The 72089-nt window shown below is 24.1% G+C and overlaps 2 protein-coding genes across 2 annotated transcripts; both read left to right on the top strand.

The window, feature by feature from the left end:
• Positions 1–9345: 9345 nt before the first annotated feature.
• On the top strand, positions 9346–10521 carry LOC129616110 (larval cuticle protein LCP-30-like). The gene is made up of 3 exons (XM_055531581.1): positions 9346–9395; positions 9454–9932; positions 10110–10521. Exons 1-3 carry the CDS (start codon positions 9378–9380, stop codon positions 10345–10347), a joined length of 735 nt encoding a protein of 244 aa, XP_055387556.1. The 5' UTR covers positions 9346–9377; the 3' UTR covers positions 10348–10521.
• A 33385-nt stretch (positions 10522–43906) lies between these two features.
• Positions 43907–70109, top strand: LOC129616089 (rac guanine nucleotide exchange factor JJ-like). The gene is made up of 6 exons (XM_055531559.1): positions 43907–44195; positions 66405–66501; positions 67301–67454; positions 68551–68872; positions 69221–69462; positions 69590–70109. The coding sequence occupies exons 1-6, from the start codon at positions 44172–44174 to the stop codon at positions 69852–69854; spliced, it is 1104 nt and encodes a 367-aa protein (XP_055387534.1). The 5' UTR covers positions 43907–44171; the 3' UTR covers positions 69855–70109.
• Positions 70110–72089: the final 1980 nt, after the last annotated feature.

The following is a 72089-nucleotide window of genomic DNA, read 5'->3' as shown; positions in this document are numbered from 1 at the left end:
GTATTCTAATAAACATGTTATAAATATCAAGTTATGTAGTATGTTATGTATATAATAAAATATTCATATAAAACATTATTTATGTATGCTTGTATTTGTTTCAGAGCACATTTTTATTAAAAGAAGCGCTCATCATTGTTCTTGTTAACGGAATTACCATATTATTTAGATAAACTAATAAATTAAAAATAAAAGATTTAAAAAGTTGATATCATTGAAATGTAACATTTTATTGTAATGAATGAATCATTTGACATTTTTTTCTTCAGTTATATAGTTAGAAATGAAAGTTACGTATGTATACCAGTTTAAAATTCTAAACGGATTTGATTTTTCTATTTTAATTTTTTGTATTCATTCAATTACTTATTTAATAGGTTTAATTGCATACCTTTATTCTGAACATTTTTTGCTCGTGCAAGCTCATTAAGCTTATTTTTCAAAAAAAAATTTTAGAATATTATATTCGTAGAATATTGGTATTCGTATTGATCGGTAACTTACAAGAGACTTAACAAAATGCTGTAATCATTAAATGTTATTAATTCTGTAAAAACTTAAAGATTTTGGCCGATTTTTGTATTCGGTTTACAGCCTTATTTCATAATTGTATATACATATTGTTATACAGTTAATCAAATAAATAAGCGTTATTACAATTTTCTGTTTTCAATCACTTTACTGGGTCTTAAGACAGAATTTCTAAAATCCACCTCTAAATTAAAGCTTTAATACACACAATTTAATAATAGTTTTGATCATTTGAAATTAATTAAAAGGAAATGTGCTATTTTATACATCCAATATGAATTTTACTCGAATTCGGTTTATTGGATTTTGAAATTCATAGTTGTAAATAAGAATTGAAAAGCAATATAAAATAAATTTTAATTAATGGTTTTGGTAAAACCAAATTTCTGTTAAAGAATTAAAATTGTCAAAAATTATAAATTTTTTTGACGGGAAATATCAAACAACCGAAGAGAAGAAATACCTAAGTGAACAAAAATATTTTGCATATTTCTAGGGGTGATTCAAGTTTATGAGATCAAAGCAATAATTTGAAAGAATCCGCAACTTCAATTTAGTGTCTACGAACAATAAACGTCACAAGTTTGTAGGAATATTGCTGTTTAAGAATAAAAATTTATTTTAGTTGTTTTCGATTGTTTGACAGTTGATATGATTTTGACGTACTTTGTATGATTACACTTATAATGTCAAACATGTAATCATACAAATGCTACAATGCAACTTGTTTGTTTAACGAACAGCGAGATGGTTATAAAATTTCTGTTATCCTGGAGTGAAATTTTCGTAAATCCTAACTATTATAATTTGTCCAATAGACAGATGAACAGAATAAAATATATCAGCACATATTGCAAAACAAAATAAATTTTCGATAGTGCTTAGGAAATTTATAGTGATCAGAAACTAATTATTTATAAATAAAATTTTATAAAATTATTTCAAGGGAGGGAATTCAAAAATTATAGTTTTTGCATTCTACGGCATAACTATATAAAAAATCTTCTTACATAATTTACACCTATATTCATAGAAAAAATTTGTTATATATTTGTATGGATGTGCTATAAGTTGCTTATAATAACAAAAATTCTATGATGATCTATTCACCTGTTGATTTAAATCTAATAATCATAAATAATTGTTTTACAAGTCTTTGAAATCAAAAGTATAAACGAATTAAGAATGAAAACGGAATACAAGTCGCATTTTTGTTCATGTAACGCTTCTGAGATTCACCAATATAATAGTATAGAAAACTACACCTATTATAATACAGCTATAATAATCTATTGTTATACCAATTATAGTTATTGTTATACAATACAATCATAGTACAAGCAGTTAAGATAAATGATGTTACCGCGGTTAATAATTTTTTTTTTTTTGAATTGGAAATTCTAAATCTGACCCCAAGGCTTTTTTTATAATTTTTTTTTTGCTTTTCTATATTCTAATATCATCAGAATAATCTTTTTGATATTATATGGATTTGCTTGTTATAAAAATATTATAACTTTTATTGGAAATTATTTTGTTACACCTTGTTTGTAAATTTGTAACCTAGTTTGAAGTAATTGGCTATTTAATACTCTTAAATGTATTTATAATTTTATATAAATGGTTTTTATGTTTATGTTTTAAAAATGAATTGTTAATAATTTTGTTATATTTGACCTTGAGAATTTGTCAGATTAAAATATATAAGAAGAAAAAGAAGAAGATGAGAAGATGAAAAAATAATAATGAAGTTGATTTAAAAATGCCAATCGCTTATAGACAATTTGAGATTTTTATTGTTTGTAATATTTGGAATATAATAAGTAAGTTGGAATTAACGTAAATTAAGTATAACAGATATATTGAAGCCTGTCATATATCGGAAGCGTTCACTTTTAAATGAAACCGCAATTGCAATTACGAGACAATAAGAAGGAATTTTTAACGTATTTAAATAATTATCACTATAATGTGACCGATTAAATTAATGTATAACAGATTAAATTAATTTAGAACAGATATTAATGTATAACAGATAGTATAACAGATATTCATTTTTAATATAAAGGAATTTTATTATTATACAAATATATTTAATTTTAAGTTCCTTGTAATAGTAACAACATTATACTTAGTAAGTAAGATGAGTTTTTTTTTAAACTTAGCAAAAAACAATTTTAAAAGTTATAAGATTTCAAATAAGTAACTAGTATCATACAATATTCATTACCATCACTATAATACGTTACTATACAATTAGTATAACCATATAAGAACACGAAACCCGAATCCTGCTATAGAATTTTGGGATTCGAAAATTAAAAGATAAAAAATGTAAAAGTCAGCTAGGGTTAATTAAAAGTCAAAACCGTTTTATAGTTTTAGTTGAATTTGAAGATTTGTACAACCGGGTCGGAACCGCATATAAGAATCGATTGTGCCCACCTATGATGCACCTACAGCCCCTGCTCAACGTCAATACTTCTGATGAACTCAAGTATCTTGTGAGACTCAGATACTCTCAATTCCTAGCAAAATTTATATCTTATCAGAAAAACAGCTAAAACAAGTCCAGTATTTGTAATTTTTGTTGTTCTAAATTCAAAATTGAACTAGCTTCCTTCAAATTGCAGTTTATTTAATTTACAAATTACATTCTATTGTTAGCCTCCTATGATGAGCAGAATATATTACTAAAAGTTGTTGATCTAAAGTCGAAATTTTGGTTTGCCACGTTGCTTTTTGAAATAAATCAAGTAACCAGCGGAGCACAATTATAATATTCTATATAGCATTTTTCTTTTGATATAAGGAATTACTACAATTTTTTTCGAGTTTAAGTCAACATGTATGAAAGTACATACATGCACAATGTATGTACTTTCGAAATCAATTTAAAAGAGTGTTAACTGTTGAATTGTGAGAAAATAAGTATGTCGTTTTGAGTTTACCAATTTAATTAAACCAAATCAAATTCACTTGCAATCGAATAATATTGTGGCTCTCATTCATTTGAAAATCTTGTGAGAAAATATTCAAAAGTAAATCAAAAAAAATCTCATATACATCTCTCTCTTTTCCGCTACTCAATACCCTATTATAAAACAATTAAAATAATTGTTATATTCCCGCTATACTTTAATGAAAAATATAACAAAAAAAAAAAAGAGTCTGTTAAACCTAAAATAGAGGTGAATATATGAGAAGAAAATGAAATTGAAAGTTAAAACCAAAAAAAATTTCAGATTTAATGCTATAATATTCGAGAAACACAATAAAAATACCAAAAAAAAAATCCAGAAAGAAGTTCAAATTTATCACAAATCAAATAAAAAATGGAAATTAACGACTTTTTCTACTTTTACTGACTAACAAATTTTTTATTACAAATTTTAAGTCATAAATTTTTTTTCTCTTTTTTTTTGTTTTCTATTTTTCTACATAGCATACTTAATTCGAAAACGCGGCGATGATGCAATTTTCCGATATTTTTTGTAATTTTTGTTTAATTTTTTCTTATCTTGTTGTTTTTTTTTCTTCTTCTATTTGGCTTTTGACCTATCAGCTTTGTAAGCTTCCCAAGAGATTATGACGATGTTGATGGTTAAAAATTTTTGTTTTTATGACTTTTAGAACATGATATAAAACAATTTTTGTTTTTCTATTGCGGTTTCGTTTAATTTTTGCTTATTATTTTTTTTTCGAAAATAAATACAATTAACACCGTTACATTATAAAGTTATTTGAACGGTTGAGTGTAAATGTTCTTCAAGAGTGGAAAAAAAAATATTGAAAATGAAATTTTTTTTTTTTTTTGTACACAATGACCTCTTAAATACGAATAAATTTTGAAGATGAAACAAAAAAGAAAATCATTTGAAATGAACAAGTAAAACAGAGTGAAAAAAACAGGTTTGTGTTTTTTTTTTTGTCCAACATTTCATACGGTACGGTTATTGTTTTTGTTACTTTTTTTCTTCTTCTTATTTTGTTTTTTTCAAATAGAATTAATTTATAATTTGTCCAAGACTCTTCTTGAATTTCATATTGAAAACGAAAATGCGAAATTTTTTCATATCAAAATTTTATTCATATTTCATTTTTATTAAAACTGTAAAAATAATAAAAAAACTAATCTGATGGGGTCAGTATATAACTGATAGCATTGTCGAAAAATGTAAATTTTGGTTTTTAGTAGAGATTCATTTTCGGTGATATTATTTCTCTTCAAATTCTCCCACAATCAGAACTTAAATTTTAAGAAAATTCCGTCTATTTAATCTTGGAATATGGTCAAATTTGTAAAATCGGCCTTTAGTTAAAGTTCTGTTTTCGAGCCCTTATATTTATTTATTCTATGTATATATAAGCAAAAATATGAATCCGTAGTAAAAGTTCACTTCACACATGATTTCCTTAAAATATAAAGTAACTAAGTTCTATTGACAGGTAAAGCTTATACATAAAATTCAGGAAAATCTGCTAATTATTTTCTTTCTTATATTAATTACTATATTCAAAACGTAAAATCACCCCATAGTAATCTATTTCCAGAGACCTCAACATGTACATCAAAAGTTGATCAAACTATCGAATCCGCAAAGTAAATTCATATATAAAATTTCATCAAAATCGTTTAAGTCAAATTTGAGATACTTATCTGCCTAGGCAGACAGACAGACAGACAGAGAGACATACCGGCAGACATCTCTTTAAAAATAATTTATTTACACTTCCCTATCATGGAGAAATGCGTTTCCACAGAAAGCTCGACATGTGAAATTTAGTGCGATTACGTTAGCTCCCTTTGTATGCAATGCGATTATATTTTAATATGCGGATATATTTTGAAATGTTTGACATTAACTAAATTTACTTTACATACGTCATAATGACAACTTAAAATTTGATATGAAAACAATACCTTACTCATTGAATTTAAAATATAGTTAATAAAAATTCAAATTATTTTTGGTTATAATTTACATCAAAAATTCATGACAAAATTTTTTATGAAGACTACTCATAATATTTGACGTATGCATTTATACGTCTATTCAATTTCATTTGAAAATAGAATGTTATGTAAGTTGAAGTACGTTTATGAATTACTCTTGCAGTGTTATAGAAAAATTCGAGGTGATTTGAATAAATTCTTAAATAAAGCTTACTCTTTTTAAAGAAAATGAGCATGTGTCGCCATGTTTTGATTTTGAACAAATCAAAAATTTTATTGCAAAATGGCAAATTTTTTGGGTTAAAAATTTCAATACCATCATATAGGATTCGAATTACTAGGTTTACTTAAAAGAAAATTTATTTGATAGACACTAGTACTGTTTGATACTAGGACGACAACAAAAAATTATAATCTTCATGTAATATGTTACTTGATTTTCTTATAACGTATCCTAGAGTTGAATATTCCAACTATACACTTTACTCACCATATTCTCACTTTTATTATTCAAATTAAAATCACCTACTCTTTAAATATTTACAATTTTTTTTTTTTAATTTTTTTTAATAGTTGAATTTATAACCATTATAAGTTTATCAGCTTAATTTTAACAGAAACTTAGACAAGAAATTAAATTTAAATTACAAATTTCATATTGACTGATTGTAATAATCACCAGTTATCAAACAATATGATCGGAGGGCCTGAGTTTAATACCCGATCTAACTTTTATGATTTTTGTCAGGTTGTAATACTTGCAAGTATTAAAAGAATGTTTTTAATTTTGTAACTTACACACTTCAGAGCACTGTAACTGCATTATAATTCCATAGCCATAATAAACTTAATAATTACTTTACTCACCGCAACACAGGATCATTAAAATATTCTACGATCAAAACCTTAAATAACAAATTCGTTATCGTTATTGATGGCCCGCTATTAGTGAAATTAAGCGCACCCCTGTTTTAATTAAAGCTTAATTTATCCTAGATTTTTATAAAAATTTCAAAAATGTCATTTTTAATAAAATTTTTTTTTTTAATTTTTGACATTTAATCATATTTGAAATGTATAATTAAAAATTGTAATCTTTTGCGTACATCTTGTTAAAAATTAATATTGTGAATTTGAAATTTTTCGCGTGAATTTTCGTTTATTATTAAGTAAGAACGATTGATGTAATATTCTTTTTTAAAATTTTTATATTTTTTTTTTTTAATTACAAAATTTTAAATATTTTTTTTAAAGTGTCAGTCGAATCAAATTATTTGACAGTATTTTACGAATACAATATTGATGATAATTTAATTGACAATAAATTAAGGTTATGTCTTTGAAAAAAATTTCCTAGTTAATGGAAATTTGTAATAATTTCGTAAGAAAAGCCGGTATTTTTAGTAAATTTACGTAATTGAGTAAATTAAAAAAAAAATAATTTTTAGTAATGAAAGCATCCGGATTTTGCGTAATTACGATCACTACACAATTTATGACAATATTGTTGTCAATAATGGCATTTCAAAATTTTACGATATTTAAAAATACCATAATATTATTAAATGCGAATCAAACCAATATAGCTAAAATAGAAGCCGTCATAGTTAGTAGTTTATTTATTAGATGGAACAACCATTCTTTTCCTTTCAAAGATTTTTTTTAAAATTTGAAAATTCGTTCCCGTATCGCAGTTTGATCAGCCTCAAAGCAAATGAAAATGTGAAAATGCCTACTTCTCTAAAGGAATATTCCAAATAATTCAAGTAAATTCCATAAGATCTTCTTGTATACTGACAAACTTAGTATAATTAGCATCTCTTTTATAAAAATTTCATTCATCTTATATTCAAATACATATATATATATGTATTATATTTTATTACTTGTGACCCTAAAATAATAAACAAGTTGTAAAAATTTACTACTTAATTTTTAATATATAAAAAATAAATATCTTAATATATTTTATTTTAATTTTAATAGTGGGTGGCAATTTAATAGCTTAAAAAGATCGGCAATATTATAAAATTCATAAAAACATCTCTTAATATTTGCAACACTAATAAAATCTATAAAATGTCCTTCAACATTTTCTAATGAATTTTGTGAATAAAAAAAATTTTTAAATTATTTTATAAAAATTTTTATTCCTCTTGATTGACACCAATCTAATGTAGAGTCAAGTACTTTAATATATAACTGTATTTTATTTTAATCTTATCTTATTTCCATTAGTGTTTTAAAAGCCTTTGTAGTCAACACTATTAACACATAATATTCTGCTTGCAACAATAACATTAAAAGCCTTAAAGCCAACACTATATTAAAACACAATGTTGTTGCAAGAACATTGTCTGTAATAATGCAGAAAACAACGTTCCAATATTCGATGATGTCATACTAGTAAAAGAATATTACAAAAGTTTTTAAAGTGTCAGACATTTTTTTTTAATTATGTTTTATAAAATTATTGTTATAATGCACAACAGTTACTTTCATATGCGCCAATATTGCTGAGCATAAAATTATCATTATAAAAGAGTGTTTTACTTTCAAGTGAAATTTTTTCTACAATATTTAAAGGCATCGTGGCTATCGCCATCATTGCCATCACTATGTAATAACTTATAAAATAATTATTAAAAAATTTCATAATCAAATTTTACTTACATTTTTTAATTGCAGCAAGTATTTATGGTCTAAAAACATGTGTTCATAACATTTGATATTAAAGAATATTAATAATAAAAATTATGAAAATAAAAAATTCAAATACAATCTTACAAATTGGTAATTAACTTAATTTAAAGAGGATTTGATTAGCACAAAATTATTAAACGGCCTGACTAATAAATTTTACTTTGTTGTATAACTCATCTTTTTTTTTGTTAAAACAGTGTGACTTATAGAAAATGCCTAATGTTCTTGAAATTCTCACACTTAAAATTACTCAGAATTATATGTAGCCCCTAATAACAGAACTGGTCTATACACTGCTCTGAATTTTATTAAAGTTTTACAGGATTGTCGAGCAGCAAATCGCTCCCATAGTAAAATAAGATTTTCTATTCTAGGTCGTCATGCTAAATAAGTTTTCAGCTTGTACTCGTAATTTCAATAATGTTCAAGACGATATGAAAACTTGTGTATTTCGCCTTCTCATCACAACAACTATGCAGGGCAAATTTCTGTCGAAAAGTATAAATTTGTTGGACTTTATAGTTAAGAGATTGTTGATAATACTTACGGATCATTGGCTAACAATAGTTTTTAAGAATCAGGAGGAGTCTTCTCTTGAGTGTAAGACTTGGAGCGTCGACTTGAGCTGAAATCGCCTAAAAAACTCATGAGGTGAAATTCTGGAATAAAGTTCTAACCACGGAAGCTTTGTAACTACACAAAGAACTTCAACACTTGTGTAAATTAATACTTTAAAATCACTTAAAAGATGTATTACACTATGTAGTTGTGAATTATAAATTAATTAATATTTTTGGTAATATTGTTTGAAAATTAAAAAACTGTGAGAGTTCTAAATTCTAAGAGAACCTTATATACAAGGCTTTTCATTGTTTTCAACCGTATGAAAATAAGCTGCTATATTTGGCGCACAAAATTTGTTTGAATGCAACGAAATGGAATCGACAATAATATTGCTATTAAGAATGCAACTGTTTGAAGTTAGACAAAGATTTCTAAGTGACTCTGTAAAAAGTTCTTAATTAAAAGCGATAAAAGCTGGTTTTTATTTTTTTGCAAATGCATTCTCAATTAATAAAATCCGAAAATTATAGATCAACTTTAGATTTTTTGATATTTATAATTGGCGTATAAAAACTGAAGATGCATTCAAACTTTTAGTCATTTGAAATTTGATTAACCAGTCATGAAGAGACTTAATTTGGTAAGAGATTCAAAAAAAAAGGAGACAATAATAAAAATTTAAAATTTCATCTTTGTAGATTTTTACTGTACTTTTAAGTTTTTATTTTTGTGCAATCAATGCTCAAAATGATGGTAGATATAGACCTCCATCTACACCACGATCCTTATTAACGATTCCTAGAAACAGAGGATTAGCTGATGGAAGATACCGTGGTGGTGGTGATGGTAAATATCGTGGTGGCAATGATGGTCGTTATGTTCCTGATGATTTAGGAAAATATACCCATAAAGATAATCCAGGTGGACAGTATTCTGGAGGTGGTGGACAATACACTGGAGATGGTGGACAATATAGTGGAGGAGGTGGACAATACAATGGAGATGGTAATAATGGTGGTTCAACTAATGAAACATCTCCTCCTACTCGAAAACCTACTACTACTACTACAACTACAACATTAAAACCAAGAGTTGTAGTTCCAGTTGCAAGTGATCAAGGTGGTTGGAAAATAATACAGGATGTAAGGGAAGAAAATGAAGATGGCTATCATTATTTGTAAGTTTTTATTTTAATTTTTTTATTTTTGAAATTTTTTGCATACGTTTAGGCGAATGCTATATAACAAAATCAAAGAAAAAAATTTACGATAATAGTAGAACGTAATTAATTTTTTTTGCATACTATTAGGATAACAATAAAAAAAAATATTATTTCTTTTAATTTCTTTAATAGGTTTGAAACAGAAAATAAAATTTTAGCAGAAGAACGAGGTCAAATTGAAAAATTAACAGAAGATGATGGTTTACGTTCAACTGGATTTTATGAATATGTTGGTGATGATGGACAAGTTTATCGTGTTGATTATGTTGCTGATGATAATGGTTTTATACCAAGAGGTGATCATATTCCAACAACTCCACCACATGTTATAAAATTACTTGAATATTTGGCATCACAAAATAAGCTTTAATGTTTTAAAATATTAAAAATTTTGTTTGGCAGATTGATTTGAAAAAAAAACCGTATTTAATATATAACAAAATGCTACGTATAACAACAAATTTAAAAATTGATGTATAACAATTATAATTGTTATAAAATTTATTAGAATAAAAATTATTTACTAGTCAATCATTACATTTTTTATTATTATACAAATTGTGAATAGTTTAAGGGAATATGATGAGAAATTTTAAATTATTTACTGTTGGAACTTCTATTAGGTAAAGGCATTGTTTAAAAAATTGCATGAAGGTCCAATATTCATAAACATTAAAAAAATAGGTTGGTATTATAAAAATAGATGGTATATAGTAAATATAGGAACTCTATAATATTTTTGAACTCTAATTAAGTCAATCAATTTTAGTAATATCAAGCTAAATAATATAAATCGGAAGATAATACTTAAATATTCAGTGAGTGCAGGTATTATTTAAAATGTCACTGCTGTCCGTTTTTGGATGGAACTGAATAATAATGAGCTTAGTTATTATTCGATTCCGTCCACTGTTCTCTTTCCGGGTTTACTTCTTGGATATTATTCTTGATCGTCTTGAATATATTTTCGTAGTTAAGCTTCAATTTTGACGATATTTTCCCCTCTTAGAGATTGCTTAAAATTATTTTTCAATTCTGTGATCTCATTTGATATTTATTGAGCTTTTAAATTTTGTAAATAATTACAATAACATATGCTAACCCAAATTTAATTCACGCAAACATATTTTCGATATATTTTCCATTGTGTAATCAAATTTTCATATGAAGTTCATTCAGGATAGAAATCTTTATTAATTTTATTAATTTTTCATTAAAGTCGCGTTCCAGATACACATTATAACCAATTTTATCTATTTATTATTCAATTTGCCTTTAAAACAGACTCATATATATTTCCATATTTTGAAATTTTTGAAAATAATTTGTCTTTCTCAGAATCAGGCACACATATTAAGTACAGTTTTGATATCCTGAGCATGACTTCATATAATTCATTATAATTTTTGCTATTGCAGTTTAATTATTCTATTTAATTTTTATTAAATAAATTTTGTAAATTATGGTAATAAATATATTAAATATATTAAATAATACTATTGACTTTAAATTTATTTTAGTCTAAATTATAAATACGCTACATTATTTTCCAACAATAGCTATTGTACGAATAAGTTAAAATTAATACAAAAACCTATACATTATAATTTTATAATATTTATTACTCTAATATTCTTAATAAAATGTTATTTACAATTATTATCTATGTATTTTACCTATAATTACTATAGTTAATTATATCCTAACTAGCATTGAAATTTTGTTATTATAATTGAAATCATTGATTCAATGAATCGTTCATTCTGTCATTGACATAAAGCCGATAAGATTTTTTTCCTGTCATTTAATAAAATTTATTATTAAAATTTATTACAAAAAAATTCGTTTGTGGGTTTGTTAACAATTTAAAATACATTTTTATATTTTACATATTTTTTAATTAGATTTAATTTATATTATTATTAAATCATTAATGTTTATTTTTCTAGTCATAATTTTTTAGTCATAATTTTAAATTCTATGTATTTTATATCATTTGTAATTAAAATTCTGTAAATAAATTCTACATCTGTTTTTCTATTTAAATTGAATGTATATGACAAAATTTATAGGCTGATTTTTTTTTTTAATAAATAAAGCAGCTTAGCAGCTATGTTAAGAATATTATTAAATAATTACAAAATAAATATTGAATTTATTTGTAATTAGAATAATAGTAACAAAATGTAAAAAAAAGACAACAGGAATTTCAATATTTTACAAAATATGAAGTTGTGACAACATTTTTTTACGTTATTGAATTACTGAGAAAACTTTGTAGGCGGTTGCTTCAAGTACAAAAACCGAAAAATTTATTTGGGCTGCATACTCAATATTAAGAGTAAATTTTTTGCATTTTTAATTGTGTAACTATGCTAATTACAAGTAATTTACTGTTTGTTTACCTTATTAATTGCATATCGGCGCATATTGTGTGAAATTTTAAGCAATAGAATATCGGATAAAATTATTGCCTTTATCAATATACAAATTGGTTAAAAAATTGAATTCAAATTCATATCAATAAATAATTGACTGTATAATACGTATATTAGATATAATGAGTAAAATAAGCAAACTATTTTGAAAACACGGATTCGAATGTCAAATCTAAATCCAAGAAATTGAGATTCAGAAAAATTGTTTTCATTTAGTTTTAATAGTTTTAAGGCCAAATTAATTAAATATTTGTCTTTTTTCTTTGTGTGAAATCTTAGTGATCCGTGTAAATTAAAAAATAATGTTTACCGCAAAATTCCAATATTTTCACAGCATTTTAGACTTAATTCTTAATCATTTTAAGATAAAAACTATAAGAGTCAAGATGGAAGCGGTAACAAAAGAGTTTAAGACTCAATTTGGTATCAAAATATTTTAAAATAATTTGAAATTAATGAAACTTTAACCGCCTAGCATCCGTTTCAGAAAAGACACTCTCTGAAACTCAAACAATTTCTTATAATCATGAATCATATTTATTCTTTAAAATACTTTTCAATAATTCTCAGTAAAAAAAAAATTCTTCAGTTTTAGCCACTTATTCGCCCCTTAACCAGCACAATAAACACATCTTTACAAGCTGCTTTAATCTTGTATTTCTCGCAATCTTAAATTCTAAATTCAATTATATTCTTTAAAAGTAATTAAAGCTTGTCATTCTAAATTTTCAATACAAATTCCAAGTGAATGAATCCGATTACATTATGTAACATTTATATTCTCTTCAACAATTAAAACATTTAAATAATATAATCATAATATTAATAGATAATCCTCCTCCTACATTTTATTTTTTTTTTATAATTCTAAAAAAAAATTATTAAAATCATTAAAATTATTTCAAAAAATCTTGAAATTATCTTTTTTTAATTGCCTGATTATTTTTTTTTTTTAATACTTTATTTAGTCATATGTAACAAGTACAATTTGCACCTTGAGAACAATACCGCAACATCTCAAAATTGTTATTTTTTTTTTAACTAGACATGTAGTTGAATACGTGAAATATTTCTCTATATATTTTGGCCCATTTCACGTTACAATGTATCAAAAATTGCCGCTTTTATTCAAAATTTTCTAAGGTTAATTTTCGGCTTTTTCTTAAAGTATGTTTTTTATTTTTAATTTAATATCGTAATATTTTACGATATCACCCAAATTCAAAAAATATTTTAATTTAATACCAAAAATTACACGGTTTTCTTAGAAATAGTAAACGGTTTTCTTAAATCAGTTCCAGTAACATTTCCATTTACACCAATTTTATGAAAAGAAATTGAAATTTAAACTGCAATAATTGAAAATATTGCAGTTATGCAATTTATTAAAATAAAATATTTTCACCGCAATATTTCATTTAATTTTTTTAATTTTACATAATTTTAAAACGAAATGTTTCCGTCTTTAATATTCTATATAAAAATATCGTAATTTTAAATTCAATTTTCTAGAAATTATAAATTTAAAGATGTTGCGATATTATTTTAAGGGTGCGAATTAATAGTGAACATATACTTAAGCCTATTATGAATACAATATTAACTATAATCTTAAGAATTAACAATAAAAATTCTACAAATGCCTTAATAAAATAAAATTTTTTTAAAATTATCGTAAATTTTTTTTATCAAATACTCATTCGAAAGCAATTTTAAGCGGGATTTTTTAAAATGTTCAATAATTTTATTAGAATATTTGAGAAAAAAATAAATTGCTTGTTTCTGTTGCCTGCTTAAGAATTATTAAATTCTTTTATTTTATTTTAAAATGATTAAAGAATGCAGTAATTGCGGCTCGCTACCAGAACAATTTTGTAAAATGCAAAATATTTAGATAAAATTCACACCATGGCGCTCCAACTAGTTGACTAACTTATATTCTAAACTTGTTTATAAATCACAATACTTAAAATGAATACTTAAAAATAAGAAAGAAAAAAATTTTTTAGAATTTCTTAATTAAAAATAATTTAATAATCGATTTTAGTGACCTTAACAATCGTTTAACAAAAACGATTATTAAATTTCAAAATCTATCTAGACGGTATTTATCTTGTATACATGTAAGTATGTATGTAATTCTCGTAGTTTATGCAAAAAAAATTTTTAAAATTTTCGCAACTAAGTATAGAATTTTTCAATAATATTTCAATGCAAATTGGTTTATAAATCGTATAAAATGTAAATATGAGTTGGAAATTAGAAATTTTTATTATTTAAATTTCTATTTAGCTATTCTAATTTTCTAATTAGGAAATTTCATTATTTAAAATAATTTTTATTAATCAGTTTGAATTTGATTTTAAAACAAGCCACAACAATATTATTGTAATTAAATATTCTAAGAATAAAGAATAAAATGAAATTGTGATCTAGCTATGAAAGATTCTTTTGTGAAAAAAATTAATGTGCTAGTACTGAAAATTAAAATTTCTTAAAAATTACAGTGATTAATAATATTTTTCGAAAAATTGTTGAAAAATCTATTACTTAAATAATCTATTATTAAAAATATTTCAAAAATATCAAGTAATTTGAAAAAAATTGTGTAAATTTCCTAAAACTAAGACAGTATAACAGTGTTATTATTTTATATACTAATTTTTTAATAAAATATTCTAGGAGCAGTTTTCTTAATAATTTTGTTCTAATATTGTGTTAAGCCATTAAATTGCAATTATTGTAAAACTTAAAATTTTAAAATGAATATTAATATTGTAATTATTATATATTGTAAAATAATAAACAGCATTCTGTTATAACTATCGCCAAACTTAAATCCGATTATATTTTCCATTCTTTCAAAATCCTTAACCTAAAAGTAAAAAATTTTCAATAATATTTACTTTCGTTATTATATTAATTACCTATGATATAGCTAGTACATCTCTCCATAATTTGAAAGGTCCTGCAGCAAAAAACAATTTTAATAATACAACCCAATTTTTTCAAGTAGTTGAATCCTATAAGTATGCAATTTTTAAAAATTGAAGTTTTTTTAAAATAGCGAATTATTTTTAATAGAAATTAATTATTTATTAAAATATGAGTTTTAAGAACGGCCTTTTGCTCCTGTTGTATATATATATGATTCAAATTCCTGCTTTGTATCTTCTGATTTAAGCTTGTGAAACCTTAAACCGTCTCAACTCAATCAGCTACCGGAACATATAATCACTATGAAAGTCCGCTCCGTTCCAAATCCTTACGTCCATTGATTTTACTCATTTTTGAGTAACATGCATATATTTTCTATCTGATTTTTTGTTCTGCCATCCGACGATACACATATATTAATGTATTTCTTTTTGTCGGAATATTGTATCGGGTACCACTAGGTCGTGTTGTTCAGATATGTCTTTCAATCTTTTTACATTACAATTTTGTGTGCCAATTCCGTGCCGCATTGTTATTGGCCAAGTTTTTACAATATCGACCTTCAGAGAATGTCAGTTTTATGTATAGAGCTCAGTGCTGATGTTAACTATTCGTAGAGCTTATCTTAAACTTCAGTTGTTGCCATTTCGGTAGGAGCGTAGGAATATAATTCGAGCTTTTTACATTGCAAACCTTCGCTAATTAAAGTCACTCCATTATTATTAGAATATCAGTTTTAAGTATGGTGCCGAGTATTGATGTAAACTGCTCGTAAAATCCATCTTTGAGTTCAATCGTTTCGGTTTCGGTAAAAGCATAATACTGTACCACAGTGATTTGTTTTTGAGTAGAGTCTTGTATAGATATTTTTCTATTAGATATACTACTCTAGCTCAATTTAAGCCTGCAATCAGTTCCATTTAACAATTCAACATACCACTTTGAAAACATTCAGTACATTTACAACAAATTCTTGTTTTCGATTCCAAAAAGCTAATAACGTTTTTTAGTGCTTTAAATAAAATTTATAAACCGGTGCACCTATAAAATAATTAATTTGTTAAATTAAAAAGCGCAAAAGAGAAAAAAATAAAATTTTGAAATTTTTTTTTTAATTTTTATATCTTTGCTCAACTTTTAAAAACAGTAGCAATTTAAACTCAATAAAACTTTTTTTTTTGTAGATCATTAAGGTTAAATTCATTTAAAAATATTTTTTTAATAAAAATTTGGTAATATCGACGATTGGTTGTATGGAAGATCATCTAGTTTATTGAATATTTTTATTTCCATAAAATCAAAATCACCTACGTTATAATGGCATCATTAAAACAAAGACAAATAACAAAAAAAATTTTTTACTAACCGCACATGCCATTAAAATCATAATCCTCTAATAAATGGTTTATAATTCGGAATCCCTATTATAGATAGACAACTAGATAACGGTATAAAAAAAATTTCTGTTAATCAATATTTTTTTTTTGAACTAATTATTTTTTTTTTTTTTTGCTTTTGTTGTTTTCTCTAATTAATGGAAATATTTTACGAAATTGCATCAAATTGCATATTAAAATCAAAAGATTAATTATTAAAAGAGCACAAGAGTGTTGTGATTAAATGAGAAACCAAATTTTTTGTAATATTTTTAACACACTTTCCATAACTGTTATAGCAAATTCCATAACTGTTATACACTACTATAGTACTTGATTTCATCGCTTATATAATTGCAGTATGAAAATTTTTTGAAATTTTAAAAATGATCATCGATTTTTCGGGTTAAATAAAGTTAAGTAATACTCTTAAAATTATAAAGTCAACTGAACCATTCTTAATCAATCTAAAGTCATTTTATTATATTTTTTAACAATATACTTGTTACGAGTATAACAGCATAATATCGAATATATTGTATGCTATTATAGAAAAGGGTACTTTAAAAATTTACTTTTTAGACGCTTAAGAATTTTAATTTCTACTTAATTAGTTTTGTAAATTGTGAAACGTATAACAGAATTAATAGTACAGTTCTTCACAAATTTTTTTTGTTAAAAATCAAAAATAATTAAATTTATGTAAAATTAATTGAAATAAAATCACAGAGTGTATGTTATTATGGCTAGTATTTTTAATATACATTATTGTATAACACTTATATGATTCAAAAATATGATTATATGATTCATGGCATAATATGAAAAATTCTATATATTACATAATTCTAAGCTATATCAAAATGTTGAAAACAATAGAACAATAGAGTTCATAAAAATAAAAATAATGTAAGGCATATATAAAAGCTTAAAAGGTCTTTCAAAGCAAAACAGTAATACAATAACCAATTTAAGAAAAAACTTCTATAAGACATTAAATTTTCAGTAGTTCAAAACTTAGCATTTTTAAAATTGATTCTAATAAATTCGATATACATACTTAAATATTATACTGCCATAACTTTACCATTGAATAATATGGAAAAGTTTAGAACATAAAATAAAAGAAGTTATCATTGTTTCTAAGAGTATAAGAGTAATAAAAACGAAAATCTATAATATAGTTATTAAACTTAAGAATAAACCAAAAAAAAAATTATGGTTTATAGGATATTGTATAATGTGTATATAACGTATTGTAGATCTACATTATAGATATCTTAGAATCTCATCTACACCATTCTACACTATTACAATTTCACTATTGTACATGTGTATTACTATATCACTGTTACTATATCACTGTTATCATATCATATGCAGATCAAGCTCGATGTTAGGTTTCATTCACAAGTATGGTCACCCTATTATGATATACATATTAATAGGATTGAGTCTATTCAAAAAAATTTTTTGAGGTTCGCACTGCGCCTTCTTCCTTGGGAGGATCCCATCATTCTTCCACCTTACGAACACAAACTCAAATTAATTGACCTACCCACACTGGGTAAAAGACGTGACGTCGCGGATTTGTTATTCATTTTTCAGCTTATGAAAATTGACTTAATCTCCCCCGACATTTTAAATAAAATTGTGTTTAATTCCAACCTTAGGTCTCGTTCCCCGAATCTTTTCATAGTTCCTTTTCATATGACTAATTATGGGAAACATGAACCTGTCAGCAGAATGCTGCGTTTATGCAACAAACACAGACTTAACTTTTCACTGAAGAAAGACACGATGAAAAAGCTTCTATTTACTTATAGTTAAGTATGTATAACCGTGTACTTTAGTTTAACAAATTCTTGTTTTAGCTTTTCATTGTCTATATTCATATTTAATGGAATATTATTACTAATAAGTTTTATTTTGTAAAATTTTTTGAATTTGATTTTTAAGTCAAAAATTTGTTCTGTCTAAAAAAATATGTATGTATCTGTATATTCAATCTTTAATTTTAAGTTATGTAAAATGTTTGAGCTAAACATAAATAAAAATAAATAAAATAAATTATATACATATGATTAAGAGTATATGTATAACAGTATAATCTACACAGTTATATACTCTCGATCAAATCCAATTATAATTATATAGTTTTTACTTAAAATAACATACGACATTTAATTAAAAATACATTGTAATATATCTCTCAATACTCATTTATAAAATAGAGAGTAAAATAGAGTTACGCTCAATTGTTGCATTCTAGTTGCTTTCTCATGTTGGAAACAATAATGTCAAATTTTGACACTATAAATTAATAGATTATTTATTTTAATTCCAATATAACAAAATTTCCGTACAAACAAGCATTATACACTCAATGATCAATATTCAACATTTCTAAACCGAAAATATCAGACTGACAAACATTTTGTATTTTAATAATAAACTTTAAAAATATTAAAATTTTTTAGATTTAAAAATGAAACAACAAAAAGAAAATTAAATTTAATTATAAAAAAAAAAAAAACAAAAAAAAATTATTTTTTGTTTCTCCTTCTTTGAAGAGAAAGAGAGAAAAATTTATATGCTAATAATATAAACTAATTAGTTAAAAATATTAAGAATATTTAATTAACAAAAAATTACCAAAAGATGGCGCGGAAATCTCTTTAATTTTAATTGTTTTTTTTTTAATTTATTTGAATGCTTTTATATTGAATTCTTGAATTTTTAATATTATTATTTGACAAGAATTTGCAATTTCATATTTCCGTAATTTTTATAATAAACTTTAATATTTTATAATGATTTTATTTAGATTTGGACATTTTGTGTCTTTTGTAGAATTGGAGAAAAATGTTAATACATAACCTATGGCAAGAAACTCATTAAAATATTAGGTCGGAACTAAACGTCGCTTTCTGCTTTAATTCTTTTTTTGTTGTTTTCAATTTTCAAATGCAAATTAAAATATTTTTGAAACTTGATCGTTTTTTTTTTTATAAATTTTTAAAATATTTCAAAACTTAAATTAATTTCTTTTATGATTTTTATTTTTTGCTTCTTCTTTCGTAAATAAAATTTAATTTATTATATTAAACATTTAAAAAATTATTAATATTATTGTGTATTATAAAAGATGAAGTTTTTTTTTTGTCAACAATTCTGTATTGAATTTACTGAAGGGAAAATTATTGAAATAAAAAAAACTAAAACAGAAAACAAATAAAATATCATGTTAATTTGTTTTTCTGAATTTTTGAAAAATAAATTAATTTAATGAATTAAAATTAACTTTAATTGTTTTTTAAACTGTTTAAAATTCCATTAGTTTCCAGTTTAGTGTTAGTATAATTTTCAATATTTTTAATATTTAATTGAAATGTAAAAAATCATAAATAATACGGTAAATATTGCAAATATAATTTTAACTTACAAAAAGACCTTCATAAAGTTAGATCTTTTAATATAAACCAAGCCCATAAATTGTTGATTGTACACATCACAACAATGGACAGCATAATAATGCACCGGGTCTAGTATAAAATGATATATCGTCCCCACATCACTCACTCGAAACTCACCTCCCTGATGAGTTCGAGTAATTTAAAATGTCCGACAGACCACAGCTCCGACGGATTGAGTACATAGCACTTCAGTATTTCCTTTCTATTGCGGTGAGAGTCTCACAATTTCCAAGAAGGTACACTGAGGAATACCTCTCCGAGATATCGATGAAAATTCTTACTTGGTTCCTCTGCCCAACCCTATGATCTTCCTAAAGCACTACTTGTTGTAGCTTCCCAGACGTTCCCTTTCCTGTCAAAGCGCAAAAGTTCCCTTCAGCGCTTCGAACGCCACCTGTCTGTTTCCTTTTTTAATGCACTACGTACCGTATGTGGTCCGATTCCGCAGAAGAGCTCCGCTTTAAGAAGAACTGTGCTAGTTTCCTTCGTTGCCAATGCGTCGGCCTCTACATTTTCTTGCGCGACCACATTTTCAGGGATCCAGTGACCTGGTTGCATCTACCGAATTTGAATTGAAAAAACTTTTTGAATTGAAAAAAAAGAATACTGAAAATTAATTAAGCACTCTGATGGCAACCCGACAGTTGGACATGACGAAGATACAGAGCAAGACCATGAAAACCGAAACATTACGAAATGCTTAAAATGTGTTTTCTGGTTGAACAATAAGAGGTAGAACGGTTTAGATAAATTGTAAAGATATTGGTTGAAAATTTTTCTATATATATACGTAAATATGTAAATATGGAACTTAATGTAAGACATCTGCTGAGACCCAATTTTATATACATGAGGGGACAGATAGACGTGAACCGATGCTAAAATCAAAAATTAATCTAGTAAATGTTCATAAATTTTTTTCAATCTCATGAAAATCTAATTATAGTTTTAAATAGTTCAAAAAAACTTTATTCTTTGAATTCATAAACCATTCCAAATAAGATAATAAAAATTTTCAATATTGACACACGCGTTATCATTTTAATATTATTGTGTTAAACACGCGCACAAATTATATATAAAATTATCGACCCCCAATTCATTTATATTGCATATAATATCGAAGATTCGTTTTAGGTTCACTGTCTAGAAAGATGAACGATTATTATTGATATTCTAAGAAATAAAAGTATTAATTTGCACACTATTTAAAATTTTAACGCTATAAGTGCAGCACATTAAATTAAAAATCTTAAATCACAATAATAAATAATAAAAACGCTTTTATTACCAATATTATTCTATATTTCAAAGGTTAATCATAAATTAATAATACAATATCTTTAAAGATTCCAATAAATGTCATAAAAAAATACACAGCTTTTAAATAAAAAAAAATTTATAGGTTTAAAAAAAAAATAAAAGAAAATTATTATTGTGTTTTTTTATGGGAATTAACAATTTAAATTAAAATAAAAAAATTACAAAAAAAAAAAAATATTAGAAACTAAAAATGTTTTCCTTATGGTATTCGGGCTTTCATAATAAATTAATTTTTATATATCACAAAAATTCTCAAGGGTGTTATAAAATTTAATAAAATTTAATTTAGTACAATTTTTATAATTAATTGCTAAAAGGTTTTATAAAATATTCGAATAAAATTTGACAATTGCTATACGAAAAATTCACATCAGCTTGAAATTATAATTTTCTAGATCATTTTTCCAATAGCCTTCTATAACAATATTATCATTGTGTTCAGTGATCATAAGAATCAAGTATTGATTTTAAAGAACAATACCTTAATATTATGTGTAGGTTCTCACTACAAGTGCCTACCACAGAGAAAATTTTATTAAATTTTTTTTATTAATTTTTAACGATTAACGATTAAAATAGAAAGAAATTAAATAGAAATCACAATTAAATAGAAAGAAAATCTTTGCAATTAACCTTGAAAATATTTTTTACTATTCTTTATTACAGTTACAATGTCATCACATTTGTATGTGTATCACATTTATTGCAAGCGTTTTAAGTATGAATTTGTTCCCCATTAAATTTTCTTGAAATCAAGAAATTGAAATCAATTAAAAGTTTTAAATAAATTTAGCTCCAACTTCATTTTCAAATTGATCTAATCACTTTGGTTCAATTCCGAATCGGTTTAATTCCATTTTCAATTCCAAATAAAATAAATTCGACGTTCAATTTTCAATAAAATTAATTTCACTTCCGATTCCGATAAAATTAATAGATTTAATTTACTATGTCAACTTCAAATGGGTTTTAATTCAATATTCAACTCCAAATGGATTTGATTTAAATAGATTCAAAACTGTCTACATAATTAGAATAAATTTTGCAGTAAGTTCGGACAATAATGTTTTTACATGTAACCGATGAAGGCGTAATTTTATACATAACACTATCATTCACACACAAAACACATTTTATTTATTAAAAAAGAGATTTATTCTGTACATAACACTTTCATTGATAACATAAATTTTCTGAAAACAAAACTAACTTTTCCAGAAAGGTGTTAAGAACCAACGATTTTCAAAAACACCTTCTTTCAAAGCAAAATTATTTAAAGGTTTGACATAACACCTTTTAAAGACATGCTATCGTTTAAACTAAGTCGTTTTTTGAAAAGCGGATTTTTGCATATGAAAGATAAACATACAAAACTTCCATTTATGGAATAAACAAACTTTCGTAAAAGTTGTAGATGACACCTTCATTCACTCGTGTCTTCATTTCTTACTTCGTTACTACTGCAATTACCTTAATATTCAATATCAAATCCGTTTTTCCAATTATTTAACAATATTTCATTTATTAATGATTTTGTCATCCCCATCTTCATGAAATGCTATAGTAACTTCTCCAACACTAATTAATAACTCAAATGAATGCTAATATTATAATATCTTAAAGTTGCTGAACTAATAACGTTAATAATATTAAGTGTTTTGAATAAAAAACTCATACCATTATTTAAAATACTAATAACTATAATTTAATATTTTATTATTTGAGTAAATTCAATATTCTTTGTTTCCATTAAATGCATACTTTTAAAAACACAAATTGATTTTTCAAATGAATTGAAGAGAACCGATAAAAACCTTACCGTGTTATTGTTATTAATTTTTTTTATTATTAATTTTATTTACTTTTTATTACCAATATTTTTTTTTCTTAACAAAAAGAATTTAATAAATAATAATAAAATTTTTAAAATGAAAAAAATAACATCGAAATTATATTAATCGCAAAATATAACAAATTTATGTATGAATGTGTGTGTATTTGTAATTAAATAAGAAATATTTTTTATTAAAAAAAAAAAAATCACAAAATAATAAATTGAAGTAAAAAATTTTTACCGTTTCTTAATTCACACTTTAAAAACAAACAAAATATTTAAAAAGTCTGGATGATGGCTTTTAGCATTAATTTATTAGGTCCGCCATTATTTTTATCACACACTTATTTAAATTTTATATTAAAAATTTCAATTAAATCAAAAAAACAATTCAAAATTTTAAGAGAAAATTCATTTTAATTTAATTTATTTTATTGTCTTGAAGTTAATTTAGGTTTGTTATGCTCTTAATAAATTTTAGACGAAGCACAAAAGTATTTTTTTTAAGACTTAAACTAGATAACGGAGGGTGTTGCACTACACCTCCACTCAGCCTCTTGGGATTCTCTTGCACTTGACACCGTTAGATATACTGGCCGGTAGATGGCTGCGGAATTGGCAGTACGATTATCCATTTTCCACGGACAAATCCAAACTTGATAACAGGGTAGGTGGGAAAGTCAATTCTCAGCAATTGGATGTTGAGCTTTCCCTTTGTTTATTTACCAAATCACTGAAGTATCTTTCAGGCAGAGGTATAGTCGCAAGGCAATTGGTGAGGATCTGCACTGGTTTGGCGACTGTGTGGTATTTGCTAGTAAGGTTAATTTATTCACTGACGGCCAGGTCGGAATAACGGCACTGGAGTCTGAGGTCTCTACATGCAGAACGGTTCTAGATTGTAAGTCGTCTCTTAACAAGATGGCGAGATAGTTCGAGATAAACTTGGTTTGGATTCCCGAACACATTAGGGAACTGTAAGGCGGGCGAGTTTACGCGACTCGGAGTAACCCAACCACTCCACCCAGAAAGGAGAACCTGAACTACATATGGTTAGCAGCATAGCATCTTGAAATTTTTTTGTTTTTATGGGAAGTTGAATTCAGTTCTTATCACTTATTGACAGCGGTGCAAAACAACACGTCTATGCACTGCGGTACTCCCTGTAAACTTTTTGTTGCCTACGTGTCTGCTCACTAAACATACTCTTCAGGTTTCGCTCCCATTTCATCATGTAATTTGTTACTTACTCTTTTCGCGTGAAAATATTTTAAATCTTTCCTTCTTCCTAAAAATGTTTTCATACAAATTCTCATTTTAATATCTCACGTTAATTCACCATTAAGATGACCAACTTAACTCATCATAAAGATGGCTATTTCCGTTCCACCATTTTATTGAACCTTTTGCTTAGAATCTACATAGATTCATTCACCCATTTTGACTCAACTATTTTATTAAACTTACGTAATATAAAAATTTTTAGTTTTTTTTATATTTTTTGACCTTTAAGCTTCAGTAGAAATAAAAATTAATTTTAGTACTAAGATTATAATTTACCTTTCAAAAAAAAAATACACAAAACGCAAATTAAAAACAAACCGTGCAAATATTTAAAACGGAATCGGAATCAGGAAAAAGAATAAAATATTTTAATAACCATTTCGTGGGTGTGAATACTTACTTAAAAAAAAAAAAAAATTAAAAAATTAACTTTTTTACACATTTTCTGCTCTTTTTTTTTTCCTCTTTTTATTAATTTCAAAAATTAATAAATGGCCTATAACAACAACAACTTGTACAAAAAATCTTTTAGTAACATGCAAAATGAATACCCGTTAATCACATAAAATGTATATAATAAAAATATTGTTATATTGGCGGTCGCTTTTAAAACTTTCAAAATAACCAAATAATTTGGTCAGTCTGATGACCTTTTCTTTATACATATCGATATACGTCCATATCGAATGCAGTTAAGCCGGCTATTCAAAAATTTTTTAAGGTATTATCAAGAAAAGAATGTTGCTACTATGTACGGCGTTATAAATTTCGATTTAATTTTAATTCACAAACACACTAGGAAATTAATGGTTTTTATTTTTATTTTGATTTTTTTTTTTTATATCGAATATGATTTTAAGACCATATTTATTTTAAAGATAATCTTCTTTTTTTTTACAGAAGCATTTGTAAACACCATTTAAAGAAGCTTTTAATTTATAACAAATGCACTTTACGTAATATTGGAAAAATTGAAAGGTTTGCGTATTAACTAAAAATATACTTCAATAAATTAATAACATTTTAGAATTTATGATTAATGCAAAATCATATTTTAAATATGAAACGCTCCCTTTTCAAAAGAAAATGAATTTTAAGCTAAAAAATTAGAAATGTGTAAAATTTAAAAACATTGCAGTTGATTTTAACTGACTGAATTAGTCACTATACGCCTCGAAAATCTAACTTTAAGAACTAATTTTTGAAATATTTTAATTTATAAATACTGTATGGCAGCTACCAGAACCCATTCTTCGAATCGTTTATATTACAATAACAACCGTCCTTGGTAGAAAGGAAATAATTTCTGGGAGTTTGTTCTCTTTATTAATTTTTGAGCTATCCTGTGATCTAACAGGCAGTCAGGCGAGCGAACATGTCGAAATTAACGTGAAATTCTACGCTGTATCTGCATGTTCATACCGCAGATAACTCTTTTAAGTGATTATATAATCGATACCAAAGTTAATACAACCTTCACTAAGGTAGAATAAAATCGATTATGTCAATTTTATGGTATTCGTAAGAATTATGTTAGAGATTTCGTATAATAATTCAAATAAAGGTTTGGCCCAATCAACAAAATTCAAATTCCCGAAAAGTACACAATGTGCTTTAATTAAATTACTCTACAATATAATTTAATTAAATATCATTCTTATTGTAAAACCAGTAACAATATAATTTCCTAAAAATTATTAAGAAGTCTAATTTACCACTTTCCCAATACTACTGTGCCTACTATAGTATAAAATTATAATAAAATTCAAAATAATAAGGTAAAAATTCGATAATATTAATAATAAGTTCCGGTCATTATTAATCAAATAAAAAGCTTCCTTTTTTCTCATCTTTATTGAATTCATAATCTATATAGGAATTCCAATATATTATTTTAAAAATAATTATGTGGTATTTTATTGTCATTTCCCTATTATTTTCATGTAAATTTTATTATCATCTATAATCCAAACATTTATTTCAACTTTTAATATTAAAAATATACAAATTTTATTAAAAATTTTTAATCCAAATTTATTCTAAATAGAGCAAGTATGTTAATTAGAATAGAAACTAAATAAATATGTGAATTACTAGATTTTGACTGAAACAAAACAAAATTCATAAATCTAGTCTATAAGAAGAAGAATTAATTACTTTATAATAATCGATTATATGAATTTTGTGTCTAAATTCAATTCTTGTCAATATTGGAATTTTGTTTTTAATTGAATTGATCTGGAATTATTATATTAAGATATCGTTTCTCTATAGGGCACAAAAAAAATAAGACACAATTAAAAATGAAATCCACAAAAGACGAATTTATAAGAGAATAAAAAACAAAATTTTTTGTTTTCATTTGAACGAAAAAAATCGAAACAGTAGCAAAAATATCACTGAATTCATGTTTAATTTAATTTTTCGATTCTTGATTATCTAATTTGAATTTAATATTTTGTATATACACTGCCGCCCGACATAACCTTTTTTTTTATATATATAAAAAATTCAATTATACTGGTTATCAGAATTAATTTTTCCAAAAATTATCGAGGTTAAAAAGATGTACGAATGTGAACAACAAAAAAAAATCAATATTACACTTGATTAAATGGCAGTCTCTTTTTTTATTTTTTTAAATATTTTTTGGGTAGCAAGTTTGGTTATTACCAAATTTATAATATTTTAAATATTATATTAATTCCAATATACAGTTTTTCATACTATAAATTTATAATATATACACAATACTCACAATATACTCATATTTTGAAGTAAAAAAAAACTAAATCCAGAATTATTTTTAATATTCATTATTATAAATTTTGTGTGAGAATAATTTTAATTTAAAATATAAGAATGGCGAAAAAATAAAAATTATAAATTATATACTAATATATTTTCCGCTTTTAAGATAAAATATTTAAAATTTTATAAAGATTTGATCATATACAAGTTTGATTCCTAATAATATATACAGATTTCTGGAATATAATACGTATTAGGTAGCAATATACACACATTTATCTCAATATAATAATATTTACCTGTGTAAATATTAAAAAGTGCAGAAAATTTTTTGCTTAATTTTCAAATTTAATTTAAATTATAATGAAAAGAAGTTATTATAAAGTGACAATAATAAATATTTACGATTAATTATTTTTGATAAGCTAAAGAAGAGCTTATTGTATATTAAGTATAGATTATTGAAATATTGGAATATAATTTTGTTATTAAATAGGTATAGAATTTGGGATGATGTTTCAATTTAAGCAATCTAAAAAAGAACAAAAGAATTGACAAGAAACAGATTTTTTGTATAGAATTTTCATTATTTTCAGACACCTACTGGAATTGTAAGAACAGTAGCGCTGAATCGGAGCGCTGAACTAGTTTTTAATATCCTCCGCGGCAGTATGGGGCTGTCTTGAGAAGCTCAATGAGTTGAACAGATGAAACCGGGTCACACGAAACAGTAGCGAAATTCTCATTTGCAAAATGAGTAGCAAATGTGGAATAATATCAAAATATACCAGTTTAAAAACTTGATCGTACTTTTATGAACAAATTGCAAAAAAAAAAACCCGAAAAAATTAGTATGTGTTTTGACACAGCTTTGTTTCTCTTTCATACACAGACAGAAAATTATCAGTTGCTTTACACCTTGTAATTCATCGAAATAATCATAATAATATACAAAAACTGGAGAGAATGAAGGGTAAACTGAAACATCTTTTTAATCTTTCATTGACACTTCTTTGAAAATATGCTACATAGCCACAATTCTATATATTCTCAGAATGTGAAAAAACAGCACTTTCGGCAAAACTCACCTAGATACGAAATTTAGATGTACGAGAGTTGCAGAGACTGCTGTAGGGCAGAGCACCCTAAGGATGCGCGTGGCCAGAGGATGCCCACAGGTTGGGGTTCTGTCTCCGCTAATGTGGAGTTTGGTGGTGGATGGACTCCTTGATGAGCTGCTTCGTCAGGGAGTTGGTGTCCAGGCTTATCTACGCCCAGTGGGAACACACGTTATCAAATGGTACGAAGATGGGTCAAAGACCAGTATTAGGACGTATGCGGGTGTATTTGAGCCAAGAACCAAATTCTCCGAACCTATGGGAACTTTTCCGAATGTGTTTCGAAAGGGGGCATCGAAGACAGAAGAGAATGATTATGTCGGATAGCCGGTCTGCGATCGGAGCGCTGAACTAGTTTTTAATATCCTCCGCGGCAGTATGGGGCTGTCTTGAGAGTTGAGTTGAACAGATGAAACCGGGTCACACTCTATTGGGTGCCGGGCCATGTGAGCGTGGAAGGAAATGAGGCCGCTGATGCGCTTGCAAGAATGGGGGCAAACACACATCTTCTTGGGCCGGAACATTTCCGCGGAATCGGACCACATACTATTCGTTGGGAATTAAGGAAGGAATCAGAAAGAAGGCAGTCGGAGCGCTTGAGAAGTCTTCCGGGGCTGGGGCTCCTTAAATTAATTAATTAATATTAAATTCACCATACAAATGAGAAGGGCCCGATCATTTTTCCAGTCATCGGACCAAAGTTTTATTGTGTAAAATTTCACTTCAATCAGGCATTGACAAGTCGACTACCAAACCCATTACCGGACAATCATATATACATTAACATACTTAATGACAGATTAAATTAATATAAACACAGTAATAATAATAAGTAACTGTGCATACAAATAATTCAATAATTTTATCAAAATTATAAGGAATTATAAATAAACCAAATTTCCAATTAAAAACTTGTAATTTAAAACATTGAAGTAATTTTTCCGAAATAATCTTACATAAAACCTCCTGTTTTCAATATTGTTTTTTAATTAATTTTCTTGTTTATTGGGCTCACTTTATGCGATAATTAAAATGAAATCCCATTGAAGGTTATGTTTGATTTTTTGTTTTTTTTTTCCAAAATTAAATCATCAACTTACTATTCACCTTAGTTTCATAAAATTTCCAAATATTCATAAAATTTTCCTATACGGATCGCATTTATAAATACATATAATATTATTTTTCTTTAAAATTAAGTTATAAGTATGATTATTAAATAAGTATTATTGTAATGTTGTTACATTCATGATAATATTAAAAAATGACTCTAAAAAATTAAAGTCAATAAAAAAAAAATTTATATATTTATTGCACGATAACCATTGAATGGAATTTCTTCCTCATTTCATATATGTGCAAAGATTCACTTTTTATACTTTTCCATTTTATAAGTATAAAATTCATTTATTTAAAATTATGAATTCAATTTAAATCTATATATGTATATATATACATATAAAAATTAAATCTCATACTGTACTAATTTATTTATTTAATTGCATTAAATATATACAATCACACATACACACAACATTTATATATAGAAATCGCCTACACCTTATCGCATTTTCAATATTATAGTGATATGCTTCATACTCTTTACTCTTCTTCTTCTTTATCATTCTTCAAAACCTTCAATAATCCATTCCAGTTCAAAATATTGTATAAATTAAGTGCAATATAATTTTAAAGGAAAATATATATAAATTGTTCTTTTATAATAAATTTTATTTTTAATTTTTTTAATAAACCTAGTATGTATGTATGTAAAAATATTATGTAAAATTAATATGAATAATAAGAATATATAAGATGAGTTAGTATAAAAAATTTATCCGGAAAAACCTGTTAATGCTGAAAATATGCGAAAAATTTTTATATACATGTACTGGCAATATTGTAATAAATTTATAAAATGCGTTTTCAATTTACATAAATACCAAACTCAAGAATTTCCGAATCACTTGATTTCGTTTCTTTATTATTTTATTTTTATATTTTTTGTTTTTAACATTTAATTTTAATTTCATTTATTTTATTATTATAACGACGTGATATATGACAATAAAAAAGACAATATGGGCGCCATCTATACATATACAAACGTAAATAAAAAATTAAAAACAATTGATATGGCAATATTCTTTCTATATACAGATCGTTTCAACAACATCTTAAATATATTTATGTAAATACCCACTGAGAAACTAAATAATATGATTTTTAAGTCTAATCATCATTTATAAATATTTAATCATTATAATCATTATTGAATAAAAGAAACCATCATTGATTTTTTTGCCATTGACCATCATCACTATTATTTTTTTCAGGTTATAAATTAAATATTTAAGTTGATTGAATGACATTTTGTAAATTATTATAACACTCGAATCGATTTTAAATTTCGATTATTTCAACAACAATGTTTTGTTATAATTTTTTTTGCTTTTAATTTCATTTTGTTCTTTTTGTCAAATATTTTGTCAAATTAAACGTCATCATTAATTTTAATAAACAAAAGAATCAAAATAAACCCCTTCTTTTCCTTTTCATTTAAGTTTGTGTATTCAAAATTCCTTTTAAAAATATTTTCTTATTTCTTTTTTTAATTTTAAAAATATAAAATTGATCTCGTTGCTAATTTTTATGCAGATTTTATTTCTATAATTTTCTAAAACAAGAAGAGAGAAAAAAAAATTACATTTATTTTTTTTATTGTACGTCTTTTATAATTTGAAAGGATTTCGATTGATGTCAACCACAATAATAATGACATGAGTTTTTGAGTTAAAGATAATTTTTTTTAAAAAAAAAAGACTTTTATTTGTTTTAATTCAAATTAAGTTTATATTTTTCTTTTCCAATAAAGTGTTCAGTAAAAAAAAAATAAACACATATTTGCACACTAATATAAATTTATAGTTTAAAAAACCTTTTATTTATTCATTTTTTATCTGCTGTTAACCGCTTAATTGTGTCTGAGAGTTATTGAAATAATAATATTCTCTGTATGTCAGGTAAATCAACCCGATGAATCAAATAATGAGATCAGTCCCTTTATTATAATTGACATTTTGATACAAAAAATACTCATATTTTTGTTTTTTTTTTAAATGGAATTTAAATTTTTAATTTATTCCAATTTTTTTTTTTGTAAATTAAGAGTATCGAATTTATTACAAAAATAATTTTTTTGGCCATATCATTCATTGATTTCATAAAATTATACTTAAAAGAAATTTTCATATGTCAATTAAGATAACTCTTTATATGTCACATAAAGATATCATAGCAGAGAGAAGATCTCTTAATTAAGAATAATTATTATTATTCTGGTCGTAATGAAATTCTTAGTTAGATTACATTTAAGTTGTATTTAAAAAGAAAAAAAATATATAATATTCACTTAATCAGTTTAATGTATATTAAAAAAAAACAATTTTCGATAACAAATGATGAACTCATTTCCTTTTTCAAATTATAAAATGACATTTTAGTTTTTAATATTTGCCATTCATTTAATTAATTCCATATTGAGTTTTTTCGATGTGTCATTAAGTTTTTTTAAGTAGCAAATAAGTTTTTGACATTATTTTGACAAAAGAGCAATGCTCATCATAATAATTAATTTGAATTAATTAGTTTATACATATAATTAACTCAATTGAAAATTCTTCATACAATTGTAGAACAGATGGATGACGTAATCAAAGGAGCGAGTTTAATGCAAAATTATTAAAAAATTTTTCTCCCAGAACTGGACTCGAACCAGCGGCCTACCGCTTTCTAAGTGGATGGTCTACTAATTGAGCCACAGGTGTATGAAGAAATTGCCGACAAATTGTTCTTCACATTGCTTTATACTGTAATCAGCATTATTACCAAGTATTATTAACATTGAGATCAATGTTCTAGTTGTCTGATGTAGTTGTTTTATTTAAGGATATTTTGCCTATTACACTAATAATATTAACTAAATGGAAATTTCTTTATACTCATTCATTTCTTCATACCCTTCACAAAAATTTTTATTGGGATATAGTGTTACATACAATATAATTATTAATTATTATATAAAATTTTATTAATTTTTAAAAAAAATTTTTTAATCTATTGAAATTTTGTTCCCTCTCTAATTTCGATTTTATTAAACGATTCGATTTTTTTTCAAATTTATTATAAATACTTTCTATTAAGTATAGTTACTCATATTTAATAAATAAAAATTTTGATGATTCAAAACTTCATTGCTACTCGTATACTTAAAAATCAGAAATGGCAAACCATGATCTTTAATCAATATCAATAATATATTACTGCAGTTTTAAAATCAGAGATTGTTTCTTTAATTTCCTTTCAATTATATGTGCGCTCTAAAATCGATTCATTTCTCTAACTATAGTAATTTGACAGATAAATGACATTATATAATTGCAACAATGATTGTAAAATATTTTAATTTGTTTTCATAATATAAACTGATAGAAAAATAATATTTATTATAAATTTATTATAGTTATAACTAAATTCTATGTTAAATAGCACATCTTCAGCAATAATTATATTTATTACGAAAAATATTAGTAATATTTCACCTTGTTATACTAATCGTATATTATTTTATTTAATAAATCGAAGGTTATTTTCGATTTCATAAAATATTTATTCCAAAATTCCAATTCATTCTATATACATCCATACAAATTATAAATTTCTATAATATACATAATATAAACACTTGCATAAATATAAAATATGTATATCGATTAATAATATTCTTATGATGACTATTGCAAACATATTTTTCAAAAAAAAATTTTTCTTTCACTTCATATATATATACTGTATGTATATGTATATACGATATACACGCATCTGCTAAACAAAATAACAGCTATTTCTATTAATATTTTATTAAATTTATTAACTTTTATTTCACATTATAACATTTTTTTATATAAATGCTTGTATAATATTATTGTATAATAGTTTATATATTCATAAAAAACCGATCACTTTATTCAATAAGATTTTCTTTTTATGATAATTTCACAAAAAATATTTTTTTAACAAAATAACAAAAACAAAAAAAAAATGTCTCAGAAATTATTATCGATTTCCGGTAGTTTTATACCTAATTACATTTATTAAAATACATTTATGTTATACAATGTATATCCATATACATTTAAGTAAATGCATACATAAAATACATATATTTTTGGAAATCGATTTCCGATATTATTTCGATTCTTCTTTTTGTTTTGTTATCTTCTGATTTTTGTATATGACATGTCTGTTGTATCGCAAATGTAAAAAGAATATTTTATTCCAAAATCTGGTTATATTTTTTGTATTATTTTCAAAAATAAAATTAATGTATAAATAACATACATAAATTGTATCAAATTATTGCAAATTTCTTTCAAAAATGACAAAAAAAAAATAACATACTTGCCTATTATTTTTAATAGTTATTATTATTTTTATCATTATGTCATAAATTATTATGAATTCGATTGTCATTCTCATCTTGTCATTTTTTTTAACATAATGTCGTTTATTTATATTTTATGAATTTTATTTGTTTTTTTTTTCTAAACATTGAAAATATTTTATAGAAATTTCTTTAAAAAAATATTATAATTTCTAATTTAAATAAAAAATATTTAAATTTTGTATTTTGAAAAGTGATTTCATTAAAATATAGTAGAACGCCGCCTTGTACTGAAGAGAGAAAAATTGAATGTGTTATATAGTTTGTTAATGGCAATTATTGTAGATTGTTGTCAATTCGAATTTGCTTCTATTTGAAATACATAAATACATACAAAAGCAGATACACACTGTACTTAATTTAATTCTTGTTGTTTTTTAGCTTCATTTAAAATACTCAATATTTCACTTTACTATAGTGATAAATGCAAGAGAATGAGTAAATTTTAGCTTAATAGGGATATTATAAATTGACATAAATAAAAATTTATTCACTTAATACTTATGAATATTAGATTTGTGAAATTTAGACTCGAAAGTTATATTATTTTGTATATAAATTTACATGTAAATATTGTACACAGAATTGCGCTGTTGTATCCTCTTCCTGTATTCAACAAATTGTTTCGTTATTATCTACAAGGCAAGAAATTTGAATGATTTGAAATAATTAATTATTAACTGCGAAAAGTTGACTTACTGATTATTTTATAATCTCAATTAATACACTCAAATATTGATTGAAGCTAGTCTAGTCTATTGAATAATCGATCTAGTTCAAATTACATTTGAATTTTTGTAAATTTTGTTTCTTTGACGCATTCTCAATGAAATTTCATTCACCATTAATTGCATAAGTACTAATATACTCAAATATATAGTACCAATGACAGTAACATCACAAGACCTAACACTTAAATGTAGTTTTAAAAGCGCATTTAAAAATCATAATCTATTAATTTCAAAAACCATTACCATAATTTTAACAGATAACCGAAAATTATATTCTCAATTTTATTTTCCAAATATTCATGAACCTTTTTTTTTCTGAAATTCCAAATTTATGTTTGCCATTTATATTGTAGGTATGGGTATAAAATAGGTAGTAACGTAGTAGTTTGAATATTTTTATTTATGATAAAGAAATTTTTGAACGTGATTTGATGAAAACTAGTGGGTTTTGATGAAATTTTAAAATATTTTTTTTTTGTTTTGGAAATCTTAGAAATTTTTGTAAACAAATTGAAAAAAAAAAAATCTGATGTGGTCAGCACATAACCGACCGCATTGTGTATTGTCTAGTTAAATGAAAGTGTTACAGAATATTATAAAAATGTCTGTTAAATACTTCTTTCCAATTTTTAGGACATTAGTAAGCTTATAGTTAACATACTTAGAAAAATGTAAATTTGGCTCTTAGTAGAGTTTCGCTTTGTGCTACCCAAATTCCCTGAAATGCTCGCCAGTAAGTTTCGGTAACAACTAGAACTCAAATATCAAATTTCAAGAAATTCCATCAATTCGTTCCGTAGATATGGTGAAAAATGTAAAATCGGCCCGCAAATCAGTTTTCGAGCCCTGATCTTTCCAAAAACTTTATATGTTCATTGTTTTAATACGAGGAATTCATATATTAAATTTCAATGAAATCGGCTGATTATTTCTCTTTATACACAAAAATGTATATTTGGCCCGTAGTAAACGTCTAGTTGCCGATGCCTGATTTCTTCCAAAACATAGAAATTTTCGTGGACGGTCGAGCTGAGCTTATATATAAAATTTCAAGTAAATCGGTTGAATATTTTCTTTAAAATGTTCAAAAATGTAAAACAGGCCCGCTAAAAAGTGCAGTTCCCGAGGCCTGATATATACCAAAAGTTGATCGATCCGTGCCATGGTAGAAATAAACTTACATATAAAATTTCATCAAAATCGGTTCAGCCGATCTTGAGATACACGCGTGCACACACAGACCGACAGACCGACAGACCGACAGACCGACAGACCGACAGACGGACAGACCGACAGACCGACAGACAGACAGACCGACAGACCGACAGGTTGCTAAAAATAGTCTACTTACACTTCCCTATTATGGAGAAGTGCATTCCCACCGAAAACTCAATATGCAAAATTTGTTGCCATCACATAACCTACCTATTGTATACACAATACGGTCGGTAACAAATATACAAAAGACCAAATATATTGTAGACTTTGAAACATAGTGCATAAATCTTTAAAGATTTTGCGATTTATTCAAAATTGGGTTGTGAAAATGTGCCATTGAATTTTTGAACGGAGACGCAAAATATTAATATAATATAGATATACGTACATAGGTGTATAACCATATGAGAAAATAAAATGTTTTTGCAAAAATATTTGGTAGATAAATAGAAAGATTAAACTCGGTAAAACCGCAAATAAATAAAAATAAAATATTGCAGTATTTTAAAAATAATTGTGAAACATAATTTGTTCATTATATTTGATCGATCTAGTAAAAAAATATTCATTCCATTGAACATTTTAAAGTTAACATTAAAATTTTAATAATAAAATAATTTTTAATTTAAAAGAATGCAAAAATGTACAATGTCTAGTTTAACAAAAGTGTTACAGAATACTACAAAATATGCCCTTATATTATGAAATGCCTCTTAAACACTTCTTTCGAATTTTAAGCAAATTTACTACTTTACTGTTGAAAGATTTATTGTCAACACATTTACTGTTAAGTCATTTACTATCGAGACATTTACTGTTAAAGCATTTACTTTCGAAACTCTTACTGTTAAGACATTTACTGTCGGGGCATTTACAGTTAGGAAATGTTCAGTCAATGAAATGTCAGTGTTCAGACATTTACTGTCAAGGCATTTAATATTACAACATCTACTGTCGAGACATTTACTATTAAAACATTTACTGTGAGAAGATTTATTGTCGAAACATTTATTTTCAAAAAATTTACCGATAATACCGATTAATTTGACAAAAACATCTACCAAAAAATCGATATGCAAAAATTTGGTGCCATCACATACCTTCCTTATTGTATGCAATGCGGTCGCTAATATACAAATTTTAGTATATAAAAAATGACTTATATCAATTAAAGAGGAAAACAAAAGAAATCAGCTATTATAACCGAAAATAATACTTAACTTAAGACCAATGAATATTCAAATTTGCACAAAAAAAAACAAAATCAACGGATATTGCATTACTGCGAATATTAAAATATCTAACACAAGCAAATTAAAATGTGTGAATAACTTAAAACTCTCACGGCAAGCACTGAATTGGCATACAAAGAAAGAAGACAATATTGTGTTTGTATAAAATTCAAAAGTTTCTTAACATCCTGCCCGCAGTAAAATAATATAATTTAATTTATTTATGTATGCAGTTAATTGTTGATTTTTAATTCCCTATCTCGCATAAATTAATTTGATTTAAAAATAAAGTTATAAATCAGAATCTATAATAATTGTTGATAAAAAGGCGAAATAAATTAAAAAGTTAGTTATTTTTTTTTTTGAATATATTATAAGGACGAAGGTATATTCACATCAATCCGTCTACTTTGTGGTGTTAGCAGTCACCTTGTTATAATTCAAATAATTCATGTTAAATACATTTCTTGTTACAGAAATTATTATGGAATTTTAATTTGCGTTATGCAAATTATACTGTTTAATGGAAAGCGTTAGTAAAATCTTAATTTTAATATTAATAGCAGTCAAAACAGTACATTTATCGAATACGAATTCAATCGAATTAAGTTTTGATTTTTCGTCGGACTCCATATGTCTCCCAATTAAAAATGTGTTAATGTACATATTTCTCACCTTAAGCAGTAGGGTTGAATAATTTGAAAGTAATATTTTCGAATTTCATTACACATTTTATTATAAATTGTAAATTTAAAATCTTCTCTTTGCGAAATCCTATATATATATACACCAATTTTACACTTTACATACTAAATTCTTGTTATACACTTTTAAAATTTTCATAAAAAAATTATTCATTTCTGAGGCAGTTTAAATCACAATCATAAATTTAATTTGATACAATTGGAATAAAAAAGAATTCAAGAAATTCTTTAAAAATAAAAAAACAAAAAAACCGAACGCAGTATATAAAAAATTTTGTGAATTTTAAAGAAATATAAAGTTAAATTCAAAGCTATTAAATCATTTAAATTTATGATATCTTATATATTAAAAAGAAATATTTTATTGGACATTATTCTGGTAAGAGATTTAAAGAGTTGAAACGGAATTAACGCAAAAATTTTTTACGGTATATTAATGAAAAAAATCATAAATTAAAATCAGAAATATTTTATAAAAGTTCATTATACAATAACTTTGAAATTTTTTAAATATTTTGTCATATAACATCAATAATATGTTGTCAAATCCTTTGTTATCTCCATAACAAAATAAGGAATTCCCCCACACATAGCTATAAATAAAAATTATTAAAAGTAAGAACTCATAACTCAAATTTATTACATTGTAATAATATATTGAATAAAATTGCATACTTTTAGGTAATTGATTAATTTTAAATAAAACGAAAGTAATTCGTCATGCTGTTATGAACTTGAATCATATTCAGGTTCTTTGTTGTATACAATTATAGAATTTTAGCCTACAATATAAAAATATTCCTTTCTTATTATTTTAAAAAAAATTCTTAAAATACACAATAATTGTAGTAATTAAAATCTAAAAATAATCATTTATTTTATAAAACATTAAAAATAAAATCTAGAAAAAACACCAAAACCTCATACAACCCGGAACATTTCAATGATACAGAGGGTAATAAAAAAAGAAATCAGTAAAAAGTCTTAAAACTAAAATCATAAAATTATAAAAATTTTGTAGATTTACTTTATAATTTCAAATTTTAATGCGATAAACAATCTTGATTATAAAAACGTTAACAACATTTAAAATAATATTTATGAGATTTTTTAACTATTGAAATTGAATTTTTAATATAATTAATTGTGTATAAGATTAAAAATATTATTTCTGAGCAGCAGCGCGTTCTACAAAACAGTTCTTAAACATTCTCTTTGTTGGCCAATTTAATACGTAAATTGCACATTATTTCATTAAGAGTGTAGTCAGGAATCTCTTTATGAAATTGTGTGATTTAATCTGAAAATTCAAATCAAGTTAAAAAGCTATTAAATGAAGTTTTCAACGTGTGCATTTATTAAATAAATTAATGACAATTTTAGTTTTAATCTTTATTACTATACAAAAGTGTAATTTAAATAGACAAAGTTCTGAGGTGTAGGTTTTCATTGTAGGAGTTTTAAATATAAAACTTGTATGTACATTTTAAAAATACTTTTAATTTTTATGCTTTATTGTACATAAAAAAAAAAACCATCATTTAGGATTAAATTTCTTCAATTAAAAATAATTTAATTTTTCAACTATATTATGTACAACATACCAGTCTACAACTAAAATGTTTAAACTCAAAAATTGAATTTTCTCAAGAATCAAGTTCACTATAAATATTAAGTGTTTAACTAAACAACTACATAAAACTGAATATTGAAGTAATTGGAAAAAGTCTCGTACCAAAGCTGGATAGGAATACAGATAATGAGCCACTGTTTCCTCCTCCTCCGCGTTACAATAGCATCTGTCGAAATTATTAGTGTCGCGTCACATCTTTCTGAAATGTGCGCCGGCATGATAATGTTCTCATTTAGAACCCTTGTCAAGACTCCGATGTAAGAGTGAGAGGCATTAGCTCGGTCGTGCGATGCAGATTTGACTTAGGCAAAAATTGCCTGATCGCGTGTTATTTCGTTTCATATGCCTATTTGCTGATGGTTTGCAATGTTGTCGTATTACATACCAGCAACTTGAACGTCCTCAGAAACATCCCCAAGTCTTCCTTCTCAGGAAGATCTCAAGGGTTATTCTATGCCTTGAAAGGACATCTTCCTTGCAATTTCCTGGAAGTCTGATATCCCCGGGAACTCAATTCAGTCCAATTTCGAACAATTCCGCCATTTCATTAAGAAATTACCTGTAGTCTAGGACTGTTCTAAAACAAAATGTTTCTGCTTCAACACCTGTATGGCTGGTTGACGATACTTCAAAATGCTCATTCTTCTATCAGATCAGCAGCAAGTTATATATTGCAACCATCTCCCCCTGAAAGACGATGTTGAAAACGAAAAGAGATCTCTACATTACAAGAGCTAAATAAATTGTTTTGAGAATTTTAATAGCTAAAAATAACATTATAAATCTGGACAAGAGACTGTGAATATTCATTTAAATGTGAATTTACTACCCCATATCTATTATTATTTCTCATTATAAACATATTTAAATATCAAAAAACAAAAACTCATTTTAAAGATCACAAAATTAATTGTAATTTTATATTAGTAACATTGTGTTCATACACCTACGTTATGTGCTCCTATGCTTATGCACTATAAATATAGACATTATACACGTACATCTTATCACTGCGATAATCAGCAACCAAATAAGTTATAACAGCATAAATTATGTTAATCTACTGTGATCATTGAATTAAATTACGAAAAACCAAAAGAAAAAAATCCCAAAAACAGAAACAATATTGAAGTAAAGATGGTAGGTAACCGAATATTTTGAAATAATTTCCCAAAACGTGACATTGTGAAGGATTTTTTTAAATTTTCATTTTTTTTTTTTATTTTTACAAAATTTACGATTGGCCCGATCTGAACACCAACACTTTGTAAGTGTGTATTTAATGAATACTCAAGTTGAAAAAAAAAAAATACTTCAGTTGCGTCTACTTAACTAGAAAACAAAACAGTTATAAATAATACAAGATGTTTTAATATGTTTTATAGAACTATACAAAGTTTACAACACAAAGTGAGAGGCAAAATTTAATTAATAAAACTGTTTAAGATTGCCAGTTATCCTCTCATCTTATTTTATACTAAAAATTTACTTTATTATAATAGCATTAAAAGTATTTCACTCCTTTTCCGCAATTTTAAAGTTTTCTAGTCCTTTTCCGCAATTTTTGTCTAACACAACACCGAGTAGCGACATTTCAAAGAGATGGAATGATACTTTGATAAGAAACCGAGTAGAAACGAATACTCACCTTTTTCAACGGTACCACAACCGGTTTGCTTAGTCTAAGTTCATTCTTTTGAGAATTATGTCCATCTCCCCAAAATAATTCTTTGTTATTAGTCAAAATGTTTGGAAAGGACTGTTGACTACCAGTGACAGTAAATGATATGTAAAAGACGGCAACTCTAATATACATTGTAATACCTGAACACAAGAACTTTAACCCTAGAACTGAAAATTCCAAATTTAAAGTTAAAAATCATTTTTTAATATGATGACACCTTTTTTAGCCTGTCGGTATACTTCATTTTAGACAACAAAATTTATTTGTCTAAGAGCTATAATACAAAATACTATATAGGCGCCTATTGATCTTGGTAAGTTTACTATATTTAAAGAATAAATTAATTTAGATTCTTATAATTAAAAATTATCCTTTTAATTACCTGTGCTTATCATTTCATTTTCTCCGGTCTATCAATCCGTGTGTTTGTTTAATAAACAAGCATTCAAGGGACTGATCAATCTCTTTCGTTTAAAATGCAATAGAAAACTGCAGTCTTTGTCCATTTTAAAAATCTAATACAATTTCTTCACCCTAAAAAATTTTAATCTTCTCCTTTTTGTCTCTTAAAAATTTTAAAGCCTAGAAGTATGCAATTACTTTACATAATAAGGTTTTTATCAGACAACGTAAACGAGAAATGGCTTTTAAAACTTAAATTTAAATTATTTAGTAGGAATAATTTTTTATAACCCTTGAATGTCTACTTAATTTTTTGTCATAATTGAGTGGACATTCAAGGGTTAATTGGACAGTTTATGCAAGTATATTGTAATATGCAATCCATATATTGCATACATGCGTGAATGTGTGTACATATATCGAATAAAAGTTAAAAAAAAAACAACAATAATAAAATCATATTATTTCCTCAAAAATAAATTTCATGTTGGTTAATGACCCCTTAAACACTTTACATTTTCTATAATAATCAAAACAAAAACAATTAAAAAAAAAAGAACAAAAAAAAGAAACATTCACAAAAAAAAAGAAAAAGAACAAAATTTAAAAAAAAATAATAATAAGAAACAAAAAAAATTTACACCAGCGCCACCCTTAATAAAAAAAAAAAACCAAAAATGTCAAAAAAATTTTTTCTCTTTTGATTTTTTTTTTTTTTTTGAGTTTGTTTTTATCTCTCACACTCAAGAAAAGTAATAAACAATAAAATACAATCATAATTAACTTAACATTAAACTTTTAACCATAACTAAAAGAAAAAACAAAAAAAAACAAAAACTACACAAACCATGTTAATTGTGAATACAATAAAAATTGTGAATACAGACAGCAGCACTTTTATTCAATATAATGGTTAATAAGAGGAATTATAGCAATAATAAATAAATAAACAATAACAAAAAATAAAAAATAAAATATTAAAATGTACATATGCATACATACATATAAAAAAAATACCATTTTAAGTTTCCTGACTAGGCTCAGCAGCTCAATTCACAATTCAATGCAATAACACTTTTTTTTTATCTCTTTTTCACAAATGCTCGCCAACTTAACTATTATACGTTTTTTTTTATATTTTTTTAATTTTATTATTCACAATTTTATTGTATTGTAAATATTTTTATATGTACATTGTTATGTACATACATGTGAATATACCATATAGTTACCAGATAAGTAAATATGGTAATAAAATGTCGCCTTTTGTATTATTTCAATAAAATATTATTGTTGACATGTACAAGTACACATATTATAGGTATAATATTTAAAATTCCTATACCTGGAAATTCTCTCCCACTAAAAAAAAATAAGAAGAAGAACAATAATATGATATCCATGTAACTTTTAACAGAGAAAACTGTTATTATTTTGTTTTTTTTTTTTGCAATTAAAACGCATATATAATACCGCGACATCTTTGAATGAGAACAATAATTGTTTTAAAAAACTCAAGTAAAGTTTAATAATATTTATAACTCAAAAAATAAAAAAAAATTAAAGAATTTTTCTTTTTTTTTTTAAATTAAAGTAGAAGAGTTTAAGAATATTAAAAAGAATTTATAATAATTGTAATTCTTAATTTCTTTATGAGTTATAAATTAAAAAATAATAATAAAGAAAAAAAAATAAAACGAAAAATTTCATAGTAAAGGATTCTAAATTCTTATAATATAACACAAAAGTATATAACAGAATTTTTATAACAAACTACATATATTACAATATTTTAAGAACACTCTGAGTGAGAATTAATATTAAAAAAAGAGAATATTAAAAAAAAAAACAAGGATAATAACGAGTAAAATTCAATTTTATATTTGTGTTTGTATTTTACTTTGTAAAATAATATTTTTACAAATACACTCAGAAAAAAAATTAGAGTAAAAACGAAAATATATATATAAAATATTTACATACATTCTGAATGATTTATTTATGATTTTATTATTATTATTATATTGATCGTTTAAACATCAAAGAAAAAGCAAAAAAGAAAAATTAAGAACAAAATATTCAATACGAAAAAAAAAAAACAAAATACAAAAAAAAGGATTAACGCACATATTGGTATTAATTTTTTTAATTTTTTCTTTTCTTTTTATTCTGGATAATATACAGAAAAAAAAAAACAAATTTTTGTATAATAAAAATCTGTTAAAAATATTTACACAATCAATATTTTCCAAATAAATATATAAAGGAGTATACAGATTGTACTTAAGATTCAGTGATTTTTTGATTTTCAAGGAATTAAGTGGAAATTTTCAAAATTATTTGTTGAAATATACGCTTAATTAAAATTAAATATAAAATTTGAAAACGTAAAGTGAAATTTAAGCAGAAGTAACAAAAAGAATTGTGCAATTAAATTAATAAAATAAAATTATTAAATAATTTAATTTAAAAGAAGACAATTAAAACAGTTGAATTTTAATTATTAAAAATAAATTGAATAAATAATTAAAAAAAAAAAAATATAGAAAAATGAATTTCATATTTGTATTTTTGGTGAGTTTAATTTTAATATTTTAATTTTAAATTTAATATTAACAAAATTATTATTCATTAAAAATTAATTAAAATACAGATGATCTCATTAAAATTTAAAAGTTCTACACGAACATTTTATTAATTCAAAAACTAAAATACCTAAAAAATTTCGAATTTTGAAAAATTACCCGTATTCTCTTAAAAAGAAATCTTCCCTCCTCCTCTCCCCCTCCCCCCCCCCCGCCACTTTCCCTCTTCAAAATAAATTTTGGAACTATATTACCTATTTAATTTGAATTTGAAACTTAGTCATTAATAAATTTGCAAATTTACCCACATTCTCTTACCCTCTCCCCGCCCCCTTCCCAAAAAACGGAATCATTACCAATTTAATCTTAAAATAAAATAATAAAATTCACAATTAAAATTTAACAAATTACTATTTGAAACCTATAGTTTGATAATATAACAAGTTTCCGATTATGTTGATACACTTAAGTACACCTACTAGCACCTAATGTATACAACCTACTACAATTAAATCAAACTAATAAATCTTTTGTTATTTATATAGTCATAACAATTTTATCTTTTGAATTTCCGACAACATTAAATTCCATTTTAATTATATTACTTAAACATTTTGTAGAACATTAATTAAATTTTCTTAAATTAAATTAGAGTGATAACTAATTTTGGAATTTATAATATATAGATAAGCATTCTAGATCAAAAATCTTATATATAAATTAAAGTTAAATCATCAATTTAATTTTATGTGTATATAATGTCCATATATGGTTAATTTTAATAATTATAAAAAAAACGAAATTGTTATACATTTCTATTAAAATTTCGAGTTTGTTCTTTTTAGTTTAAACAACGATATTCGAGTTTAATGATAAAGTATAAAACTTAATTAATTATACATTAAAAAAGAATTTGGCCATTTTATCACATCAGATTTTAAAAATTTCACCTACGATTAAATTTTTGATATACTTTCGAACTACTTTAGTTCTAAAATTATAGCAATTTTTTTTTAATTGCAATTTTAACTTTAATATTATTAAAAGCTATAAAATGTTGTCAACTTTATTATGATTCATTTGTATATAAATTAAAAATTTTGAAAATCGAACACTTATTTTGAAAATCGAACAAAGGATTTCTTTGATTCTCTAATTAATTAGTGTTAGGACAATAAAATGTTTACATATGTTACCTAATTTATTCAAAGAGAGTTTAAATTATAAGCCAACCCAGACCTTAATTGTAAATAAATATTATGCTTCACAATACAAACAATCTTTGTTCTTTCATTTGGAATTCACACATTTCTCGCTTGCATTAGTAATTTTTTAAAATTTCAAATATTAAGTATTTATAAAATGCGCAAAAAACAAAATTAAATTTAACTATTAAATTTTAGCACAATAATTATTGTGCTAAAAACTAAATGACCCAAAACTGAAAAGCGTCGATGCCCACTTAAATAACAAAGAAATTTAACATTAAATTAAAATTTAATTAGATGAAAGAAATGTGCAAAATAAAAAAAGAATTTCAATAATTTGCCAATTAAATTTGCATTATTTTCAAACAAAAAAACTCAATTACTGAAGCCAAACTTTACTAATTTGTAAAATCCAATATTGTCAAATCCATTAATATTTTTGCATTTCTTTACAAATTTAATTAATAACTTTAATTTAAAAAAAAAAAAAGTATTTAATGTTAATTTACTTGTTAAGTTCGCCTTTATCTCTCAAAGAATCAATATTATTGCAAAAAGTTTAATGACCTCGACAAATTTTTTTAATTGCAATATTAGACCTAGTTATTATTTATAATATATAACAGTATAACATAATATAATATAACAGAAGCTTTTTAAATGTAAAAATTCAAAATCTTTTTTTTTACATTTTGCTAATTGATTAAAATTCTCCTTTCATTTGTTTTGGATAACTAAACAAAATTTTTCATTAATGGCTGTCTGCTATTAAATGACAAACCGCAATCCACACGAGTAAAACTTAATAATTAGCACAATCGTAATAATTTTTATTTTCTCAAAGGTTTCTGTTCTGCATTTTGCGATAAATTTATAACCTTTTAATTCTTTTATATATGCCATCCTAAATTTGCAATTTAAAATCAAAAAATTTTATCCATGAAATCAATTTTTTTTTATAAATTATTGCAAATTAAAATATTCAAAGATAAAATGGTCAAATTATATACGACCAAAAAACATATATAAATCAAATATTTTTGACATTTTATCACATAAATTAGCATTTAAATCAAATAATCAAAAATAATATTTAATAATTAATAATTTTAATGCAAAACAAAAAAAAATCCAAAATAAACATAACTACAAAAAAAAATTTTGTAAGTGTCAAAATCAATCTTCTTCAGAAGATTTTACAATCACATCAAACCATTACAAGATTATTCAAATCGATTGAGATTTTATCGATGTGAATAAAAAATCAAATAACAAAAAAAAATTAATCGATTTTTTCTTCTTGTCATTTTTATTCACTTTTTTTTTTATTTCGATTTTTGTGAATATTAAAAATATCGATTTAGGTCAATCATTTTATCTCAGAATTTTAATCAATTAATTTTTGTCTTATCATTTAAGATAAATTTCAATTTAGTAAACAAATTCATTCAAATATTTATTCATGAATGTATTTCTAAAGAGTATATGCGCCGATATTAATAATTAAGGGTTAATTTTGGAAATTAAGGAGATTTGAGAAAATTTGAAAACACACTTGGATATTAATATTTAATTTTTGTACTATGAAAGATCAACAAAAAAAATATTTATCTCGATCTCTTTAAGAACTTAATAAAAAAAGTGAAAATTTTCAGAATTAATCCAAGAATCAACCATTGAGAATTTGTTACAATTGACATTGAAATTAAAGGTAAGCTTTACATTGATATAATATCATTGGGCATTGTTAGTCTACCACTGACAGAGACATTATATGAGAACTGACAGAGACATTATATGTACTGAAAAGAACGTATTATGTGAGCCTTAGATATTATAAATTTAAAACAATGATATTTACTCTATGAAATTCACTCAAATTCTATATACACTTACATATGCTTTAAATTAAATGAGTGCTATAAAATTTGTTAGATCGAATTTTGTGTATCATCCTTGGTGACAATTCTTAGTACTTGAATATATTAGTTTAAACCGTTTGGTCATAAAAATTTACTGCTATACTTCAGTAAATTTTAAATGGAGCCAATATAATAGGCCAGTATAATACTCGATATTTAATTATAAATTAGCATTAATTGTACAATATTTAGATCGTAAATATAAATATAGTCACATCTAGCTATAGAACTTTAAGTTGTCGCACATTGTATTACTTCATATTATGAAAATGCCTGAAAATGACAGATAAGATTCACCCCATTTTTTTATTAAAACGATCACAATTTTAAAGTACAAGGAATTCGTATACAAAAATTATTTATTATTATTTCACTAATAGTTTCATATTATTATGTGGCCAAGTATTCACTGGTGCTTCCTCACAAAAAAAAAAAAACAAAAAACCATTATTAAGTAAATACCAATGTGTCATTTTTTATATTATTTATTTACAATTAAGGCAGTGATTTTTTGATCAATAAGGTGTGTACAAGTTTTCATATAAATCACAATTAGTATAGGTCAATCGAACAAACCATTATCGCAATTATTCAATCTGCGATTGACTTTGAATATTAAAATATTGATTTTTCTCTGATTATTTTTTTTAAGTTCATCTTTAATATTAATTAATTACTATAAACTGGTGTTTTGTTTTAACAAAAATCAAAGCAATTATATACATACATAAGTATTAAACCTCATAATTACAATAATTCATTTTATCAATTTTCAATTTCAATTTTCAATAAAATTGGAGGAAAAAATCTACACGTATACACACACATACATTGTATATAATATGCATTTAAGAATTCACTTAAAATTTTATAAAAAAATTTATTATGAAATTTTTATAGATTTTTATCTTAATAAATAAATTTAAATTTTTTTTTATCCTCCTCCCAATTTTTATAATTTTTTACCTTTATATTATTTGCGGTGCATTACGAACTCTTTTTTTTTCCCCTGATATTTGGAATTGGAATGCATACTTTACTTATTTTTGATACTAGTGTGAAAAATAAACGAAAAAAATTTCTTTTCAAAGCTACAATGTAAATACACCACAATATAAAAAAGGTTATCTCTGTATAGTTATCAGTTTCAGTTCCATACACCATAATGGTAAAATTTAATAAAATGGCAATGAAAAATTAAAAGATTTCCAAAGAAAATATATTGTTAATATCATATTTTCTTAAAATTAAGTAATAAATTTTCATTTTCATGAAAAAAAAAACCAAAATTTTATTAAAATAAAATGGCATAAGCTGATAAGCTCATAAACGTTTTTTTTTTTGATTTTATTGTTTATCGTATTGCATGCATGCACCCAATATTTTGCCAAAAAAAAAATTTTTTTTTAAAACATTTTTAATTTAAGATCTTCCAATTCTACTTGCAAATATGTATATAAAGTATGTGTATATGACAATATGAAAATAATCTTGAAATCTTGTACTTTATTTTATAAATTTAACAAAAAACGAAAAAAAAAATCAATAATTCACTTGTTAACTTCAAAAAATCAAATCATAAATTTCTTTTCTCATCCTTAAAACCACACTGTTGCAATACAAGCACATACAATTTATAAAAAAAGTAAAGTGCGACAAATCTGATAATAAAATGCAATTTAAAGAAAAACAAAACAATTCACATTTTCTCTTTTATGCCTTTCTCTTCTAAAATACAATACAAGTCATAAACAATGAATGTACTCCTACCTACCTGACTACATCCCATACTAATATATAAGTAAGAGTAAGATCCCATACTAATATATGTATAACAAAATATACGTATATATACATGTATTATAATTTATAACATTTAACAGGATATAATTTTCTGTTATGTTAACTTTATAGAATTTTAAGATTAAAATAAAAAATAAAATGTAAGAGAAATATACCTTTATAACCATAATAATAAATTATATTATAACACTTTTAATATTATACGGTTATACTTAAAATTCCTCTGCAATGTGTTATAATAATATATGACAGAAAAAGTTAAGCAAAATTATTTGTTCGTTGTTGCATACTTCAATTTCGAATTAACATTGTTATTATATAAAACATGGAATGTAATTTAAATGTACGCCTTCATATTATACCGATATACGTACACGAGTATAACAAATTTATTAACCATACTGTTATATACAATATGTTATACAATATAATATTATTATGAGTATCAGTATGAACCGAACAAAATATTACAATTAAAATATCATAAAAATATGTGTACATATACATGTATATTAATCTGTACATACATAGATTGCATTAAAATTGGAAGTGATAATGAAAAAAAAAAATACTAAAATAATAAGAATAATAACCAAAAATAACAATCACAAGTCAAAGATATACGATACTCGATAGTATATAAAAATGACATTTATAAAAAAAAACACAAAACAAAATACAAGCAAACAGTAACAAAAAAACCATGAAGGCGTTAAACTGCCTTGTCAAGGTCGTTTCTTAATGTTCATTCAAAATTTTATACCAAAATTTTGTTTATATTCTACAATTTAAAAAAATATATAACTATTTTACACAATGTTGGTAAAATATCTACATATACATATACACATCTTATTCATCATTAAAATATTTATAGTATTTTTTTGTTTCTCTTATTCAGAGGACATGAGCTTTTCCTTTTTGACTCATTCTCCATTAAAACGTTAAGAAAAAAAAAATTTATTTTATAAACTTAAGAATTGATGTTTTGACTATGCAAGGGGCAATCTTCCTGTTGTCTGTTAAGAAAATAAAAAAATATCAAAGAAAATCGAAGAATTTTTTATTACTTAAAATTATCTATTCCGACAGATGGCTTTATTTAATATTTGTATGTAGAAAATAAACGTTAAATTTTTGAATTACTTTGTTATACAGGATTGAAATTGAAATGACAAGGATTCGACATTTGATTTATTTTCTATTGCATTAATCATGTCATACGCATTAATCAAAAGCAATACTCTAATATTTTCCCGTCAATCATTTTTATACACATTTTTCACCATACCAATAATAATATTTGCGTTCCATTTACGTCTGCAAACTACTCATGATCATATATGTATGCGTATGAGTATACGCATACATATCTTAGGTACGTATATGAGTATATAAATTTTTGGTATGACGATTTTATATTGCATATAGCTTTTTGTATTGTTCAAATGTCAATTTATTTAAAAAAGGACATTTCAAATATTAAAATTAAATGTCAAAACGTAGATTAGAAATACTGTTTACACCTACCGGAAAAAATTAATGTAACTGCACACATGATTTACACATTTGTTCGAGGTATAGTATAATCGTGTTCAGTTTTAGCTATTCGTGAGTAGTTTAAATCCGTAAATAAAACACAACTAATTTTACTACATAAAAGAATGATAAATTCATATTAAAATCGAATTGATGTTGATTCAACAGCACCGACATCTTCGATTAATTATAAAGGAATATGAAAAGTAAAAAAAACTGAAATTCTTCGGGATAACAAAAAAGACAATAACAAAAGAAAAAATAACTATCAAAAATTCTAAATGAGCTGTCAAAAGGAACTGTTTTGATTTTTTTTTCTATTCTTTTATTCTTCTTCTGTTTTGTTATTAATTGAATTTCTTTGAGTTTTTTCTGATTAGAGATTAAAAAAAAAAAAATTAATATAAAAAAAAAGTAGCATTTTGGACATCGAATTCTTTGATTCGATTTTTTTTTGTTTTGTATTTTATTGTTTTTTATTGTTAACATTATTTTTTTTTTTTTTTAACATGTTAATGAACTTTTTTAAAAGTTTTTTTTTTTGTTTTATTACCATAAAAAATAAAAGCGAAAATTATTGTGCATAAACAAATCTTTTAATATTCATATACGAGAGTATTTTTATATTGATGTAGGTATGTGTTTATAATAATTTTACATACATATGTACATACATAATAGTTATAAGTATGTTTAATTGCACAGAAAATTATATATGAAGGTGTGAAAATGCTTAATTAAATTTGTTAAAAAAGAAGCAGCAACAAAATAACAAAAAAATAGCAGTAGGTTAATCGAAAAGTTAGTCATCAAAATATCTTCGTTAAAATGATGATGATACCTGATGATGATGATTATAATCATCATCATTTTAAAAGTGTGATTTTTAAGATTTAATCTTAAATCAGTTTTTTAACAACTTCTTTATAATTTTATTTTTAATAACAATAAAGAAGAAAAAACAAAAAATTCTAAAACATGAGCGCGGAATTGAAATTTTGAAATTTATAACAGCGGAAATAAGAGTGACGTTAAATTGTTTTTGTTTTTTTTCGTCGATTTTTGTTGTTTTCATTAAACGGTCACAGGTAAGTTTAATGATTTTCATTATTTTTAGTTGTTATACCCCTACAAATGTACATGGAATCAATTTTGTGATATTTTGCTTTTTTTTTTTATTGTTGTTTCTTGTAATTTTTTGATTATACAATATTTTTAAATTTTTTTTTTTTGAAAGTATTAAGTTCAATCAAAATGTCAAGATTATGAAATTTTTTTTTTAAGGTGTGACTAAGAGAAACATTTTTTTTTCCATGTAATCCTCTATATTAATTTAGTCATAATTTTTAATTAAATTATAAGGAGGAAAGTTAATGTCATACGTATATTATGTTATGTGACATCAATTAAATATTATTGCCATTTTGTATAAATGGCAATCAGATTTGATTAAAATAAGAAATTTGTGTTTTTCTTTTGACTTTTCACATCAGCTGCTTTTTTAATTTTTAATTTTGACATTATGACTTTTTGTTTTATTGTACAAATATTACAATATAACATTTTGCATATATTTAAGTACATATGTATGTTGCTTTACGATTTGGAAATTCAAGAATTATGAATAATTATCAATATAATTGAGTTAGATGGCGCGGAAGTATTAAAATTTATATGACACCTAAAAATTTTTACATTTTGTATGAGGAAATAACAAACAAATTAACTAAATTTGAAAATTAGATTATTGTATATTAATCCAAGCCTATCAAGCAGTTTTTGACACATTCAACGTGTACTAAATAATTTTCTTACCGAATTTATTATGAAATTTCGGGAAAAGGCACGTCTTATTTCAAAAAATTATTTGAAAATTATTTTATTTTTCACAGCATTTTGAGAAAAAATGATTATATATTTATACAGTTCATATGCAGCGCCTGTTCTGACTTGTTCGGGCTTCTACCTGATTTTCGAAAAGTACCCCCGTCTTCTTCTCTAACCCCCCTCTTCGTTTAGTACAAATTAAATTTTTAAGATTTAAATGGTTTTTTAAGTTTTTAACGGCGCTTCTGTTTTTCTGTAATGCTTACCTTTCATACATGGTAGATCCGGTGTTGATTATCTAACAAAATTCTACTCTTCTGACATTTTCAATTCTAGAGTCCCTATAATGCTTTCATTTATCGAGTATGGAGTTCACAACAGTATATGATTGGAACTATAAAAATTGTTTTCATTCATGTTAACATACTTCAAACCGCTTCATGATCGTTTACATTCAACACTTTTTTTGTTTCACTGATTATTTTTGAAAGTTTACCATAAAATTATAATTTTGTCACTTAAATCACTTAATTTTTAAATGTAATTTTTTTTTTAATCCTAATAAATTTTTAGTTATACAATTTTTTTTTTTCTTTTTCTTCATCTGCTTCTGATATAACAATAACTAACCTAGGTTAATATAAAAATAACAATGAAAAATGTCAGGTTATTGTTACTATACACATACAAAGTGATTTCGATAAATAATGAACATTTTTTTTTGATAGGTTTTTGTAAAAATATTTAAAAAAAAAAAATAAGAAAAAAAAACAAAACAATTTCATAATAATTTTGTCATTTTTCGTACAAGAGACAACAACAAAAAACAAAGCTTGTACTAAATTAGAATTTAACCTTTAAACTGAAGGTTTTTGTTTTTCAGTACAGATTAAATCCAAATTAAAAAAAAAAAAGTTTTTTGTCCTCTTTTTGTGTTTTTTTTTTCAATTTGTTTTTCTTTTTCATAAATATTACGAGATTATTGTAAACTTTTAATAATTAATATGATTTTGGTTTAAAAAAAAATTATTGAACTTTTCTTATATAATAAACATTTATATTATAAAATCGTATACCCTCATATTTGACATACAATATAATTTTTGAAAATGAGTACAAAATGAACGTAAATTTTTGAGAGGAATGAACTTAATAATGAGAAAATGAAATTTTTGTTAAAGTTGATTTTTAAAATCAATTTTGGCATATTATTTATGGGACAAACAAGAAATATTGATAAAAAATCTAATTTCTGTATAAAAATGATTAATTAAAATATGCGTATAACTGTAAATGCGAATTATTAAAGTCGAAAATAATTTTATTGTAACAATTTCTAATATTTATTTTATAGTATTCCAAATATTCAAATATAAATATCACACACACTTACGATAAATCATACAATATTTTCGAAAATTAATACACATAAATAACACATTGAAAACACAAAAATAGTGAGACCAAAACACATCCCGCAAAATATTTCGGTTATTTTACTCTCAATTTCAATATTGTGAATAGTTCTTGAACATTTGCATATGAATTTTGCAAATATTCTTAAAATTATTCTGAATAATCAAAAAATTGACATAGAACATTTTAATTTCTTAAATTTATATTAAATGTAGGTATAATATAATTTTCGAAAAATGCATATTATATAAATTATCTTATGCGGGTAATTAGCAACAAACTAATATTAGAAAGCAAGAAAAAGAATGTGAATTGAATAAATTTAAATTCTATCAAAAAAAAACAAAATTCCAAAATAAATATTTTATACTTAATTAAATTCAAAAACCAGTTTTAAACTTACATACAAGAATACATATCCATATATACAAAAAACCTTCTATATATCCTTATGACAGTACACACATGTTTTTTTAAAAAAACTAACATTCCCATCCTATCACATTTCTTTTCCATATTTGAACCATCTAGAAAAATTTTTACGATATCAAGTCTTCCGTATAACTGAAAATAGAATTTAAAAAAAAAAATTAACCGGAATTCGATAAGGCTATCTATCGGTTGTATGTATAAATATAATTAAAGGAGAATACAAGTTTCTATAAATTAAATAAATTATACTTAAAAAAAAAAAATAAATCCTCCACATAAGCTTTAAAAGGAAAAAAAAAATATTTTTTTTTTGTTTTCACTTTTATTCAAATTAATCACCTTGAAAACTAAATTTTTTATAAAAAAACAAAAATTTGAAAATTTGTCATCCATATTTCTTTATTTATTTATTTTTTCAAAATTGACAGGGTGGTGAACTCATTTGGGTGGTAATTTTTTTGTATACTCACACAGTGAGCGGTAAATTATGCAAAAATTCTATTATTTCGAAAAAAATTCGAAATTTTTAAGAATTTGGCTAAAGCATACAATGTTTGTATAATTCTGTTATTTTTCAGAATTAGTTGAGTCAAATATTTGATCTACGAATTTAATTTTGAAGCTATACAAAATGGATACAAGACCAAATTTTAAAAAAACTTTAAATAAAATATGCTGCAAGAACAAATGTAATAACTGATTTTTCTCTAAAATCTAAACTTTTCGAGGTTATGTTCATATTTCTTTAGAGCTTCTACACACATTCAATTCCAACTTCGGCTATTACATGTTTGATTGTTAATTAATTGCGCACAATAATCAATTAAACCATATCACCATTACAAATTGATGGAGTCAATTGAAATTGTAATCATCTTATAAAGATTACAAATTGTTTGATTGCTTAATTGCATGCTATCATACAATATTGTTACAAAACTAATATCATACAAACAGTTGTAAAACTTAAAATTGCATGTCTGTTTAAGCCCATCAAGGACTTTCAATAAATTTGCAAAATAATTTCAACATTTGTATTAAGACTATTACAAATTTTTTTATCTTAGAATATTCTAATGGTTCTCTGGTGTTCTAGAGACTTTTGCATATATACAGATAAGATTTATTAATATTTTTTTTTCTTTTTCAAAATTTATCGAACGGCGACAATACTCGTATTTTACTATCATTATTAATTTCAATTGTCTTAAAATATTTTAACAACAATAGAAAAAAAAATTTTTTTTTGCCTTTTTTTTTGTTTTCAATAGACTTGAATTGCAAAAACCAGAATGAAATCCTAAAATCTCGCCTAAATAATTTTTTTTTTTTAAATTAATGGAAAGATAAAAACCATTATTATGATTTCCATAATCCGAAAAAGTAATTTATTATTAGAGATTTGTTTTTTTACTTTGTTTTCTAATAAATTTCAAATAGTTATGTTCTTTTAAAATTTATAGTACATAAATTAAAAATTTAACAGAAATTTTAAAAATATTAGAAATTGTTGAAAAATAGTTGAAAATTTTATGCCATATGACTTGCTTATTTTTTTATTTTTAAATATTCTTCAATATAAATTCAACTTCATCTTTTTAAAGATGAGAAAAACACACTTGATTAAAAGGCATAATCATCTCTTGGAAGAAGCATTTGTTAATATAACAATTAAATAACTCAAGGGTCAATTTTGAACGGCCTCCAATTTAAGATTGCCTCAAACATAGCATTGTTTCCAATTATAAACACATTTTATAATTTAAATAAAATTTCAAATTATAGTGGCCTACAAATTGCTCTTGATCATAAAATTAATATGATATCTATGTAATTTAAAATGGTTTCCAATATAAAATGGTGTTTAATGGTCTCCAATTTAATATACATTCTCCAAATTTAATAAATAGCCTTCAATTTCATATGGCCTTTAAATTAAATTTACTTCCAGTTCAATGGTCTCCGATTTAATATATCTCCAACTGAAAATGTGAAATATATAACAAAGTCTCCAATTTAACATAGTCTCCAATTTATCAAAGTCTACAATTTTGCTCGCCAATTTAACATACTCTTCAAATTTCAAATTAACATAGTCTCCAATTGAACATAGTCTCCATTTTAACGGATTATTGGTAATTCCACCATCCTTATAAAATTTTACAATTGGTTAAATTGACTGCAACTATGAATATCAGGTAAACCAATATCGTCAAAATAATTACATTTAAACCTTTAAAGAGCAGACTTTAAATTTCTAATAATTCTCGATTGACATTTTTTTCTTTAATTAATGAAGGATAAAAAAAATGTTCTTAATTAAATACTTTTAATTCCTATAATTAATAAACTGACAAAATTAAATGCCTATAAAAATTTAATGATTTTATAGAAACAAAAAAAAAACGTGTTGTTTTTTAAAAAAAAAAATATCTGGCAAGTCTACTTTTCACAAAAAAAAAAATTTAAATATTTTGAAAGGAACCCCCGATAAGGCAAAATTTATGTTTTATTCCAAAATTATTTTAGTTTTTATTTTAAATTTTATACTTTATAAAAAAAACTATAGCTATGGCATAATTTTTTTTAATTCGGTTCTAAAATTTTGTTATCAAACACAAGAAAACAAAATTATTTTTCAAACTCTCCTATCTATAACTCCATTATCTGAAATTTTATTCTGTTATATAGATTGCAGAAGAGAATCCAGACATAACGAGAAAAAAAATAGAGTTGACCTTGTCAACTCTGTGATACCCGTACGAATTTGTTATCCTATGTGCGAATAACTAATGTGCCATAACTAACTATGGGGCAGACTATGACTTTAAATTGCCGTATTACCATATTAATTTATGCAAAATTTCAATACTATGTGTTATTCAAAATACTGGTTGTGCCAAACTACTATTGATGTTGTATGGCAGCTCCCAGAAAGAGCCAAGAAATTTTAGCGAATTTTACCAAGCACATCGGCCCTACTAATATACTCACTTGTGTGAAATCTCAATATCACAGCTTTTATAGTTTCTGAGATATAGTCAAATAACTTTCGAAGTTGTATGGCAGGTACCAGAAGGAGCCAAGTAATTTCAACGACTTTTATGAGACACATTGGCCCTATTAATATATGCGTTTGTGTGAAATTTCAATGCCATAGCTTTAATAGTTTCTGAAATATAGTCAAATAACTTTTGAAGTTGTATGGCAGGTACCAGAAGGAGCCAAGTAATTTCAACGACTTTTATGGGGCATATTGGCCCTACTTATGTATTCGTTTGTGTGAAATTTCAATACCATAGCTTTAATAGTTTCTGAAATATAGTCAAATAACTTTTGAAGTTGTATGGCAGGTACCAGAAGGAGCCAAGTAATTTCAACGACTTTTACCAGAAACATCGGCCCTACTAATATATTCACTTGTGTGAAATCTCAATATCACAGCTTTTATAGTTTCTGAGATATAGCCAAATAACTTTTGAAGTTGTATGGCAGCTACCAGAAAGAGCCAAGAAATTTTAGCGAATTTTATCAAGCACATCGGCCCTACTAATATATTCACTTGTGTGAAATCTCAATATCACAGCTTTTATAGTTTCTGAGATATAGCCAAATAACTTTTGAAGTTGTATGGCAGGTACCAGAAGGAGCCAAGTAATTTCAACGACTTTTATGGGGCATATTGGCCCTACTTATATATTCGTTTGTGTGAAATTTCAATAACATAACTTTTATAGTTTCTGAGATATAGCCAAATAAATTTTGAAGTTGTATGGCAGCTACCCGAACCGGTACCCCGATCATGTCCAATTTAAATAGGGTTCTGGCACTTACTACAATAAATCATTTGTGAAAATTTGGTGAACTTAGCTCAATTAGTTTTTGAGTTATCGTTGGGACGGACGGACGGACGGACGGACGGACGGACGGACGGACGGACGGACAGACAAAGCTAAATCAACTCAGAATTTGACGCTGATCAAAAACATACACTTGAGTCTATATCTAACACCGTTATTTCTTAGCGTTACAAACGGTAAGGCAAATTTAGTATACCCTTCGAACATACGTTCGTACGGGTATAAAAATGCTGTCATACAAGTTTATTCTTTTAATTCCGGATGAGTCAATTAACTGAAACCAAACGCTTAAATTATTGTTTATCTGCCTTTAATTTTTATTGTTCTTCTTATTATTTTTTTTTCGACAACAGTGTTATTAAATTCACTTGCTTGGAAGTTATTTTTAAACTATTAAGTTATAATGCTAATTAGAATTCATCAATCATTTCTTAACATATGAAAATTTAAAAAAAAACAAAAAGTGTCGAAAAAATATGAAAAAACAAAAAATTAAAAGATTTTTTCTTAAACTAGGAATTATTTTGTGTACGAATTACTTTATAATAGAATGTATTAGAGTGTTTACACAAGTTTTTTTGACAGATTGGTCGAACATAATTATGATAATAAAAATCAAAATATAATAAAATAAAAAAATTTTAGTTATGGTTTAATTCGAGGTTATTTGAACAAAAATTTTAACAATAAAATTACAAAAAAAAAAAAAAATTTTTTATCACCTGCAATAAGTCAATTTGTTTCACCTATTAAATGGTCATTTAAAACAATTTTTCTATATACACTTTAATTGTTTAATTTTAAAATTGAAATTGATTTTTTTTTTCACAATTAAATGAGTAATTTATTGCTTTTATTTTGAGTATTTTAATTTAAATGTGTTAGAATTACGTTCCTGTTTTTAATTCAGTTCCTGTTTTTGTAGGATCTTCCAATTTTTTAAAATTTAAATCATAAAAAATTAGAAGAGGAAGTTCATTTGATAAAATAATTCGCAGAAATGACAGACAGATATATACAGGAATTTTCTGAATTGACATATTATTACGTAGCTGTCAGATTGACAGAATTTTAACGGCGCATGTAAATGCTCACATATCTCAACAACTAAACTAATTCGTTATTTTAAATTGAATCTGTTAACTAAAAATTGCGATTAGTTTGTAAAAGACTAGAAACAGTTTGATTACTTAATTGCATGCGATCATACAGTTGCATGAAAGCGCATTTGGATGTAAACCTACGTAATACAAATAAGCAATAAAACAGTTGCAAAACTAAAAATTGCTGCCTGAGCACTAAAAGTTAGAATTAAAAAATTGACAATAAAAAAAAAAGTATTCAAAATTTTTTGCAATGCTTGCCACAATTTTTTCTTTTTGATTCATCTGTTAAGGTTTTGGAGTTAAACACGTTTAAAATATTTTATTCTTTTACTTACACATTTTACCATAATTGTAAAGCAAGCAATTAATACAATCTAATTTAGATATTTATAATTAAGCAAGTATATGACTAATTCTTGAAATATTAAACTTAATTCTATAATATGTGAAATAATAAATCAAGATTAAATGATACAACATAATAAAATTAATTTAAATATAACAGTTTGAAATATAATACCAAGAAACTTGTTCACACCAAAATTAAATTTTGAATATAACTGTTTCATATTATATTTTCGATTCTAATTGAAAAAATCTAAATTATAAAAAGATAAATTTATTCTTATTAAATCTTCAAAATTCATTCTGAAATTATTTAATTTTGTTTTTCATAAATATTTAATATTGAACATACGTAAAACACAACCCCATGGTCCAAAATTGTTGCCAATTTACATTAGTTATCAATTGAATTGTGCATACTGCTGAATAAAATAAATCGAAAATAATACTACCATTTTTGACCACAGTGGAGGGGTAGAGGAAAGAGAGGGTGTTTATTTTCGTGTTTTATCAAATTCTCTCATCTCTTAAATGGACAAAAATTTATATACTCTCATAAGATGAAATTTTCACAATTTTAAATAAATTACAATATGCGCATTTTTAATAATATGTTTTAAAAGTATTCAAATAATAAATTTACGATATTAAAATTTACAATATTACGTTTTTTTTTTTTGTTATGAATACGTTAGTATTTGGTATATGCAACTAATTAAAAAAAAAAAAATTAATTCAAAATTAAAAAAATATCTTAAATGTGATAATTTAGCGCAAATACATTCCAAAATTGACCTTGCATTATGCATATTTTAGCTAATAAAGTATAAATACTAATAGAAAATAAATAGGGAGATATAATAGATTACAATACCGTAAAGCTCTTTAAAATTAATATTCACATTTTAACCGACCGTTATGCATACCATAAATAAAGTATTGTGATCGTAACAATTTTAACATTTAAAAGTTTTGTTTGAGATCTCCTGAACTCTGCTCAAACCGGTGTCAAGAAAAATTTTATCTGATATTTATGTTAATGTCATAAATAGATTGTGACTGTGACATCAGAGGCGATTGAATTTATCGCGTGTAAATAATACATGATAATCATACGATTACTGTATGATACGATGTATGAAAACAATTTGCTGACAATTTCTTCATACTTCTGTAGCTGTAGGTTAGTTAGTAGAGCGTCCGCCTAAAAAGTGGTAGGTTACTGGTTCGAGTCCAATTTAAGAAGAAAATATTTTTAATTTTTCAGTCGTGACTTGTTTCTTTGGCTACGCCATCTACTTTGCAGTTGTATGAATGAATTTTTATTTTTTATGAGAAATATGCAAACTCTTTCGGTCATTTTCTGTTCAAGTCAGATTTTTTTTTTTTTGGAATATACACAGGTAGAAATTTATAAAATTATTTAATATTTAAATTAAATGAATTTATTCAATTTTGAACATAAGAAGAATAAAAGAACCATTTGTAAATACAACATACAACATGTATATTTGTATTATAAACCAAAAAATTTCGTATTACATGTTTGAAATTGAAACAAATATTTATTATTGTCCTATATTTCCAAACTATAAATTAAATTTCAGCCAACGCATTAAACGAACATTAAACCACTGAAGAAATTTCTAAATTTTGATATTATGATAAAATATTAAAGGTGTAAATTAAATAATAAAATACTTTTGAATATGAAACCGCTGATCATTTTGTGGGTGATAAAACTTTAAACACAAAAAAAAAAAAATTATCAATTTTCACTATTTAAAAAATTTTAAATTTTTACTATCAAATATTTAAATAATGTAACAATAAAATATATAGAAAAATTTCTTAAATCTTAAAATGTTTGATGATTGCGTGGTTTAAAATCAAAATAGTTTGAATGTATTCGTGTATAAAATGCATAAATCTTATATAAAAAAAAACCGTTTTTGAATAAAAAAAAAATTTACTGTGTCAACTTTGATATTTAAATTATTAATTTTTTTTTATCAAATTTATATAAAATATACACAGACTGATTTATGTTAGTTAAATTGAGTTCATGTTTACAAGAGAAAAGATGACACATTTCTATCAATATTAAGCCAGTTAGATTATTCATTTATGTATGTTTGGTAAGATATGTGTATGAAAGTATACACGTAGCATAGTTATATGAATTTCATAAACTATATAATAAAAATGTTAATATGATACTAAGCTACTAAAGCTATCATATAAGCATATTAAAATTGTTTTTTCTTTTGTATGTCTCGTAAAAGTCATAATGCAAACATTTATGTTATAGCAATACTTTATATATAAAATTTATTGTTCATACTTAATTATTTTATGCTGCTGTGTACATACATACATATTTATGTTGTTTCTAACAAATTTATATAAAATACGTAGTTGTATTAATGTCAGTTCTTTTTTTATCCCTCTATATATGAAAGTTATACTTGTAGATATTAATTTTTATAACTACGGTTTATGTTAGACATAATTAATCTTTATGCCTAATTTCATATCCTAACCTCAATTTCAATAACATTTTCCAATTTAATTTTTAACGGAATAAAATTCAATTAAATTGGCCTTAATATGAATTTTAACTAGCGCAAAACATACAGTTCAAACATGCTTCATACATTTTGTTTGATAAGAATGAAATTCTGTTCTATTTTCTCTATCAAACATATTTCAAAGACTAATCAAATTTTCATTAAATTTTGTTTGAAATCAAACAAAACTGATGATCATCAAACCAATTACTCATAATTAATGTACATTGTAGTTGCTCTCAAACTGAATTATAATGACATTTCTGCTCAAAAATGCTCTTTGTTCTTAACAAAATTCTGTCATTTACCTAGTTACGAATTACATAGTGAGCTTGCTGGTAAAAGTATGGTGAGAGTTTATTAACCATAAAATACAAAAATCAAAACAAAATTTTAAAACAAAATTTTTAGCCTTTTATTATTGTCACAGCAATCACGTGTTTTGTTGTATAACAACAATATTTTTCGCTTATATAAGAAAAGTCTCTTTAAGCTCTTTGTCTAGCCATTAAATTTAAAATTGATTTTTCATGTTTTTTTTTTTATTTTTTCTCTATAAAATTAATTTCTTCTTTTTTGCTTTTTAAAATTTATTATTAATTTCTTTAATTAAATTGAAAATTTTTCAATCTAAAAAATAATAAAAATACAAAAAACATTTCATCTTCCATTTTGTTTTTAATATCATTCGCATGGATAAATAAATTTAAATATTAAAATCTATATTATATTTTGTCTATTGAAAATATACAAAAAAAATGGCTAAATTTATGCTATTAAAATTAATATAGAGTAGCAAAAATTTTATTATTATAGCGTAATAAAAATATTAATAAATAGAAATCTATTGAAGAAAAAAAATCGAGAAAAACAAGCAAATAATCTTGAATAATAAAAAAAAAGCGTTTGTAACGTTAAAAACACTTAATTTAAGGTTAAAGACTTTAAGTGTCATAATTAATTTTTCATTGATTTTGGAAAAAAAAAAATTTATTTAAAAACAAGTATGCATACAACATGTTGTATGTGGATAATGTTGATAAGATAATGTAGATTGATACAACATAACGACAACTTGGTATTCCAACAACAGGTTTGTTGGAATACGAATTTTCTATTAATATACTAATAATTTTGTCGCTTTTTCATTTAATTTTTTAGTTTACTAGATTTTTATCCAAAAATTTTCTTAAAGAATATAAAAAATATGACAATATTTTAATATGTCATGCTCGATGAAGTTTTTGACATTTCTAATTAGATTTATTGTTAATTTCGCCATACTAAAACAATTGATAAAAACGGCATCGTCACCTCTTATTTGTTCTAAAACAATATAATGCATGAAACAGAGCCGAACTCCTTTGCTCTGCATCCATCTCCTTAGCTTTGTTTCATGCATCATGTATAGAAAACACAGCAAAAGAGATGGGTCACCGTCTCCTCCTCCTCCTCCTCCTCATCTAAGCAGCTCTTAGAGAGATCATTGACAGGACCGCCCATCCTCCTGTAATGTTCGTCAATAAGACAATATCCAGTTGTTACCCATACCACAACTCCAATATTTCTCCGACGGAGAAACTTCAGATCCCTGATACGACACAAATCTAACTTAAATCTAAATTCTTCGGTTGCGTTGCATGTAATTCCGTTCGCCCATTTACCTTGCTAAATTCCTGATTAACTTGCTCATTTGCCGCGTCTCGTAGTATACGTACTTCGAAGATATTACGAGGTCCTCCTTTTCATATTCTAAAAAGGTTCTGAAAATAATTTCTTATTACTTTATTCCGGAAAATTAAATCCTCTTGTTAAACATTCTTATTCATTTTCAGCACATCCACTCTTTAAACGTTTTAAAAGCAAAATTTCTGTCAAATACATTTTTTTTTTGTCAAATAATAAGCCGATTTTTAATTTTGGTTTATTATAAAATAGAAATTGATATATTACCAAATTTTATTCTTACCTAATAGACTTTAATAGAATATTTTAATAATATTTATGTTTTAAGTATGTTTCGGAATCATATATAGAATTTAAAAAAAAAATTTAATTTTAATATTTTTAACATTTAAATGCTATAAAAAAAATATAATAAGACTCTAAAAATTCTAAATTTATAAAAAAAAAAAATTTTTATAGCCGTGTATGTAAATATAATATTCTTAATAAATGGACTGACTCTCTTATAAATCTTAATAATAATTCTAAATTATTTTTGTTCTTTTGGTTATATAGTTGGAATTTTTATATACTAGTTTTTATATATGATTTTAATTAAATTATTTACCGTTATTCAAATATTATATTTGTTTATGGTTATTCATATTAAGTATTATGTAAATGTTTTTATTACTTCATTTTCGAAATCAATTTTGTACAAAAAAAAAAAATATAAAAATAATTAGGTGCTAAAAGAAAACAAAAATAGAATCATAAGTTTATAATATTCTAGATATATGAATATGCAAATAATAATAATAATAATAAAAAAAATAATTCCTAAAAGTATGGAACTAGATTTTCTAACTTCGGCATTATACGATGTCCATTTTCACTTTATAAATTTTAATGCCTACATTAAATTGGTATATAACCGCGTAATAATTGTTTGTATTAGAGCAGTAAATCAACTTTTCTCTTTTCTAATTCACCAAAAATAAAAATTATATTTTTATTATTATTATTTATGCAAGAATTTATTATAAAATTAATGAAAATAAAAAAAAAAATATATAATTTGTAAATTAAAGTAGAAAAAGTAGAAAAATAAATAAAACAACTTGTTTTTTTTTTTATTTTAATATTTTTAACATTTTTAATAATAAATTGTTTTATTATACATAATTTGATTATAATTTATTTCTGACACCTTATTTATAATATTAATAATAATAATTTAATAAAGTGTGTATGCCTTTCAGACATTGTTTTATTATATTATACCTAGTTTGGCAAAATGTATGCCTTATAACATAAAAGTATATTTTTTTTGGAACTAGATTTTCATATTCTATATTTTTATTAGATGATTTTCCAGTAATAGTTATAACTATATAATATAATATATATAATTAAATAAATATAAAAATCAAAAAAAAATTTTTGATAAATTGGCAATAGATTTTTAATTTTCATTAATATTGTCCTGATCTTAGATATAATCACGATAAGAATTATAATTTCAACACTATAAATTGCTTACGTAAGATGAAAATGTATGTTATATTAGGTACTTATATTATTTTTGTGTGTATATTCAAATTTTATGTTGAAAAAATAAGGAAATTTAAAATTTATTACATTCTTTTGTATTTCATTTAAAAAAAAATTTTAATTTATTATTAATATTTTCTTTCGATTTTACATAAATTATTAAAGTGAATTTTCTTGTTTATATACACATATAATTTATATTTTGATCACATGAAATCATTAATGATTAATTAATTGAAATTTTTCATATTTTACTAAATTTTTCTATATTTTAAATTCATTTCAAAAATTCTTAATATTAGGGAATTAAAATGAACAAATAGAGTTGTGCATTACGATATATTAAAGGTATACTACCTAATTTTAAATAAGGCACGCATTTAAAATTTAAATATTTTTAAAAAATTTTCAAAATTTTTATCTCAATAATAAATAAACAGGCAATGTAGTTAATTTTCCCTTTATTGAGCTATAAAATAATATTTCAACGAAACTGGTATTATACTTTTAATATTTACATTCGATGCAATTATCGTAATTACATTTCTTTTAGAATTTGACAAGCAATTTATTTTTTAATAATTAATTTTCTAAATCACACGACAAATTATTATTATATCATTTGATTGAGTTGAATTGAACAGTATTACAGATTGAGTGTGTTTAATTAATGGCATTTACAAAATAATATAAAAATATTACTGAAAGAGAGTGAGTAAAATAATAATGAGTAGGTTTTATCGATAATCGAGAGTCGATTATCGAAATATGCATAAGAAATGATAAATTACAACATTTCATAATATGATCAGTACAAAAGAAGTAGCATTTTGCATTTTCTCTAATTTTTAAAGTGTTTTTAAATAAATTTCTATTAATAATAATAACTAATTTAAAACCAATTAACATAATTATTAATTTTCCTTTCCTCTTTTTTCTTTTTAATTTTAGATTTGCATTTTAATTGTTTTAATTGAATCAGCTCCAGCGAATAATGGCAAGTATATAAGACATCGAAATGAAGGAAAATATATAGCGACAAACGAAGGTATACACATGCATATACCGAGATAATAACGTCAAATTTTTTTATTATTTATACATAAAAACACAATTAATCAAAATTTAATTGAAAATTTTTTTTTGATTCTTTTGCACAAATTATCATCAAATTTTTTTGCACGCTTTTTATGCGTTTAAAATTAAAAAATTTTTTTTTTGAAATTTTTTGGACTAATCAGATGAGATATAGGAAAAAGTGTTTTTTGTCACGTTCTTTTTGGTATATTATTGTAAAATTTATTGTCGTCGTATATTGACATCGGAAAATTATATGATTTAGATTAATGATGGGAAAACGCAATTCAGTTTTATTAAACGATGCAATAATATTTAATAAAATTTGAATTTTCATCAGCTTTTCTAATAACTTTCCGATTATTGATTTTTTTATATTTTTTTTTTTATATATAAAAATGGTTGCAGTTAAAATTTTCAAAAAGCAAACATTGACTAGAAACTGCATAGATTTCTAATATGAAGTTTATTGTACTGTGGCAGTTCCTTATGTTTTGCTTGAGTTTTGAAAATTTTACTGCCCCAATTTAATATGAAATTTTATATACTGGTTTTGGTTCTAAATATAAATACAATGTCTAAAAAAATTTTGAAATTATAATTTATTTTCTAAATTCTAATTATTTTATATTTGGCTTTACTATAGCACAAAATTCTAAATTTTCTATTTATATAAACATTGTATATATTTAATTTAATATTAACTACGAGTATCTTTAAAATTTCAGTAAAAAATAAACTATTAATTTAATTACATTTATATATAATAGGAAAATATGTTCATAAAAAATATCCTTATGTTCATGTTCCTGATTACCGTGAACTTGGAATATATAAGCATATTCATATTCCATATGATGGAGGTTATGGTCCATATTCCGGTTTTAATATCCCATATATTCATGATGGCTTAGGAGATTTCAGGTATTTTTAAAAATTATTATTATTATTATTTAAGTTTCTTTATGTTTATTTTTAGGTTAAAATGAAAATTATTTTACAAACAGGAAACGTTCTTAAGAATTGCTTTGCAATATATAGAAAACAGCAACCGTTAATAAAAAAATTTCATAAAACAATATTATGCTTGATTTAATCAATGAAATTTTTGAATGCTATAACTTACATCGCATCATTGCCTTTCTTCAAATTGTCAAGCATTTTATCCAATCATTATGCCAGTCTTCCATTATTAGTTACTGCCAGTCTTCCATTTATTAAGCATTTCTAAAATAAATTTAAGTGGAAATTGTGATTACTTAGGCTTTTTTAAAACTATATTCTAAGAAAATTCAAGACAATTACCTACTAGTGTCAAGAGCAAATTTCAACACTTTTTAACAAAAAAATTGTATATTTTTTAATTTTACATTAAAATTACCTTAATTAATGAAAAATTTTCAAAAGAAAGACATATATTCTTATTTTTTTTATTTTTAAATAACCAATTACCATAAATCACTTGAATTTTTCGCAATTCACCATATTTTTTAATCAAATATAATCGAAAACATAAATGAAATTCACAAAATTTATGAGAAATCTAAAAAAAAAGATTTCGTTCAAAAATCAAGCAAACAACTCCATTTTAAGAATTTTCAAATTATTTAGAAATTCCAGAAATAAATTTTATTTACGAAATGTTAATGGAATGTTCAATTTTCCAAATGAAATATTTAAAAAAAAAGAAACACTAATAAAGAAAATCATAATTTTTACATAAATAGTAAATTAGTAATAAATCAACTTAAAAGAACATTAAATATAATTTTTAATATCAATTTTGAAAAAAAAAACAAAAACCTACGTTGAAATAATTAATTTAATTTGGATTTTTATGATTTTAATATTTAAATCAAATAAAATTCCAAAATGATTTAATAATAACAATTTTCCATACATATACAAATTATTATCTAAAAAAATATATTATAATAAAAAATAATATAAATAAATAAAAAAATAATAATTAAAAATTTTATTAATTAATTTAAATTTTTTTTTGTTTTTTCCATTTTAGTTCATATTCAGTAAGTAGATCTGATCAAGATCATCCTTTCAATAATCAAATATATGATATACCTGTGCCTGATGTACTCTTGGAATATGGTTTTCCTGAAATATCTTCAAATATCCGTTCCGCAAAAAAATCTACAATTATTGATCCTAATATTGAAATTCCCGATTCACCTTCATCTTTATATTTACCTTCATCTTCATCTTCATCTTCACCTACTACTACTACTACTACTACTGAAACTGAAAAATTAAGATCCTCAACTTCTTTAGAATACCTTCCTTCCCTTATAGAAAATATTGATAATAATGATAATAATATTAAGTAATTAAAGAAAAAATAAATTAATTAATTTTATAAATTTTAATTTAAAACAAAAAAAAAAATATCAAATTTATATAATAAATAAATATAATTCAAATTATCCTATAAGTATTTGTATAAATTGTAAAAAAAAAAACAAGACAAAATTTTATATAACAAAACTTTTTTTTCGAAAATAATTAATTATTTTAAAAATATAACTATTGAAAAGAAACAAAAAAAAAAACAAAAAAATCTCAAATGTGCATCTCAAAACAAAAATTTATTTATATTTATTTATAAAATAAGTAAATTAACTATATATGCTATTAAATATATTAAATAATTTTTTTTTTTTGGTGGTAAATAGTTAGTTATTTGCCCGCGCATGCGTGTATATAAAACTAAACTAAAAAAAAAAAAAACTAAAAAATTATTATCCAGAATTTGTTACACTTTTTGTGATTCGCAGACTACTACAACACCAAAACCAACTACACCTAGAACAACGACAACAACAACACGCCGTCCAACCAAACCATATGATGATGAAGGAAAATGGAAAGTTATATACCATGATCAAGAAAAGAATCAAAAGAAATATGATTTTTCGTAAGTCTTAAAATTAATTAAATCCAAAAAAGAAAAAAAAAACTTACAGATTTATTTGTAAGGCGTTGAAAACTAAAATAATTAAAAAATCAATTACACAAATTTTATAATTAATTTTAAATTTTAGATATTTAACTGAGAATGGTATTTATCAAGAGGAACAAGCAAATACAAAAAAAGAAACAGGAACTAATTCAAAAGGCTATTATGAATATATTGGTGATGATGATAAAGTTTATCGTGTCTATTATAGTAGTGGTGATCAAGGTTTTGTTGCTATCGGTGATCATATACCAACAATACCACCAGAAATTAAAAGAGCTTTAGAATATGTTGCTACTAAAAAAACTAAAACTAATAAGAGTAGTAATAACTCTGGGGCAAATAACTAAAAATCATAATATACACAGTCCAAAATAAATCATATACACTGAAAAAAAAAAAAAAAAAAAAATAAAACATAAAAAATTTCCTTCCAAAAATGTATTAAAAAACTCATAAAAAAAAAATAGAAAAAAAATAATATGTAAAATAATTTTTATTTTTAGAAAAATTAAAATTTAAATTAAAAATATTTTAATTTCTTTAATGAAATTTTAAATATTTTTAAATGAAAAATTCAAAAATGTAAAAATGGTAATTTTAAAAAAAAATCTTTGTATTTAATTTTAATTTTAGACTATTTTTATATACTTACATATTTAAAAATTTCAAAAAACAAAAATTGTATAATTGTTTTTGATAGGATCTTGAAATTTTTTCCAAAAAAAAAAAAATACAACACAAGAAAACATAAAAAGAAAATAAATAAAAAATTATAGATTAAAAAAAAAAATTAAAAAAATTTTTGTAAATTATTTAAATTAATCATGTATACTCGTAGGAAGTCTTTAATAATATTTCAGTAAGAATTTATTGTATATAAAACTTGATCTATGTCCAAATCAAATCATATAATTTCAATAAGTTATGAGAATTCCAGTACGAAAACCGTACAGTATCACTTGAATCCTTCTAGTTCTATGGTTTCTTACCTACAACAAAAGGGCAATCTAGAATTCTCAAAACAGGATGCTTTGCTGTACCTATATTTAAAAAAAATTGCAATAATTTTATGAAAATCATTAAGAAAATTAAATTAATAATAAAATAATCAAAAAAAATGATTGTTCACAGAATTTCGTCGATCGTCGGGCCATTATTTCAGGAAATTTAATTATTAGAATGTTGAACCAAAAATTTCACTTTAAACATTAGGACGCACAAAATAATCTGGAATAGAACAATAATACAAAGTAAATTCACCTATAGCAGTACCAAACACGAAATTGTTACTATAGCAATAACAAAGTAGTTATTTTTCTTGTAATATATGGTAATTAGGGCAATCATATATTTTGCTTAGAATTTGGGATATTACTCATGAATTTGTCATCCATTTGCTTACAAATATGTTGTCACAAAAAAAACGTAGTATAGAGAAAATATTTTCTATCAATAGCTCTACCATTCATTTTAAATAAAACTTTAAAGTAAAAATTTTAATTTCATTAATCTTTCCAACATTATTCAATATTCCATAAAATTGTCAATTTATTCCAAATATTTTCAATTTTCTAACAAATGTTATGTTAGAATTTTTCTATGACTTGATTACACTATGAAATTCCTTGAACTTTTCAACTAATATATTATCTTTTAATTGAATATATTACAAAAATTTATGATTAACTTCTATGGATATTATCAAAAAATATATTTTTTTCAAAATTTCATAATTAAAGGTTCTTTATACATTTTTATTGTACAAATTTTTGTATAAAATTTGAATAATTTTGCCATTTACATAATTTTTATTTTTTCCTTAAGATACCAATACGAGTATTACACCATTATAGTTCTTATCTCTAAATATTCTATAATGTCATTACATAATAAGTATGAAGCTTTATGTGTTTTTGATTAAAGAATAAAATATCAAAAACAACAGTTCGCTTTTTATCAAATAGTTCTTAATTTATCTATGATAATAAAGTTAATATCAGTAAGATAAAAAAAAAAAACTAATTAATATGCATATCTACACATACATTTGTACTCACATATTTATGGTGACCATTTATAGAATCCCATAATTATGAGCAACAAAAAAAACTAGCTATGGTATAAAATCTATTACTTAATAGCACATTTTGTTACACAGCCAACAAAATACTTGTTTCAATATTCAAGTTTCTCTTGATTCTCTAACATAACTTAAAAAAAAAAATTTTATAACTTTGATTGATTATTATAAATTTTATTGGACAAGTATTTATGTAAATAAATTTTTTTTTTTGCCAAACCATATTAAAAAATATCAATAAAATCACCTATAATGAACAGCTTACATAATAAATTAAACAATTTAATAAGAAAATTTTTTGATTGGAAAAATTTTTTAGCACATTCCAACGTTAAAGAATTTCGTTTTTATATTGTTGTTGTAGAGTAAGAATTTCATCTAATTAGGCGTATGTAGCATAGAATTGGAATTAAACACTCTAAACTTGTATTTTAAATTCAATCATATTTGATTTTATGGTGATTAATTGAAAATATTAGAATGGCAATTGCTTAATTAAATT

This window comes from Condylostylus longicornis, unplaced genomic scaffold, assembly GCF_029603195.1.
Source record: "Condylostylus longicornis isolate FDR11 unplaced genomic scaffold, ASM2960319v2 ptg000162l, whole genome shotgun sequence".
Taxonomy (NCBI): domain Eukaryota; kingdom Metazoa; phylum Arthropoda; class Insecta; order Diptera; family Dolichopodidae; genus Condylostylus; species Condylostylus longicornis.
This window is presented reverse-complemented; position numbering and strand designations above follow the sequence as displayed.

Coding starts and splice junctions, on each gene's coding strand:
- LOC129616089 (XM_055531559.1), top strand. CDS start 44,172: ATGAATTTCATATTTGTATTTTTG. Junction 44,196..66,404: donor ATTTCATATTTGTATTTTTG/GTGAGTTTAATT, acceptor TTTTAATTTTAG/ATTTGCATTTTAATTGTTTT. Junction 69,463..69,589: donor CAAAAGAAATATGATTTTTC/GTAAGTCTTAAA, acceptor TTTAAATTTTAG/ATATTTAACTGAGAATGGTA.
- LOC129616110 (XM_055531581.1), top strand. Junction 9,933..10,109: donor GAAGATGGCTATCATTATTT/GTAAGTTTTTAT, acceptor TTTCTTTAATAG/GTTTGAAACAGAAAATAAAA.